At 32.7% G+C, this 72,089-nt stretch overlaps 3 protein-coding genes and 1 long non-coding RNA gene across 4 annotated transcripts; 3 read left to right on the forward strand and 1 right to left on the reverse strand.

Annotated features, from left to right (window-relative positions):
- Positions 1 to 25,686: 25,686 nt before the first annotated feature.
- LOC120148557 lies at positions 25,687 to 26,334 on the forward strand. The gene has a single exon (XM_039161644.1). The coding sequence runs from the start codon at positions 25,687 to 25,689 to the stop codon at positions 26,332 to 26,334; it is 648 nt and encodes a 215-aa protein (XP_039017575.1).
- Positions 26,335 to 30,275: 3,941 nt separating this feature from the next.
- LOC120148568 (inactive protein RESTRICTED TEV MOVEMENT 2-like) lies at positions 30,276 to 30,998 on the reverse strand. The gene is made up of 2 exons (XM_039161651.1): positions 30,914 to 30,998; positions 30,276 to 30,805 (listed from the first exon to the last, which is right to left on the reverse strand). The coding sequence occupies exons 1-2, from the start codon at positions 30,996 to 30,998 to the stop codon at positions 30,276 to 30,278; spliced, it is 615 nt and encodes a 204-aa protein (XP_039017582.1).
- Positions 30,999 to 35,865: 4,867 nt separating this feature from the next.
- On the forward strand, positions 35,866 to 44,666 carry LOC120148579 (binding partner of ACD11 1-like). The gene is made up of 6 exons (XM_039161659.1): positions 35,866 to 35,955; positions 36,067 to 36,170; positions 36,485 to 36,560; positions 37,415 to 37,486; positions 37,570 to 37,705; positions 44,620 to 44,666. Exons 1-6 carry the CDS (start codon positions 35,902 to 35,904, stop codon positions 44,664 to 44,666), a joined length of 489 nt encoding a protein of 162 aa, XP_039017590.1. The 5' UTR covers positions 35,866 to 35,901.
- Positions 44,667 to 47,483: 2,817 nt separating this feature from the next.
- Positions 47,484 to 48,069, forward strand: LOC120148718. Its single transcript, XR_005518400.1, has 3 exons — positions 47,484 to 47,648; positions 47,772 to 47,895; positions 47,982 to 48,069. It is a non-coding gene; the product is annotated as an uncharacterized LOC120148718 (long non-coding RNA).
- Positions 48,070 to 72,089: the final 24,020 nt, after the last annotated feature.

The raw sequence follows: 72,089 nt of genomic DNA on the forward strand, positions 1-72,089 counted from the left end.
CACTCGAAGCTCTTGTAGTGTCAAGGCAAAATATTAAAACAATGAACAAAAAATTTAAGGATAAACAATCTTCTTCATAATAAAAGCATAAAATAATGCTTCATCACAACCATAACCAACACCAAATGAAACAGTTCATGGTGTGGCAAATATCATCCAAGAAATTAAACTTTAAGTACAAGCCCTTTCAAGTAAATCGTAAATTAAGAACAAATGAAGAAACACTCCCAAATAGAGCTCTTCCGTGACATTCTGACCACTACTGTGCCTGCTCTAGCAGCTGGCCTCTCTCGAGGACCTATCTGTTGCTCCAATAAAGTCCGACTATGGAGGGCACCAAGGACTGTCAAGTGGGGGGACGGTGGAATGTAAGGTACTGCAACTGCTTACTCCACGCCTAAGGTAAATCCTCTCCTTGTTTCTCTTCTTGGTCGGCTATAATGGGGTATTTATAATGGGAATTCCTAGGGTTTTGTGTCCTTGGATATTCCCTAAATACCCTTTTTGACTTGACCATGCTATAAATAGAAAGAAAGTGGAGGTGGTCAATTTCTTGAAGGGCGTGATTGCACGTGAAGGTGAATCTGGGCAAATGATGTCAGCAATTGTTGAGTCAGGTCAGATCTGAAAGATAAATCTTGCGTCGGCAAGATAAATATGTTCCTCACTTTCGTCTTCTTATGTTCTCTTTCCCTGGGAAATAGTTGTTGTCTCGACAAATAATTTATTACTTCGTTATTTCTTGCATCAATACAACCAACAAAGAACCTTCCTCTCAGCAGTATCAGTTAAGCCAAATAAATTTTGACTAGGTAAAACTTATCCACCACATGCAAATATGACCTAAATTCAACTAAATGCAACTAATATGTTATGACAACGACTTTTAGAAATTAAGTAAAAAGACAGAAAACATAGTCTTTTTATGGAGTTATCAACAAGTGTAAAACCATTCGAGATTAAGATTTTGAAATGAAGAGAGTCATGAGTACCCACATTGGGACATTACCAAAACCAGATCTCACTAAGATAAGAAAATTCAAATCAAATAGACATGGTGAATGAGCATCACCACTTGGAGTACCAAGGTCAAAAGATGAAAATAAAAAGAACTTACCTCGAGAAACATGCCATTCATGCTTCAGTTGGAAAACCTGTCATGAGAAACAAATTTGATTGAGCGGTCGAGTCAGGGATAGAAATGGCGTCAAGGCCATATATCTGGTCATAGCAAGAATTTGAGAGAGAAAACATTTCTTCCAAAATGAAGACCAAAAACAAAGACCACAAGATGATCAGGATGATCCCCAAAATATTGCAAACCTGAGCTAGATAGTTGCTACATTGATATTGAGGTGGGATCTAGTCAAAGATGATCAAGTGAAGGATGACTGAGGTTTCCATTGTGAAGCAAGAAGAATAATGATCAACATTCTTGCGTACAAGAAAGTCATGCATTACATTTCGATACATTAAGGTGCATTCATATTTTCATCCATATATACATAATTCTTATAGATTTTCCAATGAAATAAGAAAAAGAAAAGAAAAATCAGAATTCAAGCCTCAAATGGAGGGAATTACATTAAGAGTGGCAGAACCTCATGAATTGATGAACCCCATACACATAACAATCATCATTTTTTAACTGGGGCATGTTACCCGACTAACGTGATTTTTTTAGAAACTAAGCATGATTTTAAGGGGTTTCTTGATATTTTCAAATAAATTTTGAAAGAAGCTAAGTCCAATTTTTAAATGAGTTTTCAAAGATGCTAAGCTGATTTTTAGGGGTTTCTTGATGTTTTGAAAAGAATTTTCAAAGAAACTAAGTCTGATTTTTAGAAGTTTCTTGATGATTTATAAATGAGTTTTCAAATAAGCTACTTGATTTTTATGGGTTTCTTAATGTTTTCAAATGAATGTTGAAAGAATATAAGTTTAATTTTCTGGGGTTTCTTGACGTCTCCAAATGAATTTTTTAAAAAAGCTAAGCCTATTTTTAGGGGTTTCTTGATGATAACCGTAAATGAATTTTTGAATAAGCCAAGTTTGATTTTCAAAGGTTTCTCGATGATAAGTCCTTCAGGTATCGTAACATACAGTTGCATTATTCTAGTAATTTGCTATGATGAATACTTTTTTTATCAGTAGTTATGATACTGAGTCAATGTTGAGTTCATAAGGGGTTTTTATAAATTCTATTTTCACCCAATTTTAAGGTTGTGTGTTGTATGCGTCCAAGTTAAAATTGGATAACCATGAAGTTATGTTTCCGCTAAATGGGCGATAGAACTTTGAAAAAATCAATACAAAACTTGGAAGGTTGAATTTGATGTTAGCAATTGAGCAAACAACTTCAATTCTGATTGTTTCTAAGGTTCCAACTACTATCCTTGGCATGGATGTATTGTAGGACTTGTCAAGGAACGCGAATGTTCTTTTAGTTTCTGGGTGGTTAGTTCTAGACAGTTGCTATTGATGTTCTACCAAAAGGTAGCAGCGAGTACATAGTCTCCAAAGATTGAAATGATAGATTCTCTTTTCAAAACTTTCTGGCAAAGATGAAAGATCTATAGAACGTCTACACAAGTTAAGGCAGGAGAAGCCAAATTTATCAAGGGATGAAATTTATTGGGGCAAGATGTGTCCATTCACAATTCAAGATTCACAAGATTGCACTCAGGTGCGACAGATAAAGAAGACAACCAAACCAGGAAAAGAATGAAGATTGTTCTAGTAATGAAGAATGCTCTTGCAATCATTCCCAATAGATCAAGAAAACATGAATTCATACTTATTACATGAATTTACATCTTTACATCATACATTCATCATTTCGTACAAACATGATAAATTTTGATTTCCCTCTTACGAGGATGCATGTAAAATATAATTTTGAGAAACTATTTTGTCATTCTTAGAATCATTTTTCTAGAAAATTTTTGAGCCCTTTTTAGGACCATTTTTCTGGGATGTTGTTTGAGTCCTTTTTTTGGATTGTCTCCCTAGAAATCTTTTCAGTTGTATCTTTATTCAACTTGAATTTTTTAGGTAAAGAATTCAACCATTTACCAGGAAGTGGCCAGATCGCTTCAATGTGAATAAACAGTGTCATTTCCAAGATGGACCCAATAAAGACAAAAACTCAGCAAAGATTCACTAGACAATAAAATTTGCAACACTAAAATGACATCATGCATGCATAATAGGCATTTGCAAGATAGGAGCATACACATTCATTTTTCATCTAGTTTTGAATATTTGACTGGAATTCAAAGAGTCAACAAAGATTTCATTTCACGACTTTAGCAAAGAATCATCCATATTTTTCGCCATTGAAAGAAATGGATCTCACTAAAAATTGAGGGCCATCGGGTCATTACCTTCGGGTACTTTAAATAAAAATCACTGACATATGATAATATTTTGTAGGTTTAAAACTTTTCAAAAAGAGGATAAACCAGTCGACATTTCCAATGAAAGAGTTGAGAAGAGCTCATCTGATGAGGAAGAAGAAGTTCATAATGAGAAGAACTTGTTCAACCTTTGCTCATCCATCGCATATGGAGTTGGATTAATATCATCACTTTGTTCGATTCAATCATAGAATGAGGTGGATCAACATTTCCAGTCGAGAGTTCATAATGAGAAGAACTCATCTGATGAGGGAGAATAAGTTCATAATGAGAAGAACTTGTTCAACCTTAGCTCTTTTCCATCACATAAAGAGCTGGAACAACACCAATACTTGGCTCATCCATCGCATACGAAGTTGGATCAGCATCATCACTTTGTTAGATTCTATCGTAGAATGAGGTGGATCAACATTTCCAATAGATATTCATAATGCGAAGAACTCATCCGATGAGGGAGAATAAGTTCATAATGAGAAGAACTTGTTCAACCTTAGCTTGTTTCCATCAGATAAGGAGTTGAAATAACACTAATACTTGGCTCATCCATCGTATATGGAGTTGGATCCGCATCATCACTTTATTTGATTCTATCACAGAAGGAGATGGATCAACATTACCAGTGGAGAGTTCATAATGACAATAACTCATCCGATGAGGGAGAAAAAGTTCATAATGAGAAGAACTTGTTCAATCTTAGCTCGTTTCCATCACATAAGGAGTTGGTTCAATACCAATACTTGGCTTATCCATCGTATATGGAGTTGGAACAACATCATCACTTTGTTTGATTCCATCACAGAATGAGGTGGATCAAAATTTCCAGTGGAGAGTTCATAATGAGAAGAACTCATTCGATGAGGGAGAAGAAGTTCATAATGAGAAGAACTTGTTCAACCTTATCTCGTTTCCATCACATAAGGAGTTGGAACATCACCAACATTGGCTCATCCATCACATAAGGAGTTGGACCAGCATCATCATTTCGCTTGTCCATCACATTAGGAGTTGGATCAGCATCACCTTGGCTCTTCCATCATATAAGAAGTTAGATCAGCATCACCTTGGGTTAACCATCGCAAAAGAGTTGGGTCAACTTTTCTGAGAGAATAAGTTCATAATGAGAAGAACTTGTTCATTCAGGTTTTACCCATCGCAAAAGGGAGTGGATTGACATCCCCAGCGAAGAGTTCATAATGATAAGAACTCGCCCGATGAGAAGACCTTGTAGCACTAGAACTACAGCATAACAAGCCGAATAAAAAATGGTGCTTTATGTCTTTGTTCCACTCCTGTTTCACAGTAATGAGCGAAGAGGGGTAGCTGTAATCACCATTTTTATATTATATATATTATTATTATTTTATATAAAATACAAAAAGTAAGGGACGAGGTATTTGGGGTATTCAATGTCCCGACTATTGCCCTTGTTGGCACCATGCCCAAGCTCACCAACCGCCAGCCAGTAGCCAAGCCCCTACCATGCGAGCAGCCCCGCCACCACCAACTAAACCAACCAAATCAGTAATGGGTATATAACCCGAAAAAATCAAATAATTGTGACCACTGCTTCAGCAATCAATCAAAAATAAAAAAAATCCAACAAAATCAAAGCTGATTCAAAAATCAAAAGAAAAGATATAATTTTTTTAAGAAGCTTTTGGTTCTTTTTTCTTTTTTTGAATGAAAAAAAACATAAAAATAAATATTAGAAAAAGGGTAGTCAAGTTTTGTTTACCTTAAGGGAAGCTTCCTCGGACAATGATGGTCATCGGTGAGTAAGTCTCGTAGGCCTTCTCAGTCATTTGAATTATGTCACCTTTAGGTTCGTTTAGGTCCCCTTACCCTATTGCATATGGGAATATGGTTTTGTTGTTGTTGTTGTTAGGTTCGTTTAGGTCTCTTTATTTTCTTTGAAAATGAGTTGTTTTGGGTTCGTTTTAAGGAGATTAGTGGTCATTTGGACCACCATAGGGGGTGGCAGATAGGAGGTCCATCGAGGAACGGTGGTTGGCATCGTGGGGGCTTGAGTTTGGCCAATGATAGCTAGGGTTGGAGAGAATAGAGAGTTAGAGTTTAGAAGAAAAGGGGAAAGGGGTTTTTGGTTTAGCACGTCTTTACTGGAAGGAATAATTTTTCATTTTAAGCTTTTGGGTAAATCATGCATTAATTCCCTCTGTTCCATTGTATTTCATGCTTTTATCACCAAAATTAAGGGTTAATTAAGCATAGGTCCCCATACTTTAGGTGCTTATTTGCATTTTAGTCACTATTATAGGGTTAAATTACTCTCAGGTCCTCAGCTATTTAGACCCTCTTAGTATTATATCCATTAAATTAGGAAAAATTATGAAATAATCCCTATAAGTGATGTGTGTTTTTACATATTACTCGTTATGTATTATTTTTTTTATTTGTTCTAACCCTCTATTTTGTTTTGTTTTATTCTAATCATTTAATTAAGCTTTTATTTATTTCGAATTAACCAATGATTTTCATTTTCTTGCACTTTAACCATTACTATATTTATTTATTTATTACTATTATTCGAATCGACCTTGTAGTGACCCGAACTGGGGTACGATCCACATTATTATGGTTTGGACTCTATCAATATCTAACCACTAATTGCTAATGTGTTACTTATTTATTTATTTATTTATTTTATGTTCGAACCATAGTACGATCTTGCGACGACCTGCCCCGGGGTACGACTCGCATTATTTACGGTCCGAGTTAAACATTGAAAATTAACTCTAACATTTTCTTTTTATTGCTCTTTTATTTTTTTCTATTTAATTTTATGCATATTTAAATTTCTGCCCTTTACTTTTTATATTCTAAATATAGGGTAATCAACTAGGTACCAATGTTTTGGCGCTGTGAGGGTGTTAATCCTTCCCCATGCGTAACTGACTCCCAAACTTATTTTCTGGTTTTTATAGACCCCAAACTTAGTATTTTTATAAAAATAAAATGTTTTATTAAGATCAATCGGTTTTTATGGTGTCCTAATCGCACCTTAAAATGATTGGTGGTGACTCCTCACATTTCAAAATCTTTTCAAAGAAAAACCCTTAAGTCGTACCAAGTTTTCCCCACTCGAGCGAAAAACGGTGTCAATAAAGGGGTGTGAGTTTCGTGAAGCTAACATGACCCCGAACTACACGATGATGCTTACTTTTGTTGTATACTTGGTGTATTCTTACAGTTCATGACTATACTTGCTAACATTCTCATCTGATGAATGCATATAATATAGTAGAGTTATTTGTGTGGCATTAAGCTTGAGAGCTTATCATTTAGAATATGTTTTTGTTCGTAGGTCTTTATATGGTAGTTCAAGGAGCTCATCACCAGATTATGGATTTCAGCTTAACTCGAGCTATTAGATTACATCTATATGTATTCATTCATACCTCTACATTACTATCATTTTAAACCATGGGCTTTAATGTTGATTATGATCGATGTTTTAAAAAAATGGATAGTGACTTTGTTGTTTCCATGTAATACTGTAATCCATCAGACTCCGGATCGAGTTAGATTATGGTGTTAGAAAATATTGTTCAATAATGTGTTAATAATTATTAAAATGCATAATATGTTGCATAATGATTAGGGGCATATGCGATAATTAGTCTCATATCTGTAATCCTTATTATGGTAAGGTAAGAATGTTTATGTTATTGTGGCATAATCCTTGTGCATAATTGTATAGTATTTATGGAATATTAAGGTTCATAGTTATGAAAGCAAAACATTACGATGTGGTGTATCATGTGTCTCATCATATTATATTATAAACTGCCCAAGTAATTTTGTAAGAGCATTAAGGTATAGTTGGCATGTTATAGATTCTAGCAACTACATTGTAATACATTCATTTACATTGTGACACTTCGATGCATTGTGTCACTTCGATGCCTTGTGTAGCATTTCGATGCCTTGTGTAGCATTTCGATGTTGGAATTTTTTTCATCTCGACTCATGTATCCTAATTTAACCCTTCTACATTACTTCAAACACTTTTGTGATAATGATTTTATATTGTGTAAGCATGATTCATATGTGATAATAAAAGAATGATTTGCTTAAGTTATGATTATTGAGGCTCCATGGTCAACTAAAATAAGCCAAGAGTAAGTGAATTTGCATGTAAAAAATGTGTGTGGAAGGAGTAAAGATAGAAAATTTACATGATGGTTTAGACTGGTTCAAGTATATCAACCAAAGTCTACATTCACTAACAAATTCACTAATTTGTTCTTCTTTACATAGACTCAAGAGTAACCTTTAAAAAGATAGTTTACAAACCACTATCTTTTTAAAGGTTAAGATAGAACTACTCCCCTTTTTACAAAAGGATAAATTTGGTAAACAATAAAACCTCATAAGGTAGGTGTTTACAAATTTGAGCTAATAAGAATTGATACTAAAGATTTGAAATTAAGCTCAAAACACTATGTACAAGAGAAAATGGAAAATAAAGAGTGAAATGGTTTTTCTCTTGATCTCTTTTTCTTGGATTCCTAGGGTGTTCTTGACTAGTTTTTATATGTTAGAATGATCTTCTAATCATTTTTAGACGTTAGGGTTAATTAGGAGATGTTGAGGAATTGATTTCTGCAAAACAAAACAACTCAACACATGGAGTATTATTACTCAGGTTTAGAGTATTGATATTTTCTTTGTTATATTTTAAAATATTATCATTAATGACTGTTGGACTTGACTGGTATCGAAAATATAGTTTTACAATATGAATACTACTGTATAAAGTAGTATTGATATTCCTAGAGTATCGGTTCTAATTTTGTATTATGGAATTTGAACAACTTAAAAAAACAAACGGTAGTATCCATACTATTATGGAAGTATCGATACTTCTATTAACTTTGACGTAAATACTCTAAGAAAAATATATATCAATATTGTTCATGTATTATTGATATTGTAAGAAAATATCGATACTACTTACCTAGAAAAATATTTTGAAAAAAAAACTCACAAGGTAGGTGTTTACAAATTTGAGCTCACAAGAATTGATATTGAAGATTTGGAATTAAGCTCAAAATACTATGTAAAAGAGAAAATGGAAAATAAAGAGTGAAATGTTTTTATCTTGATTTTTTTGGATAGGTTTTTTAACCTTCCTCAAGTATTCTTAACTTGTTTTTATATGTTAGAATGAGCTTGTGGTCATTTCTAGTCATTGAGTATTGATACTTGCTTTGTTATATTTAAAAATGTGGTTGTTAATGATTGTTGGGCTTGACCAGTATCGATATTAGGGTTTTTTTAGTATCAATAGTATTGTATAAAGTAGTATTGATGTTCCTAGAGTATCAATACTAATTTTATATTCTGAAATTTAAACAACTTGAAAAAAGGGTAGTATTGACATTATCATGGAAGTGCCAATACTTCTTTTACCTTTGGCGTCAATACTGCAAGAATAGTATTGTTACTGCTCACGTAGAATTGATATTGTTTGAATAGTATCGATACTACTTACCTAGAAAAATTATTTTTTGTTCAAATTACTATTTTATGCAATTTAAATTATTTTTAAAATATTTAAACAAATTCAATTAATTCTAAAGACATTTTCCTTTATTGGTTATATCAAAATATAGGTTCAACAATCTCCTCATATTTTATATAACTAAACTTTTTGAAAAATAGTTTTTGGCAGAACTCCCCATTAGCAAAACATTTATTAAAAAAGAAAAAATATTTTAAAAAAATATTTAAGATCCTCTTTTTTCTTTGAGAAATTGCATTTTTTAAACTTATACTTTTCTCCCTTTTTGTTATATCAAAAATAAATTTAAATTTTTTGGTTCAAAATATTGATGGAGAGTAAGTTAAAAAAAGATTTTAAGCACAAAAATTGTTTGAAAAACAAAAGCTCCCCCTTAATAAAAACATTTCATATAAACACACAAAACTTTGACACTTCAAAAAATATTAAATTTCAATAAGAAAATATAGAAAACACATTAGTAGCACATGAAATTCAATAAGTCCAAATCTATCATGCAAAAAATGGACTATCAAAGGCTCATACGCATAAAGCACTCTAAAATGTTATGCATTTAACATAGATATCAATTGTTAGAGAGATATCATTTTTAAGTGAAAGCACATGTGTAAACATTCAAATTAAGGTCAATGTATTTTATAGTAAATCATTTAAAAACATGAGAAACAGAACTTGACCAAAAACATTATGATGGACCAAAAAGGTTTATGAAAACATATAATTTTAAAAAAAATATTCATCATAACATATTTTCAATAGACATGAGATAACAAATAGCATGTAATCATTTATTCTCAAAATCTCATTCACTAGAACATAAAATAGGCAACCAACTCACAAAATCAAAAAGCTTTAATGTTAGAGGTTATCCATCCTACTTTTGTGTAATTAGACCATTTGAATTTTTTTACCTTTGTCACCATTGCTTTAACACACCTACAGGAGACATTTATTTGGATTTGGAACCCAAATTATTTTGAGGGGTTAGCACCAATGTCTCTAGTAAGTGCGTCAGAGCAATGGTGACAAAGGTTACCCATTCTTATGTGTATTTGAGTCGTAACTCTACATTTTGATAAATTAGAATATTTTGCGATGTACATTTGGGAGCTCCTCATTTTGTAAAACTTATTATCTTTTAAACTATGGGCTTTTAATGATAATTATGATCGATGTTTTCAAAAGAAAATGGTTAGTCAAGATGATTTCATGTAATACTTTAATCTGCCAGACTTCAGGTCATGTGAGATTAGGGTGTTACAAAATATGTTCTATAATGTATTAATAATTGTTAAAGTGCATTATATGTTGCATGACGATCAGAGCGATCTATGGTTATTAGTCTTATATTTGTTATCCCTATTATGGTAAGGTAAGAATGTTTATGGTACTGTGACATAATACTTGTACATAATTGTATGGTGTTTGTATAACCTTAGATTTCATAGTTGTAGAAGCACAACATTATGATGTTGTGTATCATGTGTCTCGTCATATTATATTCTAAACAGCCCAAGTAATTTTATAAGAGCATTAGGGTATAACTGGTATGTTCTAATAACTACATTGTAAGACATTTGTGTACATTGTGACACTTCGGTGCATTGTGATATTTTGATGTATTCTGTAGCACTTCGAAGATGCATTTTCATCATTCTGATTTGATCCCATAGGCGGGAAACTAATTACTAATTAGAAGTTAGAACCGGCGACAACAACTTAGAAAATTTTCCCGTAAACGTTTTAGTTTAATTTTGCATATAGTCCCTGTATTACTATCATATTTAGGATTTAATCCATATACTTAAATTATATATTTTCCATAAATTTATTATTATTATTATTTTGTGCTAGAGTATAGTTTAAATCGTTAATGATATAAAAAGTCTTGGTAAACTCAAATTAATATTTGTCCTTAATTTTTAATCATGAGTAAAATACACACACAATTTCTAGATAATATTGTTTGAATTCTTTTGATTTTGGCATGAAATTTCTACACATATTTGGTTTTGAAAAAATGCAATTCGTAATTAATGGGTTAAGGGATTTGTAATTTTTTTTGAATTTAAGTGGTGGAAAAAATAGGAAACAAAATACGTTTACAGCAAAAAAAATAGTGGAAACTTTTAGGGTTTGGGCTTCTAGTAGTAGTTTTTTTCTTCTTCTTGAATTTAGATATTCACCATTGATAGTAACGACTGACTTTGAGAATTAGTTAAATTAGATTATAAAATTGACTAAATCATAATTGAATTAAAAATGGGACGACAATCCATCAAGTAGTCTTACTGATAAAAGGGAATGTTGTTCTCCCTAAAGATTTTGGATTTGAGCAGTTACGTCTGTAGAATATGTGTGCATTGTCAACAGATTAAGAAAATTCTGAATAGATACTATCTTGTAATCATCCCACACTATTTCAAAAAAAAAATAGGACAATGTGTTGAGTTTTTTAAGTAAAGATATAGATTCGAATCTTAATATTATGAATGTAATAAACTGAGTTGAAAATATCATTTTCATAATAAACCTTTGCAATACTCATTCTAAATTAGTCAACCAACGAAACGATGATTATATAGTACTATGTATTATTATTAAACCTAATATTTACTGATTATTTCTAACGAACTTTAATTAATTCAGATGGTGTTATATCAAAATCAATATCTTTTTATTTGAAGGAATCAATATCAATGTCTTAAATCTCAATAAAGATGAATAATTATAATACTCTCAATTATTTGACAATAGGCGCTCAATCACCTTATTGCGATTGTTGGAGCTCGAACATGTGACCTCTAAGAAAAACAATAGTTGGTTCATGCTGAATACTTATAATTCTAATAACATATTGAAATCATCTCCAAACTCCATAAATAATCCAGCGAAATTTAATTCTACAAATCTGGAAATTGTCTCATACCAATCCGGCAATACGTCCTTGAATACAAGGCTTGATTTTATTTCAAAAAAATCAAGTTCCACACTCGGTTTTAACTTTTAACACTATAAATACCTAGTTCCACCTCTGGAATTTGACAATCCTTCCACACCTATAAAAACAAAAACATCAGAGCCACGAAAAGCTTAAATCAAATGGCCGTTCATCGTTCTGTCGAAACGGTCCCCGTCGGGATTTTTAGAGCTTTATCGGGAATTGGTCCGACTTAAATATTGGGGCATGTCGGGTTTTAAAATAGACACATTTGGAGTCGCCATCGACTTTTGGGTTAGATAAGTCGAATACCTAAAAATATCTTTTAAAATAATTTTAAGAAAATAATTTTAAAAGATAAAAAATTGATCTTCGATTGACCAGAGATTCACTTTGAAAAGGGTTCGGGAGTCGGTTACGTGTGGGGAAGGATTAGGACCCCCACAATGCCCAAAATTGGTACTTATGATTATACGTCATCTTAATTATTAAAATTGACAAATTCAAATAATATTTAAATTATGATAAAAATGAAAATGCACTACAACAAATTTGTCAATTTATGACAAAATTTCTATATGACGTTACGTATATCGTCACAAAACATACTATAATGTGACATTTTTTTTATTTTTGTCATATTTATTGATTAATGGTATATCTTTTATGACAATTTTAAAAATGGTCATTGATTTTTGTCAATATATGTTTGGCGCAAAAATCTTCCCACCAAAATTTTTGGTGAGAAATCTTTTAATGACATTTAGATAAATTAATGACGTTGTAAAATCGTCTCCAATAAAAAGCAAGTATTAATGACGATTTATTATAGTGACGATTCAATTTGAATTAGTGGCGTTGTACATTCGTCACTAATAAGTTTTATTCGTGACAATTTTATTTATCATATTTTATAAGACACTAAAAGTGACATTTTATTATTGTCACAAAAAATAGTTTTAGCACGATGAAATTTATACAAAAAATAAAGAGTGAATATTACAACAATTATCCCTAAATTTATAAAAAAAATTATACTACTACTCCTGATCAGATCGAATAGCACATATTTCATAATAAACTCAAACCCAACCTCACCATCTATAAAATCTGACTAACCCAACCTAATTTATTTTTTTCTAATAAAATTAACCCTATCAAAATAATTTGAGTAGAAATCTATCAAATTCGGATTAAATTATTATAACTACCATCTACATATACGTACATATGAAGCCATAAAACAGGAGTAAGCAGAATGATGGGCCTTGACCCAATATTATTTAATTGGGCCCAATTGACCTTTTCTATAAGAAAGACGATGGATTTCCTCGTCATCGTTTAATACAAAGTTTGATTATTTACGTTTCTTCGACTCCTCTCCTCAAGACCTACTGCTGAATCATCTAAATAGTCAAAAGAAACCCTAGTCCTCTGCAGGCTCGGCTCTCGTTTCCTCCAAATCCAGCACTTGCTTTCGTGAATAAAAAGTTCAAATTTTCTCCCTTTTACCTTTAACTTGGAAGCATCTCCATAATCGAAATTTCACCTATTTCCCTTATTTTTTTACGTTTCATTTCTATTTGCAATTATTTCAGATTCTCAAACAATGACTCAAGACGTGGAGATGAAAGAACAACCAGCTCCTTCCAATTCCGTTACTTCCTCTTCTCCATCCAGTTTCACCGTAAGCTCACTCAATCTTGATGTTTTTCTTTTCCTTTTCAGTTATTGATGTTTTGGCTTTGCAAAATAAGCTTCAAAATATTGCTGGGGACGATATCATGGAGAGCTTGTCACCGGTTGTCAGGAAGCATGTGGATGTTCTTAGAGAGATCTAGGCAAGTTCTTTCTTGCCAAGCTTTCTTGTGTTGTGTTGCTAAGTGTTACTATGATGTCGATTTTTTATCGTATTAATGGAATTGAGGCTTGATTTACATTTCAATGCTAAGAAACTTGGGTGTCAATGTGCTGAATTTGAACATAATATTATGCGAAGTTTGGTTGGATTTTCTTTGGTACAGAATAAAGTTCCATTTTCACGATCTGCAGCTACTTTCCATTCACATCTAGATGGATTATATTTTTGTAATATATTTTCTATTTATTTGAGTTGTGTATGGTTGGAAGTGGAGTGTCATTTTTTTTAATTTCCTTGGCCTTTTTTTTGGTTGAATTTCGGTGGCTAAGTTATTGTATTAGAAAATATATGAAATAAATCACATTTTTTGTTGAAGAACAAACCCCTAATTCATCCACCATAGTCATTTATTATCTCAGACTGTTTTGAATTCCCAGTCCTGCAATTATTTGACAGTTTGAAGGCTTTGTCCAGAGTAAGTGATTCAGATATTGGGATTCGATTTAAATCACTAAATTTATTAGATACGATCGTTATGCTTTGATTTCATCATTATCGTGTGTCAATGTTTCTTTTCGAAGCTCATCTGCATTCATGAACACACATGGAAATGAGCCTCGTTATTGTGTTTTTATAGCTACAAATAAGATTAAAAACCTTGAAAGCAACATTGGATCATTGGTTGTGAAGCTGAGACAAGATGATTTGAAGGAAATTTGTGATGGTGTGCCAGTTGAAGAAGTTGATGGCGGCAGAGAGTATGAAGTTTTTGCTGATTATTTCTATAAGTTGGAAAATCGTGTTTTTTCTTTTAAATTAGTGGGTTTCTTCGGTTCTCTTTTATGATTGGGAATATTGTTTGGGTTGATTTAGAATTTTATTATGTTTGCGAACAATTGAATTTTGGAAGTATATTTTGCAATTTCAACCTCATTTGTATTCTAACATTAGTGGGTATTTTTTTGCTGCATTATTGTATATCAAGGACCTCTCGTTTCAGATAGAGAATGAGTGATCATCTGGTTTTATGTATGGACCGACTCGCAACACCCGTAATTTCACAACTGGTGCAAGAAACCGAGGTTGCGGGATCTTCCAGTGAAGATTCTTCTATAGTTGTTAAGCCAGATGTTTGTGCTATTGATGTTGAGGATGTGGAAGAACATGGTGAGTGTGACGAAGAAGAACACTAATCTGGACGGTCGAATGCCGAATCTGCTAGGACAAGGATGACATTGAAAATTTGGAGACACCTTGTTCATGCAGTGGCAGTTTGAAGGTATTTGTTAATGTCGGGGAATTTCGTTACTTATAGGGTAACAACTTGATCATTAGATGGTTTCAGTTGCAATCTTATATATTTATAGTTTTACTGTTTTGTTTGACAATTTTTTGTTATGCAGCTTGTTCATAGGAAATGCATTCAGCGTTGGAGCAATTAGAAGGGAGATATAATTTGTTAGATATGCCATCAGGTACACCCCTGCTCCAGAAATGTTGTTTTCGTCGTCATTTCATATAGGATGATCAAATATGTTGTTTTTTTTTATAATCTTATGTTACACGTACCTATTTGCACAATTCATGAATATAAACAAGTATCAGATTTCGTATTAGTTTTGTAAATTAACAAGGGTGTAAATTTACATTTACAAACTTTTGAGTCACAGTACTCTACTGCTTGTTATCAAATGCATTTGATAATTGACAGTGCTTTTTTAGTAGCCATTACTTGGTGACTTTTGTTGTTGTGTGGTGTATCACATGGTATAACGAAATGTATTGGACTTATATGTATTTGTTGGAAGATTCATATAATATTTCTGTATTGTTAAAATTTTCTTCAGGACAACAAACACGATCATCGTTATCTCATTCATTGAAATGGTTTTGTATGAGTTGAATTACTAAGCCGCTTTAATTATTCCTAAAAAACATTTATTTTGCAGTCTTACAAACCGGGATATATTTGTGCCACCTCCTCCTCAGCCAGAGGTTACTACAATTGATATCAAGCAAGTCTCACAACCATGAACTTACCAATTGACAATTGATATCAGGCGAGTCTCACAACCATGCAAATGAATCATTCTCTCGGTGTAACCGAAATGTTGTGTTTATGAATTATGTTGTAGAATGTTCTTCTAGTGGAGAGCAGTTGTGCTATAATAATTGATGATTTTGGTTGTGGTTTAATGCACCTTTGCAGTTCCTCTAATGTCTAAGAGGAATCGATTGCAAAAGCTGGTGAAAGTATTTATAATAGTTTTTTTATATGTTTTAGGATGGCACCAGGAAAAGTATCTCGTAAAAGGATTCGAACACGAGAAAATGAAACTCAAAAAGTCTCTAGTAAACTAAATTAAACTCAAGAATCTGAACCTCAACAATTTATTGATGCCACGAACTCAACATCAACAGAATCACAACTGACTCAAGGTTTGGATTGAGATTGCTACAACGAAATATTCCACAAGTCATATTATTATCATATTATTTTTATTTTCTGTAAACATTTAAACATTTTTATATTTATAGAAATAAAATTATTATGTATTTAGTGAAATATTTGTTTAAATCTTATTATTTTGCAATAAGTGAATTATTTTATTTTTTTATTTAGGTTTGTATAAATAATTTTATTTTAATATATATCGTCATTAAAAATGTCATAGAATATAAATTATTTGTGTTTTGCTACAATATCTCTTTTGTCACATATAAGTTGATTTTAATGCATTATTTGTGACAATATAAATTATCAATAACAAAATCTTATTTAATTTAGTGATGTAACCAACCGTCATAGAATATAAATTATAAAGTGAAGTTATGCATAACGTCATTCATAATATTATTAGGTAACATTTATATTATGTCACTAAAAATTTGACAATATCTCTTTCGTCACGTATAGGTTTATTTTAATGTATTATCCATGACGGTATAAATCATCAATAATGAAATTTTACATAATTGGGTGACATAATTAGTTGTCATTGAATATAATTATATAGTGACGTTATATATAAATGTCATCCATGCTACTATTAGGTGACGATATACTACGTTACTAACAATGTGACAATTTTCTTTTCTTCACATATACAATGAAATTATTGTGTTATTGGTGACAATATGATTTATTAATGACGAAAATGTACATCATTTGGTGACAAAAGTAATTGTCACTGAATGCAAATTAAACTGTGACGTTATCCATTAGCGTCAATATATATTTAATAATACATGATGATAACACATACATCGTCACTTTTGACATTTAGTGACACACCTAGGGTGACGGTCGCCGTAACATTGACTTTTACGTCACAAAATACATCTAGTGACATAAATTGAAGTTTTAGTGACAATAACCTAGATGCCACTAATAAGAAAAATTTGTTGTAGTGATGGGATATTATTTTATACGAATAATCTTCGAAAATACATTCCTAGCAAGTTAAGGAGATATTTTTATACATTAATCGAATGAAAGAACCATGGTTTTCAAAACCGGACCGGTCAGCGAGCCGGCCGTGCTACCGGTTCAACCGGTCAGACCAGTCGGAATAACCGGACGACGTCATAATTAATTAATTATTTAAAAAATTAAATAAAAATATAAAAAAACATTTAATAAAAATAGTTTTTTATATCACAAGTCATATTCAAAGCAAGTTATAACATATATAAGTTAAAAACCATAAAATCAAGTGAAACAAAATGATTCAAATCAACTACAACATAATATTTAAGGTAAAACATATTAAATAATAAATATAATTATATAACTATAATAAAAAAATTGGGGCTAAAAAAAGCATAACAAACGATGTCGTTTGGTTTTTTTTTTATAAAAAAATCCCACATGGCTAAGAAATATAGAAGAGCATCACAAAAGTCTAATGAGTAAAAATATGAAAACAAAACAATCTCACATGGCTAAGAAACATAGAAGAGCATCCCAACTGACTTCTATAAATAATAGAGGTAATTTGGCATTCAAAATCATGGAGCCTTTTGGTGAGCACAGAGCGAACTATTCTTTAACTTCAATCGAGCTCGAATTTCAGGCTTCAATCGAGCTTCTAAATTTTTTTTGAGTTCGAGCCTTTTTGAGTTCAAGTTTCAATATTATATTTCAAGTTTGAGTTGAACTTGATAATTTTTAGCTCGTGAGTTTTTTAGTCGAGTTGAGCTTACTTTTAAAGTTTTCGAGTTCGAGTCGAGCTCAGCAATACTCGAGTTCGACTCGGCTCATTTAACAAACGACGCCGTTTAATTCAATTTAAAAAAAAATAGAACAGGTTTTCAATCGGTTCACGGTTTGAACGGTTCATAGCCGGTTCAGCAGTTCCTTCCGGTTCACTAGTAGCGGTTTAACCGGTGTAGAATGAATCGGACCAGGCAGCGGTTCCCGGTTGAACCGGCTGGTCTGGTCCGGTTTTCAAAACACTAGAAAGAACATCAAAAAACATTACAATTACAAAAATTGATAAATATATAAATAAAATATTAAAAAAGTAAACTTAGTGATTAAATTATATAAAACTACAAAAGGTCAAGGCAATAATGGTAAATACTTAATATATTAGGTACTACAATTAAAAATAAGCCTATAATATTATTTAAAATTAAAAATATTAAATTTATTAGATTAAACTATAAATTAATAAAACTTATAGCTGTAAATAGAAATATCTCTAGGTACTAGAAGAGTAATTTAGCCTTAATTATTTATTCGGGATCAAAATAAAAATTACTAAAATTATAGGGGTTAAATATGTTATTTACCCAAAATACATAATATATAGGCAGTGACTAAAATATAAATAAAATAAAATTCGAAGACCAAATTAGAATGCATAGAAACATAATCCCAGTGACTAAATTGTAAGGCTTACAAAAGTATAGTGACCACAAACAGGGTTTACTCATTACCAAAATCACGCAGAGGCCCTTCCCCAAAATGACGTCGTTTGGGGAGGGATATAAATACCTCCATAACTGGCCATTAAGGCCATTCTTCCTCGTTTTCTCAATTTTGCTTATCTCTCTAAGGGATAAAAGCTCTGACTTCTCTCTAACTCCCTCACCGGAGGGAAATCGGTCACCGACCAATCACCGTACGCCTTCGCTGACAACTGTCGTCGTTCATCATCCACGGTGGTCGAAATTCAAAATATTCCCCCAAATCGTAGATCATAACGTCCTATACCCATATCCGTATTCCTCTTGTCCTAAAAAACCATCAATCACCCTAGATCTAGGCTTTTACCTTCGTTTTTCGGTAGTTTGACGACGATTTGGAGGTCTCAACGAAGGTGTATTTCTTCTCTCTTTTGTTTCCTTTATTTCTACTGCTCCGTTGGTTACTGGTTTGTTCTTTGTATTTTGTCTCCTCGTTGTTGTCTGTTCGTTATTGTTGTTTGTGTCTTTCTCTGTTCGTATATTTTTCCTTCTCCGTCATTGCAGTCCCTTCTTCTTTTCCTTTACAGGTTCAATGGCTTTTTATAGGCCTCAGACACCTTTTGTAATGATGAACCCTTCAGTGAGTCGCCGGAGCTATGGTGGTGACTCACCCTAAGGTTGTGAGGTGTGTGGTTATTTTGCATCTTCTGGATTCGTCTGGTGAGGCGGTGGTGGCATGGCAGCCGCTGGTTGGAGCACTTGGAGGCGAATATCCCTATGGTTGTAATGAAACCCTAGGGTTTCTGCTGGACGAATCTGGTTTGTTAGATCTCTCCAGATCCAACGGTTGAGATCTATGGTTGCTGGAGCTGAGATGTGGCAAACCCTAACTAGTTTTAGGCTTCTCGGGCTTGCTGGATTGTTTGGACCTGGATCGATTATGGGCCTGACACGGGTTGGACTTGTAAAATGGGGCTTCGGGTTTGTTTATTTTGGCCTCTGGGTTCTGGGGCTCAGTTTACATTTATTTGTAATTGGGCTTGTAATATTATTATTTAATAATAATAATAATAATTAGGACAAAAATTAGTGTCTACACGTTCATTAGTTATTTTTGCGATTGTTGTTGTGATGTCTCCGGTGATCTCATTGGCTACAGAATGCATCGTCGGCCGCGATAATGGGTGGAAATTAGGAGTTAAGTACGATGATTGGGCTAAAGACAAGATGTTCTTTGTAGGAGACACTCTTGGTAAACTTTGTCATCGCTTAAAAGTTAAAACTTATTTTTCCTCATGAATTGAACATATGCATATATTTTCCGGTTAAATTATCTACAAAGTCAACCATCTATTACTTAGTTTCTATTTTATTAAATTGACTATTATTATTTTTTTTAAATCATGCTTAACGTTATGTTTTTTTTTTTTTGGTCACATGCCGTTAAGAAAATTATGGCAGTACTGATGTGTCACCATAAGATAATGTCACATCAGTATTGAAAATAATAAAAATGTCATGTCAGCATCATCGTTAATTTTTTTTAATGGCGGGTGACCAAAATAGAACGAAAACGTAATATTATGTATAATTTAAAAAAAATAGTTGAGTAAACAAAACATAAACTAAGAGGTGAGTGACCAAATAGGTAGTTTATCCTTTTTTTAACCATTGATTTTTGACCTATTAATGGACTAGTTCATATCGGGTACTGTAGAGATCTATCCTTACACAATTTTCTTAACTTAATTTATTTCATTCACAATATTGAGATTCGACCATGTAATTTATTTTATTTATTCATTTAATTTTGTTGTTGCAGTTCAAGTACAAGGGTGGTGATCACAATGTGTACAAAGTGACCGGAGATGAATTCAAAAGCTGCACTGTTCCATCAAATCACAGCTTGGGCTCTTTCACCGGAAACGACACGATTAAGTTGGCGGCCGCCGGAACCAAATGGTAGATTTGAGGCATCAGTGGCCATTGCGATGGCGGGATGAAGCTCAAGATCATGGCGCTAGATGGCGCCTCGGCTCTGGCTCCCAGCACTGCTTCAACATTATTCGCCAAGGCCACAGGTTCCCATGTCTTGTTTGTGCTGGTTTTCCCCATTGCTGGGGTGATCATGCTCTAATTGAAGCTTTTTCATTCATGGGGGAAATGATTTGAAGGCTTAGCATTTTAAAGAATAAAACAATTTGAAGGGATTGGATTGGAATTTTTATTTACTGTTAGTTTTCCATTATTTAATCTGTGTGTTAACCTTTTCTTATTGTGATGGAATTTTCAAATTATAGTTTAATGATTAAAACGAAAAGTCCAAAAATATAAGTGATTAAATGTGTAATTTATTTATTTGAGATAATAAATTTTTCAAAATGTTCTGATGTAAAGAATATTAGGATCCGTTTGGTTCTAAAAAAATACTTTCTATTTTCATTTTCTTCTTTTGTTTTTAGAAAATAGTTTTCATTTTTCAATTTTTTCATGATTGGTTAATATAAATGAAAAATTGAACACAAAACTAAAATAGTAAAATTGTATTTGATATCTAATTTTTTAAAATAGAAATAAACAAATAGTTATTAAATAATTAAATTAAACTATAATTATTAAAAAAACCATTATATAAATTTAACATGTGAGTTATGCAAATATAAAATAATAAAATTGATAAGAAATCTATAACCCAAAATTTATTTTAGTTTATAATAAGAATATAATATGAATACATATCGGAAATCGATTAAATTTTAAAAAATACACAAAAATATTGCTATAAGTAAGAGCATATAAAAAGTGTCTTTAACATAAAAATATGTTTAGTGGTAATTGAAACCCTCAAACTTTTGGGGAAAATAATTAGTGTAGTCCCTGAACGTTTACGATTCTCTCTGCGCGCACGTTAGCGGGGCTAATGGAGCCTGAGAATCTCTCTGTTGCCGGTTTCCCTGTCTTTGTTCATCGATTCGCTTCTTCAAGTTTTTCATTTATTTGTCTTCTTCTCTCTTGAAATGGATTGGAGAAAACTGTTCAGCTGTCAAGAAAATCAAAAGTTATCCTATTTTCCCCCAAAATCGACAGAAAGTACTCCGATTGTCTGCCCTCCACCTGAGGTATTTGAAGCAGGAACAGCGGTCTGGAAATCATCACTGGTGGGACAATTCCTTGGGGCTCCACCAAATTTCACAGCTTTACAGAGGATCATTGAAGCCTTATGGAACCACCTAGCGAAAGGAGCACGAGTTCAGGTCAACCATGCTGGAAATAATCTATACATTTTCTCCTTCAATACTGACTCTACTAGAGACTGGGTCCTTGAAAACGGACCTTGGCACATTTTAAACAAGCCTTTAATCTTAAGAATTTGGGAACCTAACTTGCAAAGGCTTGATTTTGATTTAGCTCGATTGCCTTTATGGATTCATCTTTACAATGTGCCACTAGAACTGTATTCTCAAGAAGGTCTTAGCTATATTGCTAGTGCTCTAGGAATTCCAATCTCTATGGACTCTATCACAACTACTAAATCTAGACTTCATTTTGCAAAAGTTTGTGTAGAGGTCGATGCTAAGCTGGAGATTCCTGAATATGTTGAAGTTATACTTGCTAATGGTCATAATACACATATTCATGTTGAAGTCCCTTGGTTCCCACCTAGATGTAAAAAATGTGTGAAGTTTGGACATTCTGATAAGAACTGCACAACTCAACATCCAACAGCTCCCACGAAAATCTGGAGAAAAAAGACTGATGCTAACAAATCTGTTGATATAAAGCCTATTGAAAACTCTGAAGATTTACAAAACTCTAAACCAGACTCTCTTTATGCTATTGTTCTCTCTGAATCTTTTGACACTCACTCTGAAACAGTTCCAGTTAGTCACACTCATCCCCATACTGAAACAACCTCCTCTGTCTTACCCCCTACTGATGGAAATACACCAGTTATTCCTCTACCTGGTGAATCTGTTATGGAGATTCTAAACCAGCCCTCATCTTCCTCAAACATAGTACAAGAGCCTTATTCAGTTCCTAAAAGAGGTAGAGGTAGACCCCTCAAAGCCAACCTAAAGTTTCCCTTAAAGGATCAGTAAACAGATTTGAAATCTTGAGCACAATTGATGAACATTCCCCTAATGCTGAGGTCCAAATCAAGAAATCAAGGCAAGCTGCTTCTGGAGTTGCTAATCTTCTTAAAGAATTAAAGTCTAAAAAGAAAGAGAAACTTGTGAATGTTAAGTCTCCTGTGGAAATAGGAGGAACTTCCTCATCCCCTTCTCAATGATAATTTGCTTTTGGAATATACGAGGATTAAATAATCCTCATAAGCAAATAAAAGTAATCCAAAGAGTCAATCTTCATAAAGTTGAAATTCTTTGCTTGATGGAAACCCGTATTAAACCTGAAAACTCTGGGAAAATTCTGCATTCTAATTTTGGAAACTGGAATGTTTCTACAAATTATGATTCTGCCATTAATGGAAGAATTTGGTTGATTTGGAAAAAAGGAATTGACATTTCTCTCATCAATTCTACTGATCAAAGTATCACTGTCAAGTGTCATTATAACAGTTTTCCTTTCTTCATCTCTGTCATTTATGGCAGCAACAATGGCACAAATAGAAGACAGCTATGGCAGCACCTTAGAAACCTTTATTCTCAAATCAATTCTAGCCCCTGGATTCTTGGAGGGGATTTCAATACCTTCCTCCATTATTCTGAAAGCTCTGATTCTGATCTTCTTGGCCCGTACCTTTCAACTGATATGAAGGATTTTCAAGAATTGACTCAGGACCTCCTCCTTCAAGATCACCCTTATTTTGGCCCTTATTTCACCTGGTGCAACAAGCAAAAAGAGGCTTTCCTTGCAAGGAAACTTGACAGAGTTCTAATTAACTCTTCCTGGGCCACTGCTTTCCAGAGATCCTTTGTTGAATTCTGTGCCCCTGGTCCTTCAAACCACTGCATGGCACTGGTCTGGTTAAACAAAGAGACACACACTAGTAGACCCAAACCGTTCAAGTTCTTCAATTTCTGGTCTCATCATCCTTCATTCCTTGAAATTGTCACTCAGTCCTGGCAGCAACCTGTTCATGGCAATCCAATGCAAGCTTTGTTCTTCAAGCTTAAACGCCTTAAGCCTAGCTTACATTCTTTAAACAAGAATTTCTTCAGTAACATTTCTGCTAGGGTCAAAATCAAGAGAGCTGAGTTGGAACAATTACAGATCCAAACTCTTAAAGGATCCAGCTCTATTGTTGAAGAACTCAATGCTCAAAATGATCTTATTAACCTTGAAGAGGCTGAAAATCATTTTCTTAAACAGAAAGCTAAAATTAGATGGCTCAAAGAGGGGGACAAATGCACCAAGTTTTTCCATTCTGTCATTGCAACCAAAAATAAAAGAGACACTATTATAGTTCTTATAAATTCTCAAGGAAAAAGGCTAGAATCTTATGATGAAATGGCTTCAGAAGTCCTTGAGTTCTTCAATCTTCAGCTAGGTACTGTTGATCCTAATGTTCAACAGACAGATGTTCATCTTTTGAATAATCTGCTTCACTATGACTTGCCTGCTGAATTTTCTAATGATCTTATCAAACCAGTCTCAAATGAGGAAATCAAAGAAGCCCTTTTTAATCAAGGAAACGACAAGGCCCCAGGCCCTGATGGTTTCACCCCCTCTTCTTCAAAAAAACTTGGCTTGTGGTAGGAGAAGATGTGATTAAAGCTATCAGATTATTCTTCCAAGAAGCCTTCATCTTGCCTGCCTTCAATGCCACCATAATTGCCTTAATTCCAAAAGTTCAGAACCCAAGCACTGTAAAGGATTACAGGCCAATTTCATGTTGCTCAGTGATATACAAAGTCATCACCAAAATCCTTGTTAAAAGGCTGACCATGCTACTGCCAGAAATTATTTCTCCAAACCAGTATGCTTTTGTTAAAGAAAGATCTATCATTGATAATACTCTTCTTGCACAAGAGTTAGTTAAAGGATATGGTAGAAAACATCTGTCCCCAAGGTGTGCCCTCAAAATAGACCTTCAGAAAGCTTTTGATTCCCTTAATTGGGAATTAATTTCTACCTTACTCAAATCTACTGGACTGCCAAGTGTTTTCATAAGGTGGATAGAAGCCTGCTTCACAGAAGCTAGATACTCTATATCTCTTAATGACAGTTTGGTTGGTTATTTCAAAGGTCAGAGGGGAATCAGACAGGGAGACCCTTTATCCCCTACTATTTTTGTGCTGGCTATGAACACCCTCTCTAAAACTCTGAATCTCGCTGCTGCCAAAGGGATTTTTGGGTACCACCCTAAATGCAAAAAGTTAGGCCTAACCCACCTATCCTTTACAGATGATCTATTAATTTTTTACAAAGGAAACCCTGATTCAATTGCTGGAATTATCTCTATCCTCAATCATTTCTATCAGATGTTTGGGCTTAAACTTAATGTAAGTAAGATAGAACTCTTTGCAGCTGGTATTTCCTCTCGGAATCTTCAAATTATCAAAAACATATCTGGCTTCAAAGAAGGTCTCCTTCCAGTTAGGTATTTGGGGGTTCCTTTAGTAACCAAAAAACTATCTGAACATGACTGCCAGCCTCTCATTGAAAGAATTAAGCTTAAACTTCACCACTGGTCGAGTAAATTCCTAAGCTACGCTGGTAGAGTTGAATTAGTTAAAACGGTCCTGTGCAGTATGGCTAACTACTGGTGCAGGCAATTCAATCTTCCCCAAATTATTTAAATCGCATTAGTCAACTCTGTTCCAGGTTTCTATGGAAAGGAACTGACCAGCCAGTTGCAGGAGCTAGAGTCAGCTGGGTTAAACTTTGCTGCCCTAAATCTGAAGGTGGCTTAGGCCTGAAAAACATCAAAGACTAGAACACAGCATGCATGGTCCAGTTAATTCGTAATATTCTCGTAGGAGACGGGTCCCTCTGGGTCGCCTGGTTACATTGCTATGTAATTAAGAATGAAGATTTCAAAGACATGGCAGGGAAAGTTTCCCATAGCTGGAGCATAAAGAGACTTCTGAAACTTAGATCCACTGCACTCCCCATTCTCAATGCAGGAACTAAAACTACTAGAGATGTTTGGCAAGCTGTTAGAGAAAAAAGAATCAAAGTTAATTGGCACAAAATCATTTGGTTCCCTTCTCACATACCAAAATTCAGTATGATCGCTTGGATGGCCATCTTGGACAGACTTCCAACTCGGGAAAGATTGTCTCGGATGGGCATTGTCAATGATTGTAGATGTGTACTATGTAATGAGACTAATGAAACTAGGGACCGTTTATTTTCTGAATGCAGCTTTGCTAAATCACTTTGGAGCTCCATTCTTAATCTTACTCAACTTCATGTTCCACACATGACATGGGAAGAAAAGATTTGCTGGACTAGTAAAGAATGGAAAGGTAAATCCCTTCTTACTACAATCTTGAAACTAGCATGGACTTCGTTCATCTACTTGATATGGGAGGAGAGAAATAGAAGAATCTACCATCGTGGCTCTAGAGAAGTCGATCAAGTTCTGTCTTCCATCAAAGAGCTGGTCCGAATACAATTTAGAGGCAAAAATATCAATAGAATTGATAATGTTAATTGTATTCTATGCTATTATTGGGGCATTGACTAACCATTTTTGTTGTTAGTATTTGGTTCTCCCTTTAGGGATGTTTGTTGTAGCAACATTGCTCTTTTGGAAATAAAAGCTTACTTATCCAAAAAAAAAGTTAGAAAAGAAATTAATCTAGTCCTTTGAATAGTAAAATCAAGCGTTGATTGTTACGACACTTGCATGCCATTTCACAAACTTACATGACAATCTACATTATTGATGTGACAACTCATGATATAATTATGGCAGTACACAATGGACGATAATGTAGTAGGTAGACTTAATTGATTATTTTAGAAAGTTTGAGGACTTATTTAATTTTTGAAAAAATAAAAAATATTTAAATAAAACTATAAAACATAAAAAGTTATTAAGATATTAAATACATTAAATATAAAAATGCTAATAAATTAAACTGTTAACCAAAATTTTATTTAAGGCCTGCATTGAGTGTAAAAAAAGGTTTAGGGACCATATTGATCTTTTTACAAAAGTTTGAGAGTTTCAAATACCATTTAAGTTAAAAAAATATTGTTAAAATAATAAGGTAAATTAAAAATCAAGATATCATGTTTCCTTATTTTTAAATTTTCAAAACAATTTTAATGAAAATTTGAAAATATCTTTTTTATGTTTTCATATTTTCACTTATTTTTGTTTTTATTTTTTAAAAATTATTTTCTAATTTTACATCCAAACACGTTTTCTTCAAAATTTTCTATTTTTTAAAAAATGATAAAAAATAAAAAATGAAAATAGCTTATATTTTATTAAACCAAACAGACTCTTATTTTCGATGTGATTTTTTTTTGAAATATTTTCGGTCTGATTCAAACTATAGTTGAATGACGATTAACTGCTTATAATGTTTTAGTAATAATATTAAGGGTAAAATGCATTAGAAGTTACTGAATTGTGCTCAAGTATCATATTGGTCACCAAACTTTCTAAAATTATAAAATAACCATTAAATTTATCAAACGGTTATAAAATGATCATTTTAACGTTTAAAATTTTGATAAAATTTAATGATAATTTTGTAATAGTCTGATAAATTTAGTAATGATTTTGATAAATTATTAAATATTAAAATAAAAATAAAATAAATATTTTTTCAAAAAATAAATAAAACAAACAAGGATAAATCGAAAACGAGTTTGTATTAACCGTTTATAAACACAAGCGAATATGTATAAAATTTGAGGTTCATATTTAAAAACCGGATTAAAAACACGAAATATATTAATCTCGTACATAAAGCTAATATAGTCTCACCCATAAAAACCACTACCTCTATCCATGATTATTTCTTTTATTATTATTATTATTATAAAACGGCCTCGTTAAAAACTCTTACTAAACCAAAAAGGGGGAAAGAGTACTCAATGCCATGATTATTTCTAGGGATAAACTGCATAAATGACCACATACCTATAGGTCAGGTCGTGAAATGACCACTATTTTTAAAGTTGTGACAAATATACTACTGAACTATTTAAATGAGTTCAAAATGGCCACACGAAGTTAACATTTAACAGATATGTTTATGTGACAGTTACAAAAATTGGTATAATTAGGTGCAGGTCCTTGTAAAGTTACATATTTGCGGCGTTGGCACCTTGCTATGTTTTCTTCCATTTTGGTCACTACTTCTATATGATTTGTTTCCTTGGATTTTCATTTAATCCAATTTGATCCTAATTTTGTTTTTAATTTATCTAATGCCTTAATTTGAGCATTAACTCTAAAATCTTTTATTCTAGTCATGTATTAAATTTGTAGATTAAATCCCCTAGATTTTAGAATTAATCAATTTGATCACCATGATTAACTTTAATTCTTAATTTTTAATTAGGTTCTAATTTCAATTTAATATAACAAAATATTATTTAATCGGGTACTCGCATACTTGGTACCCAGTTTATTATTATTATTATTATTATTATTATTATTATTATTATTATTATTATTATTATTATTATTATTATATTTTTATTTTATATTAAATTTTTATTTATAATTCTCAAATTATTTCACTCTAACATTCTAAATTCCTAATTTCGTAATTTTTCCACCATAACATTCTAAATTCTTAATTTCTTAAATTATTTCACATTAACCTTCTAAATTATTTTTTAAAATATTTATTTTAACTTCGAAACATTTGAAATTTAATTAAAATTTTTTGTTTTAATTTTTAATAATTATTTTTCAATTATGTAATTTGACTTTTTAAACTTTATGTGTGAATTATATATTATAGACCTTTAAATTTAAATCTTAAATTTTAGAATTTTATATATATTTTTTTAAAATAATATAATTATAAAAAATAAAAAAATTATAAATTGGGTATCGGTGACCCGAAAATGTAGGTATCCTAGTTTTACTGGTACCCGAATGTAATAATGGGACAAGACACGGGCCAAAATTTTGATACCCAAAAACTTTGGGTACCTGGTATTTCGGGTACCCGGTTTTGAACATCCCTAGTGGTAGGACTTTAAAGGAATAAAGAGAGTGACTAAACTGTAAAACGTACAAAAGATAAAAACCTACATGTGAAAAAATATGTCATTTGTCAAGAGAATAAAATATAAATTCAAACATACTTTCACAATCATCTTCTTCCTCTCCTGTATGTACTTTGATATACATGAGTTCACAGTTTATGCTAGGGAGTGCTCGTGGTGAAGTTAGATAATTTTTATTAATTATGAAATTATTGTGATGTCAGGGATATATAATTGACATAATATAGTTAACAAATAATATGATATAATTAATATTTCATATTATTAAGTTAATTGAGAATATGACAACACTTAAATCATTAAAATAAATCTAATAATTTATTTCTAATTGATTTAAGATTTTAATATTTTTAAACTAAATTTATTGTTTTTATATTTATTTTTTAATGATTATATATATGAAATCATTAGAAAATAATTTAATATTCAAATCTATAACGTATATTATATTATAATTAATGATAATATATATATATATATATATATTATAGTTAATATTCAAACTATAATCATAAGATTGTGACATGTGTCACAATTTGATTGTAGAAATAAATCTATTAAATTAAATTGAAATTAGGACCTAATTAAAAATTAAGAATTAAAGTTAATTTTGGTGATGAAATTTATTAATTCTAAAATCTAGGGAATTTAATCTACAAATATAATACATGACTAGAATAAAATATTTTAAAGTTAATGCTCAAATTAAGGCATTAGACAAATTAAAAAAAATCATGATCAAATTGGATTAAATGAAAATCCTAGGAAACAAATCATATACAAGTAGTGGCCAAAATGAAAGAAAACGAAGCAGGGTGCCATCGCCGCAAAAGCGTAACTTTACAAGGAACCGCGCCCTAATTATACCAATATTTTTAACTGCCACGTAAAAACCTCCTTAAATGTTAACGTCGCATGGCCATTTTGAACACATTTAAATAGTTCAGTGGTATATTTGTCACAATTTTAAAAATGGTGGTCGTTTCATGACTTGGCCTATAGTTATGTAGTCATTTATGTAGTTTACCCTTATTTTTTAATAACAATATCATATTAAATACATTCTAAGAATGTATCTTATTTTTATTTTCAGAAACTCGTATAATCCAACTTAATGAGAATCTTTTAAACGATGTTATCAATTAGACTTTTATTATTAAATTAAAAGAATAAAACGTTAAATTCTTAAAATTAAAACATTGAGAGAATAGATTTCTAACGTGCAAAGAGTAAAAAAACAAAGACCGGTAACACAATTAAATCCATAAAAAGGTGAGATTCATGGTCACAATTAATGAATTTGACTGAAGTTTCCATGTACAAATTCAATCCTACAAATAGTATACATGAGCATATTAGGATAATCCATTTTATTTAATTTCAGCGTTGCTCCGTTGAACAAATTCAATAGGATTTGAACAAATTCTAAACAGTCTTGTTCACGGGATCATAATACTTGAACGCATAATATAGCACAACAAACATCAGTCCCGCCGCCGCCATCACCAAACTTGCGCCACTCGTCACTGCTGTTTTTCCCTCCATCTTAAGCCTCCAAATAGACCATTCGGGGCGAGGCGTCGGCGATACAGCATTTTCCGCCGTAGAACAGGCTGAACACTCGTCGTCAACATCTCCGCTTCGGCCAACGCTGTTCTCTTGCTTTAGTTTTCCTTTGTCTTGAACAGGCGACGACGGGGTCCCCGTCGCCGCTTGCTGCACCGGTGTAAGTGGACCCTGTTGGGAAACATCCGAAGAAACGGCCTTCTTCGGTATTGTCACATAAAGAAAACCGGAGCTGAATCTTGCCCGGATCTCGGTTGCTTTACAGTCTTTGGGAATGGCGAATTCCTTCCGGAACCGGATCCATTTACCTCCTTCGACGGGCCGTTCACCGGAAACCAGTATGACACCGTTACTGCCGAAGTGAACTTTCAGCTGGTCTTTTTTGAAATCTGAATTGATAACAAATTTTTGAACGGATCCACGTAGCATTGCATAACAAACAAGTGCTTCATCTGCATGAAATGTTTAAATTCCCATTGAAATCACATAAATATTACCTTTGAGTTGAAATTCAATAACGTCTTGGGCTTCTCCTTCTTCGTATTGGCAATCAGGCACAATATCTTGGTAAGAACGGGCCATTTTTTTAAAAGCAGTACTGTTTATTTGTGAATAAAATGACAAGAATCAAGTGTCTTGCAATACATATATATTATTAGATTAACATGTTTATATATTACATAAGAGAGTTGCTTGGCCTGATTGAATAGGTTAATTTTCTTTCTTTTCCTATGGAAATCAAAGAGAATCATTCCATTTTCAAATTCTAAGTGTTTGGTTTTGGGATATATACGTTGTAGTTCATCCCTTTCTTGCTTTATATGACTTGACATCCTCTTCTTTCCATTGATTTTGGCATGTGTACAACCTGAATATCGTTTATTTAGAAACAGAAGTCGTTAAATATTGACTTAAATTCTGATTAGAAATTAAGATAGATTTCGTTATAGTTCTACTAGTTGAAGATTACTTGAAGATCAAGTTTACTTGATTAAAAACCCTTATGAAATAAGGATTCTTGTTCTTCAAGTATTTGCCTTTATAAACAGAGAGCGTATCTTAATCTTTACAACTTTTTTAGTTTATGTTACATGGATTAAGGTAGATTTTTTAAAATATTCCAAGTTTAGATCATTTGGAAACTTTAACCCTAATAAATAACACATTAAACTTAATTTCTTATTATACCATCATCAGTTAGAAATTAGTGATTTGGGTATCTACACGTGTGTTATCCATATCTTATTTAATTATTGAAATTAAATTAATCTTAACTGTATGAGATTATTCTAATATGGACTAACCTTTTATGATAGCAAATAACTTACAATTATTTACTTATTATATATATGTGTGTGTGACGTCCATAGAATCTATCAATCTCTCACTTGACAAGCACATATATAAATATTCTCTGTCATAATCTTATGAAATCAAAAGTTTACTATCACAATTAAAAGGTATATCAAACAATCTCATCCATTAACTATATTAACATAAAATCAATGTGATTTTTACTATATCTATCATAGCTAAACTACTTATGATCATATATACATTAACATAATCAAATGATATAGATAAAGTATGGATATATATCAAGGAATATATGCGTTAGAACGGTCCTTAAATCAGATAAATATTTCATAAAAAATCAACAAGATCATCAATAATCTTTATTTTATTAAAATATGATAGGATCCCTAAAAATATTTTTATTTTAAACTGTAATTTTTTTCAAATAAATAATACTTGTTTATTTATAAAATAAAAAAATGGACTCGAAAAACAATTACATGTGAAAAAAGATTAGTGCTTAATAATGCCTAAAATTGACATCTAGTTTACTAAATTTTTCTTTAAATTGGGGATTGTGAGTTCAAATTTAAAATTAAAATATGATCTTTTATGCATGGGAGTTCTATTTTAAATGAGTGAATCTTATTTGAAAATGAAAATTTTAATTTATTTTTTAAAATTTTTATCTGTATAATTATTTTTTCGAATTAAATTGTATAATTCGTTCAGTTTTATAAATATGATGTCATTCTACTTCAAAAAACTAGCGTAGATGATCAGCAATCAATTTAAAGTACTATCTAATTAATCTTCTAACAAAATTACTTCTATTTTTTAATAAAATTAAATATGCAATGTGAACATGGATTTAAATGATACATATGCAAAAATGGATGAAAGGTAAAAACGTTTACGGTAAACTACCTATTTGATGTCTCACATATTAGTTAAAATCTATTTGATCACTCAGTTATTATTCTTTTCAAAATCATATATAACATTACATTTTGGTCATCCAATATTAAAAAATTAACAATGATGTTGTGCGGGTACTATTTTAAAAAAATATTTTTCAATCCTGAAATGACTTTATCTTATGATGATATATTAACATCACTGTTAATTTTTTAATGCAAAGATAATCCCACCTATCAACCAGGATTTTCTAAAAAGAGAAATGAGTCGCCTCTATCCTAAAAATGAGAATGTTAAGAAGCCTCCGTTGTTGAACAAATTCGAGAGATGGTCGTTTTATTTTTCACTATAAATCTCAGATCAAGTCACTTTATTACACTCCCTTGACAAAGGGGACAATATGTTATACTTTCGGAGAAGACCTCTAGAAACTATCAAATCTCCGACAATAAAGTCTCCCAGAGGACTCCAGCCTCTGAGAAGAGCCTCTACAAGATCCCAGAGACACCGCAACATCTCTGAAACCATCCTACTACAAAATCACTTTCTACAGTCCATAATATTTAGTCTTCGACGTGACCTTTGATAACTAAATTTAATAGATGACGGCCACATATGTATCGTATTCTAGCCTACTAACAAACATAATTATCATATGCCTAACATCTTTAGTTAGGGTCACCATATATATTTCTCAGTCACAATTGTGAGATGAAGCCTCTCCACTCCTTTCTCCTTCTTATCTTCCATCTTCTCTCATATACTTCCATCTCTCTTACAAAAAAAAAATATCGATCAACGACCATTATTTTATTGGTTGTAACTCTCTGTCCAAACTAGAAGGGATAAACTACGAACTGTCAATGTAATTAACTTGGTTGTGACCATTATTTCGTTAGTTGTAATTCCATTATGCTTTAAAAAAGGATAAAGTTTATTGAGCTAAACTCTTTCCACTTATTCCCCCACCAAGAATGATACGTATTGGACGATGCCACTTAAATCCAAATGCCTGACTGTCCATAAAGTTAAAATAAAGTCTTTATCCAATAAAATAATCTGCTTCAGACATTATTTTTAAAGAGACAAGTCTAACTAAGGTCGGATTTGACCAAATTAGATAGATTTTGGCAATTATTCATGTTACCTTTCTCTCGTTTTACCCATTCTCTTTTTTCATTTTAAAAAAAATTAAGGTTGCTGCTCTCTCCCTTTCGTATTAAAAAAAAATGTATGTGTGAATATTAAATCTGGGTATTGGTGATTCATTAATACTCCTATAAATATAGTTTTTTTTATTAAAACTATATTGAAATGTAAAATAATAAAGAACAAACCAATAAGAATAACAAGAAGGAGAGACATTAGAATAAAAGGAGAGGATTGTATTATTATCTTAATTTGAGTTTTGTACAATATTTTCTCTGGCTGTTATATTTATAGTCATAAATAATAAATATAATTCACGATTCTAATACTAATGGATATTAAAAATTCATTAATAATGTATATCAAAATTCATCTTATAGATAAATTAATATTCATAACAGAGTATTATTTTTTAGTTAATTTAATTACAATCAATCTAGTTTAAATTTAATCCTATTAAACTTTAAACTTAAAAATTTTAAACGGATAATAAATAATAAAGTTACAATGAATTTACTTTTCTACATAATAAAAATCACGTACAACATCAGTGGGAGGGCCCCGTTTTTATTTTTATTTTTTATTTATATAATGAATTTTGAAAATTATAAATTAATTATAAATTATCTCATTTTTCAAATAATTATAATTTATCTCTCAAACTGATATCCTAGCTCTATCCTTACGCAAGAGCATTAAATTATTTAATTTTATGGCCAATTTTATGTTTATAAAAGGTTTAATAAAAAAAGTGTCTGAATTATACATCGAAAAACATTTAGTACATAAATATTTTTTTACTAAAAATAGGTATTTAATGATTCAAACGTCACACTTTTAAATGCCTGGACGTTAATCGCGGTTAAATATTTCTATTAAATAACAAGTATCACATTCTAGTAATTTTAAGAATTTATTTAAAAAATTCAAGAAAATCAAAATATGTTTTGGAAAAAAATCAAACCAAACAACAGCCCCCACCCTGTGCTCCTAGGCCTGTAAATGAACCGAACGCACACGAATGAATGTATGTTCATGTTCGTTCATTTAATAAATAAACGAACACGAACATAAACGAACATAAACGTTGGAAACCCTACCTAGGGGTGTAAACGAGCCGAGTCAAGCTCGAGTATTGCTGAGCTCGACTCGAACTCGAAAACTTTCAAAGTCAGCTCGACTCCAAAACTCGCGAGCTTAAAATGATCAAGTTCGACTCGAACTCGAAATATAATATTGAAACTCGACTCGAACTCGAAAAGGCTCAAACTCTTGTTGACCTTTCGTCGTAATAGGTCATCATTTATCGTGGAGAAGCGTTTAAAGGTTCATCGGATATTATCGTCGTTTTACGTCGATTATGCCCGACTCCGACGTCCACAAGTCACCCACCGCCACCATTCGAACCACCGTGAAATTTCAATCAAAACACAACCATTCGACGATGACAATGATGGATGGTGACAATTTGGGTTAGGAAATTGAAATTAGGAATTAGATATTTGGATTTTAGGATTTTAGGTTAAAGGATTTTGGGTGACGGTAAGGATAGCGATTGACCAATGGGTGGGTGGCGATGGGTGGATAACTGTTCGGCGATGACGATTGTGACCAGAGATGACAAACAACGGTTGATAATGAGGTTAAATTAAGAGATTTTAGTTTTTATGTTTTTTATAATTTCAGTAAAAATAATTTTTTATAAATAATTTTTTTAATTAAAAATAATATTTTTTTATTATTAAAAAATTAAAAAATAAACGGTAGTTACATAAAAATATAAATGAAAAAAATATTAAATACTTATTTTTAACAAAAAAAATTATTTAGGTACATTTTTTTCGAGATATAATTTCAGTTATTTTTATATTAATCTTTTATAAAATAATAATCCAAGAGACTAATCATAACATATATTTCTTCAAATAAACTCCTTCAAAGCATTTCTTTAAAGAAAAAATAACAATAACATAATGTAAAAAAAGTGATTTAATTTAATATTCATAAAATAAATGAAACCTGAAAGGTTAATAAAAGAACTCAATCATTTTATATTCTTTCTTGCTCACATATTTTTGCCCTCCTCTCTCCCCTCCAGAGTTGTCTGCTTCTGTCCCTTACCATGTTTTTCACAACTCATTTATTGCACCAGCTTTTTGCTTGCTTAACAATGCAGGTAACCTATATCTCCCACTTCTCCTTATTGGCTTGTCTGTTTAATGATTCTAGAAACTGAATCTTCTTTGTTGTTCTGAGTTAAAAATGTTGTCTTTGTTGGGTTTCTCAGACAAGAACTGTACAAGTGAAGAACCTGTCAGATCTAGCTACTGAGAGGGAGATTCATGAGTTCTTTTCATTTTCTGGTGATATTGAGCACATTGAAATTATAAGGTATGTTGTTCTTTTCTGGTGTTTCTATTAAAGGGGCTGATGAATGATGAATTTGTTTGGTAGCTGAGAAAATTTGAGAAAACGAAAATAGTTGGAATTTTGCCATTTTGGATCTTGGGTCTTCATTTTGTCGGCCAAAGCTATTTTTTTAAATTGAATTTTGACTTTTTATATAATTTATTATATGGAAACCAACCTGGAAGGTAAAGCTGCTATGGAGTTTTATATATATTTTATTATGGGAAATTTAACAGAAAAAAGTAGTGATTTTTCTGGTTAACTTGGATTGTTCTGTTGTTTTATGGATTCTGCAGTGAAACTAGCCAATTAAAGACTGCATATGTTACCTTCAAAGATCCCAAAGCGCTTGAAATCGCCTTATTGTTATCGGTTCGTGCTTAATCCGATTGCATTGTTCGTTTTTGCTTAGTAGAGTGCTATTGATGCATGGATTTACTTTTCTTCTTGGCTTGTAATCCTCTGATATCGGTTACATCGAGAAATCGGCTAACCTAGCAATGCCTTTCCTTTAACTTCGTTGCTTGAGCCGAGCCTTGCAAATTCATCTCGAAAGTCGGTTGCTTGTGCCTTCTTAAAGTGAATAGATTATTGTAACTGTTTGAATTGAAATAAGTAGCTTGTAAAGTAATTCTTTACTTGTAAGTTATACAGCAATGTCAAGCTGGAAAAGTTGCCTAATTAACTTTCAATTTATGTTATCTCCACAGGATGATCAATATTTTGAGAAATGATTTCGTATTTTCATGGTTGGATTCGAACTAAATTTCTTTTTATCAGAAATGGAGAAATGTAATTTCCTATTGGTTGCTGGAATATAGCTCACTATTAGTATCATAGCTAATTAGATCACCTTGTGGTTTCGTCGGATGCTCCTATTGTGGGATAAGTGCTCCATCGGTTCCCTCTTTTTTTTTATCGGATGCTTCAGCCGTGTATGATGGGACAAATTGAAATCCTTTCCTGCTTGTTTCCAACTTTCTGAACATACACTTTAATTCCGTCGACTATATGATTCTCGATGCTCTCTTGTTCGAATTTTCTGCACTTGTGTTTTCTGCATTAGTTAACAAAAAGTTCAATATATCTCATTGAAGTATATAATTTATGTCTTCCTTTTCTATAAAGTTTGGCATTTGTTGATTAGAAATCTCTGTTCTTTTAAAGACAACACTGAACTACATAAAGGATTGTATGAACTAACATTTCTGAATCTTGTTTTGCAGGGAGCAACACTCGTTGACAAGATTGTGAACATAATTTCTGCAGAAAATTATGTACCGAAACTCGAGATTCATGTAAGTCGACTGAGAGGTTTTGCGTTCTATGTTTTAATTGCATTTACCGAAATTCTTAATTTTTATTATATCAACCTGTGTAGGAATCAAGAGCAGCAGACGGCATTATGTCCGTTTCTCCTGCTGGGCATAGTGCATCAAATGATGAGGTGCCGGTTTTAAATTTATTCCGTATAAAAATGTTTCCAAACTTAAGCGGGTCACATATCCCATTCAGAGGTTTTTTTTTAATCACTTATAGAACGTTAAATATAATATATAACATAATATTAATAATACAGATATGTCCAAAACGATAATAAAATACATATCATCAAACATAACCCGAAAAACATATAGAAATATATGTTCGTACAAAATAAAGTAGTTGATTTCTCCTGATGCCAAATCTGCTAGCTTATGGTCTGCTGTTATCTGAAAAATGGTAAAAACTACAGAATGAGCTAAAAAGCTCAGTGTGTTCCATACAGTGTATATAAAAACATACTGATAAAAATATTCCAGTAAAGTCGGTTTATGCAATCATATCGTTAAAAAAATATGAACACTACCCCCAGCCCATCACAACAGAATGTGTAGGTTCCCCAGAACCATACACCAGCCCACACAACAAATAAGGCCCTGAGCACAAAGCTGAGGAACCTGCGGATATACTTCCTTCAACAACACCTCCAATGATGGAGATGTTCATGAATGTATTTGAATGAAAACAATGATTAAATCTTTAAAACATAAAAGTGTTCATGCTTAACAATAATATACAGAAATACGGAAATCAGAAGACAAGTCAGTAGTATACAGAATTTCAGATATCGAATATTCAATATTCAGAAAATCGATATAAAATACCGTAACCAGAAATCATATCAGAAATATGTGGCAAATCAGATGTCATATACATAATGTTCAGATGTATATTTTAAAACAGAAATAATTAACACTGTCGGGAAACACACCTGTAACAGTCTGAGAAATCAGATAGGGAAGCCTATTACTGGGTCTGTCGATCACGTTCTGCTGCAGCGCTAGATCCTACGAATTGGAAAAATCCATATTGGAATCCTAATATAAATAATCTAAATATTATTTAAATAATATACGGAAACCTACTGGTAATTCTCGTAGTACGCGGTTCAGGCTGATCTAACGAACGGATAATACCGGACCTAATTGATCATTGCTCAGGTGAAACACGAGTACCTTCATAAAATATTTTATTGAATAAATCCTTGACCAAATCTCATTTAAATAATTAAAATATTAAAATATTAAGTCTTTTGGGTTTACAAGCTCGATTCAAGAATTTCGGGTCAGAATTTAGCAAAACGGACTTCGGAATCAAATTCAGGACGTCGAAAAATATAAAATATGACCTTCCGAAATTTTGAATTCTTGGTCAAAATTAAAGTCAACGGGGTTGACTGATGATTTGGAGACTTTCGGGTTTGAATTTAGCAAAACAGACATCAAAAACGGATTCGGGACGTCAAAAACTATCAGGATAGGTATTCTTGGTCGAAAACAAAGGTCGTTTAATAGCTGGTCAAAGTCAGTCAAAGTTCTGGTCAAAGGAGGTCAACAAACTGTTAAACATTTTACACAAATAGCACATTTTTTTTAAATAATTACCAAAATAGCACCCTTTTCGAATTAATTCCCAAAATAGCACCAATTTCGAATTAATTCCTAAAATATCACTTTTTTCAAAAAATTACCAAAATAGCACATATTTCAAATTAATTCCCCGAATAGCACTAAACCGGATTAATTCTCAAAATAAAACCGGTCAACGGGTCGGGTCAACGGGTCGGGTCGGGTCAACGGTCGGGTAAACGGGTCGTGACCGGTCAAACCGGTCAAAATCGGTTCAAAACCGGGTTAAACCGGTCAAAATCAGTTTCCAGCGTTCACTCGACTGCGGCGGCGCGTGTGGCGCGTGCGACGTCCTCCGGGGTTCTAAAAATCACGGAAAAATTTCTAAAAATTATTTTGAGCGATTTCGAGATACTCACAAAGATCGGTTCAAATTTTTAAACTGCGGAGAGCTCGATTTCGACTTGGCCGAATCTTTGACTGATCCACCTCCCCACGCGCCGCCGTCAACGGAGATCGAGGATGACACCGGCGGACTCGGAACGGCACAAGGAACACGATGGTGCGGGAGGTGTCGTAAACGGAGCAACGATCGGCGATGAATTTAGGATTTTCTAAGCGATTGAGCTTTAAAAAAATCGATGCTTTGACTTAAAATTCACGACGTTTGGCAGCATTTCGCTTCAATTAAATTGAAGGATTTGTTCCTCGCTCGATGATGAACACGATGGTGGTTTTAAAATGACGATCGGAATTCAGACGGCGTCGGGATCGTCGTCGGAAGTTGAGGTTGGGAGAGAGAATTTGGGAGGAATTGGTTTCTGATTTTCAGAAACCAATTCACGTATATAACAACCTATACCTAACATTTTAGGGTAAATTCAAGGTTTGGTCCCTGAATTTTCTTTAACTCTAAAACAAGCTTCAAGTTTTAAAAACTTCCAATTTAGTCCCCAAAAATCCACCAATTTTCACAATTAAAACCTCAATTCCTAATTAAATATTATTTTAAAATTTTTGGGTTGTTACAATTCTCCCCCCTCTACAAGAAATTTCGTCCTCGAAATTTACCTTATGAAAACAGATGAGGAAATTGAACCTCCATTGACTCCAATGTCTCCCAAGTAGCTTCTGAGGGGCTACGATTACTCCACTGAACTTTGACCATTGGAATACGCCTATTCCGAAGAACTCGCTCATCCCTCTCTAAAACCTGAACATGCTCCTCCTCATATGACAAATCAGGTCTCAGCTCTACCTCATCAACCTGAATGATGTGATCTGGATCTGGACGGTATCGCCTCAACATAGAAACATGAAAAACATCATGAATACGACTGAGCTGGGAAGGCAACTCAAGCTGATAAGCAACAGGTCCAACTTTCTTCAGAATACGATACGGCCCAATAAATCGCGGACTCAGTTTACCTTTACGTCCAAATCTCAATACCTTCTTCCATGGAGATACCTTGAGAAAAACTTGATCTCCAACCTCAAACTCGATATCCTTACGTCGCTTATCTGCGTATGACTTCTGCCTATCAAATGCTTCTCTTAAGCGATCACGGATCAGTCTGACAGTATCTTCAGTCTCTCGAATCAAGTCTGGACCCAAAGTTTTTCTATCATGCAACTCTGTCCAACATATAGGAGTACGACATCTGCGTCCATACAGAGCCTCGTACGGTGCCATGCGAATACTCGCCTGATAACTATTATTGTAAGCAAACTCAGCTAACGGCAAGAAATCTTCCCAACTACCATGAAAATCAATCACACAACCCCGTAATATATCCTCCAACACCTGAATCACTCGCTCAGACTGTCCATCAGTTTGAGGATGAAAAGCTGTACTGAAATTCAAACGAGTATCCAAAGCCTCGTGTAAAGCTTTCCAGAACCTGGAGGTGAATCTCGGATCTCGATCAGATATGATAGACAACGGAACACCATGAAGTCTAACGATCTCAGAAATGTACAACTTAGCCAGTTTGCCCAGAGAATAATTAACCCGAATAGGAATAAAGTGCGCTGACTTGGTGAGTCGATCAACAATCACCCAGATAGAATCCTTTTTGGAAGGAGTTAGAGGAAGACCAGTAACGAACTCCATCGTAATTCGCTCCCATTTCCACTCAGTAATCTTAATTGACTGTAACAATCCAGACGGATACTGGTGCTCTGCCTTAACCTGCTGACAAGTCAAACACCTTGCCATAAAATCTAAAAATAGTTTTCTTCATACCAGTCCAAAAGTAGCGCTCTTTGAGATTATTGTACATTTTGTCCCCACCAGGATGCATATCATAAGGACTACTATGAGCCTCCTGAAGAATAACCCGTTTCAACTCATCATCTTTAGGGACGCAGTAATGACCGTGAAAACACAAAATACCATCCTGGTCCACAGTATACTCCGAACTAGATCCTTGCTTAACTTGTTCAATAATGGGAAGCAACGAGTTATCAAGGAGTTGTTTAGCCTTAATCTCCTCGGCCAAAGTAGGTTTAACCTGTAACTCTGCTAACAAACTATTATCATCAAATAAGCTCAAGTTGGCAAATAAGGCTCTGAGATCTGATATCGCCTTACGGCTCAAGGCGTCTGCCACTACATTAGCCTTCCCTGGATGATATTCTATCTCAAAATCATAGTCCTTTAAAAGCTCCAAGCAGCGACGCTGTCTCAAATTTAATTCTTTCTGAGTAAGCAGATACTTCAGACTCTTATGATCAGTATAGATATAACACTTTTCTCCGTAGAGGTAGTGTCTCCAGATCTTTAAAGCAAAAACCACAGCAGCTAATTCCAGATCGTGAGTAGGATAGTTACGCTCATGCGGCCTTAACTAACGTGACGCATAAGCGACAACCTTTCTATCTTGCATCAAAACACATCCTAATCCAGAATGAGAAGCATCATTGTAGACAGAAAAATCCTTCCCAGATTCAGGCTGAATCAACACTGGAGCTTGAGTTAGAACAATCTTCAATTTTTCAAAGCTAGCTTGTTGGTCCTCAGACCAGACAAATGGAACATCTTTCCTCAATAGTTTCGTCAGAGGAGCTGCAATAAGGGAGAACCCCTCAACGAAACGACGATAGTAACCAGTTAAGCCCAAGAAACTACGGATCTCAGAGACGTTTCTGGGTTGCTTCCAGTTCAGAATAGCCTCCACTTTGCTTGGATCCACCTGAATGCCATCAGCAGAGATGATATGTCCAAGAAAAGTCACTTCGCTGAGCCAGAACTCACACTTGCTCAACTTAGCGTATAGCTTATTCTCCCTTAGAGTCTGAAGAACAATCCTTAAATGCTCCTCATGTTCTGCTTCACTTCTAGAATATACCAGTATATCATCAATGAATACAACTACAAACTGGTCCAAATAAGGTCGAAACACCCTATGCATCAGATCCATAAAAGCAGCAGGGGCATTAGTTAACCCGAATGACATCACTAAAAACTCATAATGCCCATATCGAGTACGGAAAGCAGTCTTCGGAATATCCGAATCTTTCACTTTAAGTTGATAATAACCATATCATAAGTCTATCTTTGAAAAGATAGAAGCCCCTCGAAATTGGTCAAATAGATCGTCGATTATGGGCAGAGGATATTTGTTTTTCACCGTGAGCTTGTTCAGTTTCCTATAATCGATACAGAGTCTCAACGTCCCATCTTTCTTCTTGACAAAGAGAACTGGGGCTCCTACGGTGATACACTGGGTCGGATAAATCCCCTATCCAACAACTCCTGGAGTTGGATTTTCAGTTCTTTAAGCTCCTTTGGGGCCATACGATAAGGAGCCATTGAAACCGGGGTGGAACCAGAATAGACTTCAATCACAAACTCGACTTCTCTATCTGGAGGTAATCCTGGCAACTCCTCGGGAAAAACATCGGGAAATTCTTTGACAATTCGGATGCCTTCAATATCGGATTGCGATCTCCTAGTGTCCAAAATATAAGCAAGAAACGCCTCGGAACCCTTCCTGATCATCTTCTCCGCTACCAAAGCAGACACAACATTCGTCAGAAATCCACGTCGTTCCCCGATCATTATAATCTTTCGATTATCTGAGGTTTTCAGAACAGCTCTCTTAGTCTCAAAATCAATATTTACTCGATGTTTGTCCAACCAATCTACGCCAAGAATCAAATCGAACTCTTCAAAGGGTAACTCCATCAGGTCAGCCAGAAAAATCTCCTCATTGATCTCTATAGGACACTCTCTAAAAATACGATCCAACACGATGGACTGACCTAAGGGACTATGAATTATCACTGAACGCTCAGTATTCTCAACAGGAATATTTAGACCCTCAGAAACGGAATGTGATACATAGGAATTTGTAGAGCCACTATCAAACAATGCAAAGTATGGAACTGAATGAATAGTAACAGTACCTGCAATCACATTAGGCCCATCTCGATCTTGTCGAAGTCTAGCAGTGTAAACCAATGCAGGTTGTCTGGCCTCAGATCTGATTGGACCCCTACTCTGAGATGCTCAGCCTCTATTAGCCGATCCAGGTGTTCTCTCCTGAGTACGACCACCTACAGGAGTCTGAACAATACTCTGAGTACGAGCGGGAGTACGAGCTGGCGTCTGAACTGTAGTAACTGATAATGGACAATCCCTTATAAAATGGTCACCAGAACCACATTTAAAAAAGGTACCAAATTTTCTCCTGCATTCCCCAGGATGAGGTTTTCCACAATAATTACATGGCTGCGAACCAGAATCAACAAGTCTAGAAGACTGAACAGCTGGAGAACCGGATGCTACAGGCCTGGCACTTGCACCACCTCTCTGAAAAGATTCACCCCTGCCCCTCTTACTAGGATGTGCAGAAGAATTAACAGAACCAGAAGGCCTCCTAAATCGGGTTTGAGCTCGATCACTATCTCTCCGGTGCTCCATACCCAGTCGCTCTATTTCCTCAGCAGTCTTGGCTATCTCAACTAAAGCATCAAAATATTCCTCTCTCGGTGAGTAGCGACTCGACTCCTGATTTCATACCTGAGTCCATTCTCAAACCTCAAGCATCGATCTATCTCAGTATCCACAAGTCCAGGAGCATATCGGCTCAATCGGATGAACTCCACCTCGTAATCCATAACAGACATATTACCTTGCTCCAGGTTCTGAAACTCCTGGCGTCGCTCCTGCAGATATCTCTCTCCGATGTAGCGACTCCGGAAGCGCGTCTTGAAAAGATCCCATGTTAATTGGTTCCTCGAAATACTACCAGAAATGGATTGCCACCATCTGAAGCTTTCTTTCTTCAACATAGTTAGGGCCCCCTTTAACTTTTGCTCAAGTCTGAGGTCCATCTCATCCATAATCCTCTATGTGTCCTCCAGCCAATACTCAGCGTCTGTCGGAGGTCCACCAGTAATACCCTCAAATGGTACTACACCAGCAGCAACCAGAGAATTTGAAATCTCCACTGCAGTCATGTTACTAGGGGCTCTAGCAGCTCTCTGAAACATGCGTAAGATAGCTCTATTAATGGCGTCTTTATTCATCTCAGTATCCTCATCTTCAATGACGAGAGGGTCTCTCATAGGAGTAAACTGATCCTCATGAGAAAGAGTCGGATCTACTTGCGGAACAGGAGGATCACGTGCTGACATCGGATTGTCTATCCTAACAGAAGGTCAAGTGATTCGCCCTCTACCACGTCCACGTCCTGTCCTACGACTTCTAGCAGCATTCATCGTTGAATCTATAAGGCTATACAGAAGAATTTGAAACATATGTCAGATTAGCATCAGGGATCTCGAGAAAACTTTAAATCATAACATAAGGTGACATTTTTTTTATTTCTTAAAAATTCAAAGTTTAGGACCCATATACAGTCCGAGTGTTTAAAACTGAAAGCTCAGATACCACCAAATGTAACCCCCTCAGACCCGGTCTGTAAGATAGACCCAAACCTAAGCGGGTCACATATCCCATTCAGAGGTTTTTTTTTATCACTTATAGAACGTTAAATATAATATAGACATATATTAATACAGATATGTCCAAAACGATAATAAAATACATATCACCAAACATAACCGAAAAACATATAGAAATATATGTTCGTATAAAATAAAGTAGTTGATTTCTCCTGATGCCAAATCTGCTAGCTTATGGTCTGCTGTTATCTGAAAAAGGGTAAAAACTACAGAATGAGCTAAAAAGCCCGGTGTGTTCCATACAGTGTATATAAAAACATACTGATAAAAATATTCCAGTAAAGTCGGTTTATGCAATCATGTCGTTAAAAAAATATGAACACTACCCCCAGCCCATCACAACAGAATGTGTAGGTTCCCTAGAACCATACACCCAGCCCACACAACAAATAAGGCCCTGAGCACAAAGCCGAGGAACCTGCGGATATACTTCCTTCAACAATACCCCCCAATGATGGAGATGTTCATGAATGTATTTGAATGAAAACAATGATTAAATCTTTAAAACATAAAAGTGTTCATGCTTAACAATAATATACAGAAATACGGAAATTAGAAGACAAGTCAGTAGTATACAGAATTTTAGATATCGAATCTTCAATATTCAGAAAATCGGTATAAAATACCGTAACCAGAAATCATATTAGAAATATTGGCAAATCAGATGTCATATACATAATGTTCAGATGTATATTTTAAAACAGAAATAATTAACACTGTCGGGAAACACACCTGTAACAGTCTGAGAAATCAGATAGGGAAGCCTATTACTGGGTCTGTCGATCACGTTCTGCTGCAGCGCTAGATCCTACGAATTGAAAAAATCCATATTGGAATCCTAATATAAATAATCTAAATATTATTTAAATAATATACGGAAACCTACTGGTAATTCTCGTAGTACGCAGTTTAGGCTGATCTAACGAACGGATAATACCGGACCTAATTGATCCTTGCTCAGGTGAAACACGAGTACCTTCATAAAATATTTTATTGAATAAATCATTGACCAAATCTCATTTAAATAATCAAAATATTAAAATATTAAGCCTTTTGGGTTTACAAGCTCGATTCGGGAATTTTGGGTCAGAATTTGGCAAAACGGACTTCAGAATCAAATTCAGGACGTCGGAAAATATAAAGTATGACCTTTCGAAATTTCGAATTCTTGGTCAAAATTAAATTCAACGGAGTTGACTGACGATTTGGAGACTTTCGGGTTTGAGTTTAGCAAAACGGACCCCAAAAACGGATTCGAGACGTCGAAAACTATCAGGATAAGTATTCTTGGTCGAAAACAAAGGTCGTTTAATAGATGGTCAAAGTCGGTCAAAGTTCTGGTCAAAGGAGGTCAACAAACTGTCAAACATTTTACACAAATAGCACTTTTTTTTAAATAATTCCCAAAATAGCACCCTTTTCGAATTAATTCCCAAAATAGCACCAATTTTGAATTAATTCCCATAATATCACCTTTTCTAAAAAAATTACCAAAATAGCAAACATTTCAAATTAATTCTCTGAATAGCACTAAACCGAATTAATTCCCAAAATAACACCGGTCAACGGTCAACGGGTCGGGTCAACGAGTCAGGTCGGGTCAACGGTCAGGTCAACGGTCGGGTAAACGGGTAAACGGGTCGTGACCGGTCAAACCGGTCAAAACTGGTTCAAAACCGGTTAAACCGGTCAAAACCGGTTTCCAGCGTTCACTCGCCTACGGCGGCGCGTGTGGCGCGTGCGACGTCCTCCGGGGCTCTAAAAATCACGGAAAAATTTTTAAAAATTATTTTGAGCGATTTCGAGATACTTACAAAGATCGGTTCAAATTTTTGAACGGCGTAGAGCTCGATTTCGACTTGGCCGAATCTTTGACTGATCCACCTCCCCACGCGCCACTGTCAACGGAGATCGAGGATGACACCGACGGACTCGGAACGGCACAAGGAACACGATGGTGCGGGAGGTGTCGTAAACGGAGCAACGATCGGCGATGAATTTAGGATTTTCTAAGCGATTGAGCTTTAAAAAAATCGATGCTTTGACTTGAAATTCACGATGTTTGGCAGCGTTTCGCTTCAATTAAATTGAAGGGTTTGTTCCTCGCTCGATGATGAACACGATGGTGGTTTTAAAATGACGATCGGAATTCGGACGGCGTCGGGATCGTCGTCGGAAGTTGAGGTTGGGAGAGGGAATTTAGGAGGAATTGGTTTCTGATTTTCAGAAACCAATTCACGTATATAACAACCCATACCTAACATTTTAGGGTAAATTCAGGGCTTGGTTCTTGAATTTTCTTTAACTCTAAAACAAGCTTCAAGTTTTAAAAACTTCCAATTTAGTCCTTAAAAATTCACCAATTTTCACAATTAAAACCTCAATTCCCAATTAAATATTATTTTAAAATTTTCGGGTTGTTACAGTTTGACAGGAGAGTCGGGCTGACCGAGAAACTGACTGTGGGAATCTCAGCCGTTAATGAGAAAGTAAAATCTGTGGACCAAAGGTTGCAGGTGTCGGATAAAACAATGGCTGCAATATTTGCAGCAGAGAGGAAAATAAACAACACGGGATCAGCCGTCAAATCTAGCAGGTAAGATTTCTCCTTTCAGCACGGGTGCAAGTCCACCCACACTGCTTCAAAGACAATAACGAGACGTAAAAAAGGGTCACCATCCTTCTAATCGTCTTTGTCCTCGTGTTTTATTCTGGACAGGTACGTAACTGCTGGGACAGCTTGGCTAAACGGTGCTTTCAGCAAAGTTGCAAAGGCCGGGCAGGTTGCCGGTACAAAAACCAAAGAAAAGTTGAACCTAGCAATGTCAAACTTGACTGCCAAGGTATGTCATTCCACTAGCACTTGGAACCTAAGAAACATCTGTCGATCTTCCATGCTAATCGCACCATTAATTTTGTTCCAGTGTAGGATGCAATTGCAGTGTAAGTTGGAGAATTTCTCATCTTAAGGTCACTTTACAAATTGTTATCGACATACGCATCGGATGATCTTGTTACAGCGATTTATCGAGAGGATCGAGATGCTTGTGTTAGAGTGCACAAAGTTGTGTTCAGTTTTGGGTTTTTTGTTGTGTGAACTTATGCAAATGCAATGTGCTGCGTATTCCATTTGATCCCTGTTTATTTTTGCAATATATTCTTTGATTACTAGGGAGTATTGTTGTAATTTTCAAGCTTTTTACATTTCTTTTTCACTTATGAAGAAAAACAGAAGCCATGTTATCATTGTGCAACTTGACTCTTATGTTTTTCAAATTTTCTTCCTTTTTTGACTAAATTTGAGATTGCACTCAATCATCAATAAAAATTGTCTCAAAAAGTTATAACACATTAAAACACGGATTGATTTTGAATTTGAATATGGTTAGGGATCAACATCATAATTTGATCACTGATTAGTCTTTTTTTTTGGTAAAAGGTGATATATATGTAGTTATGTTATATTTGTTTTCTTATCATATTTATATTTTGTTATTTTCATGTCAAGTACTATAAATTTATATATAATTCATACACATTAATTGTTCATTATATTTTTTTTAGGTAAACTATACCTGATGTTATTCTTTTGTTTTTGGCCTTAATTAGTTAATCACATAAGGATTTACTTAATTATAGTCTATAGGGGTTGCAACGGGTCGGGCAGACCCTAACACTTGCTAGTACGATTTTAGAGAGTCCCCATTATATGTTTCGGGGGACTTTTTTGTCCCTATATCCATCCCTTACGGATCCCTACGGGTTTCGGTCAATCTCCATCCCCAAAAATAAATAAACATTTTTGAAATCAATACAACACCTAAAACTTGTAAGATATATCAAATTATCTCAAATTGGTCTCTATTTATAATATAAAAGTTTTAAATGTCAATATTCATCTAACATTCAATGTATATGTACAATCCTAACCATTTTTATTCTCAACAAATCAATATATATTAAATGAGAAAAGATCTAAACTTCAATTTTAGTTCATTTGAGATGTAACAGTGGCAACATGTAATCTCACAATCTTATCATATATATTTTTTATTATATATATATATATATATATATATATATATATATATAGGGTATATAGGTAAATAATTATAAATATATTTTAAAATTTTGTAAAATATCAGGGATCCCTACAAATATTTTTCGGGATTCCCCACAGTTATTCACACGAGTACAGTTTGATTATCCCCGAGGTTCAGATATAGTAATCTCCGTCCCCATCCCCAATTTGAGCTTCGTGGATAAAACTTCCCCCATCCCCATTCCCGTGAGTGAAGAGTTTGGTTATTCCCCATCTCGTAAGTTCGGATCTCCACGCTTTTCGGTTTTCGGTTTTTCTCCACCCGATTACCACCCCTAATCAACTAATTTATGAAGGATCAAATTATCATATAAGCCTTTAACTATAAAGAAGTGTTGTGAAAAAAAAATGTGATATCTAAATTTAAAATGTTTGACATTGTTGTAAAAAAGTATATCTAAAGTTAAAATGTTGATTTTAGAAATTAAAAATAAATTAACCTAAATGATAATTTGATATTAAAAAATGAGAGTTAATTTTTTGAATTGTCTAAAAGTTATTTTTTTATATAATTTTTTAGTAGTTATCATAAAAATTATTTCATTAAAAAAATATTAATTTACAAATAGATAATAAAAAGGATGATAAATTGCTAATCTATTAATTTTTAATAAACAAAAAACATTAAATTATTAATTAATATTTTATTACACCCAAAAATCAAACCTTATTTATTATTTTAATATATTTATGGATTGTTACTTTGGAGTTTAGACTTTAAAATTAATTCATTCACTTTTTTGATAATTTTTAGGTTAAATTTATTAATTTATGTTTATATTAAACTCTATATAGTATTAGTAGATTTTACCTATGATTAAGAAAATAAGGTAAAAATTTCGGTGAGCTTAATGAGCAACAAAGCAAGCCACGAGCAACGGGGTTTTTTAACGAGTATGAGTCGAGCAAAATTTTATCAAACTTAACAAATAACGAGTCGAGTCGAACAACAAAAAATTTTACCTACCACAAGTAGAATACTGCCCAACTCGCGATTTACGTTGTTGCATAAATTGTGCAACTTTGGAAATGTAATCATCCTTGGTAAGTAGAGGTGGATTGAATTGGTTATTAGATGTTGTAGCGAGAGATTTATTAATTGAGTTATTCTTTGGACAACGTCCCATAAAATAGATGTTACCAATATGTATAAACAATCTTGGAGTCTCCCATTTATGAAAGGAGATGTCGTTCCCTTAATCACTTGACTTTAGTTCAATAGTATAATGGAATCAAGGTTGATTAATTTATTTAACTTCAACTAAGTCATATATTCTAAGCAAGAAATAAAACAAACATCAATAAAAAGACAGATTGGAATAAAATCATATATAACATCTTTTAGAGTACAAGTCACATTTATATAACCATTGCTTATGATATGTTGATGAGACGTACATCATGATTAGTTAGTGAGACTGAGTACCACCTCTTTTATTGATATTCGATTGCTTGATGATGTCGAATACCATTGTTATTCATTACCTGAATGCTTATCGATACCATGTGTTGTTACTATTAATTATATTTGCTTTATGAATTATACGATCGATGTTAGGCGATACTAGTTATCGTTGTTAATTGCCATATAACTTATTGACATTAGTATGGATGTGAGAATAAGTCTTAGTGGCAAGAAGTAGAATGTGAATGATGATACTAATGTCTATATCATGAATGAATGTTGATAAGTATGATATTCTTATTGATGATGGAACATGTCTAAACTTATCCATATATATTTATATTGTTTAACATACTTATGTTAATGAATTGCAAAAAGTATAGTAGGATATAGGGGGTTACATTGGTAATTTTGGTTCAAAAGGTGTATTTCATACTATTATATTTTAACTTTTGTTATAAAGAAAAAGTTTTAAAATGCATAACATTATTATAGGTAATTAAATATTTTTTAAATAATTTCATAGGATTATAAGGTAATATAAGTTCATAATCTTACTTAATCTTTGATAATACACATCTTGCAGATACATCTATTTGAGCCCAAAATCTTAAAAGATAACAACATTCCCTCAAACTACTAAGACTAATCAATGAATAATTATTAAAACGTATATATAATTGAATATCGAGCGTTTAAAGATAGTCATAATTTTCCTCGAAAAATTTAATCATATATTATTAGTAACTCTGAATTTAATTATCACTTATTTAATTGCATTCATTTTGAATAATCCAATCCCCTAAATTAGTATTGATATTCAATTATACTTTTTAAATACATAATTTCATATAATTTTTGTTTTTAAAATTATTTTTTATTGAAAGATAATAAATTAAACCACTTGATTTAAAAATTAATCTAACTAAGGTTTATGTTATTAAAAGTCAATCCATGGATTTGATTTATTTCAACGAAGATGGTCTAATTATTATTAACGAAGAAAAAAAGAAATCATAATTTCAATAATGTTTTTCAATTGATTTTTATATTATATCTTAACTTATATTGTTTCTCATAAATTAAAATTATTATTCATGTAAATATAAAGAATATAATTATAAATGCAATTAATTAGTCCATTGTGAATCTATTGAGCATTTAAGTAGTTTAAGGGTGTTTTACCATCTAATATTATATTCAATATTTTTAATAAGGGAAATAGCTCTCTTAGGGTCCGAGGGTCTCTGACCCCTGTTAAAATTTATATATTCGATATAATTTTGGTTTAATAATATTTTAGTTCATGTAAAATAAATATTTAAATTTAAAAAATATAAAATTTATTAAATATTTAATCAAGTAGGGACTGAATGAAAAATGATAAGTTTGTGTTCTCAAATTTGTGGTCTAATTACAATTTAAGTGATTGTAAGTTTAAATATTAGACAAATTAGAAGTTATCTTTTGTGTTTTGCGTTATGAGTTTTTTTTTTCTAATTTAGGGTGAATACAAGGTAATATATGTACAAAAACTTTCAACTATTTGACAATGAACGCTCATACCCCTACATACGCGCTTGAACTCGGGACCTCAAGGATAACAACAATCCCTTAATCACTAAGGTAGCTTAGTTCATGCTGAATTTAAGTATCCCAATGAATATATTGATAATATATTTTTTTGCATTTCACAAGTAAAAATAAAATATATGCTTATTGTTAAAATTTTGCTAGAATGAATAATTCCTCATATATTATTTCGAATGGAATCTATACAAATATATACAATTTTTAATCTAACTAACTCACTTCAATTAGTTACAATTAAAACAGAAATAACAGACTTTGACTTATAACACTCCCCCTCAAGTTGGTGGGTAGAAGACATCCTTTACCCCCAACTTGGATACAAGATACTCATGTTGTTGTACTCCTAGAGAATTAGTAAACATGTCTGTTAACTGCTCTGAAGAAGGCACAAATTCTGTCTTGATAAGTCCTTCTTATATTTTCTCCTTTAAAAAATGACAGTCAACTTCTATATGCTTTGTGCGCTCATGATATACTGGATTTGCTGCAATCTAAAGAGCAGCCTTGTTATCACAATACAACTTGATTGGATACTTCTTTTCTAACCCAAGCTCATTAGCTAAACTATTCAACCAAGTCAATTCTGTTGATGTAACAGGCATGCTTCTGTATTCTGCTTCAGCAGATGATCTGGCCACAATATTCTGTTTCTTGGACTTCCCTGAAATCAATGAATTTCCAAACTTAATGCAGAAACCAGAAACAAATTTTCTTGAAATAAGACATGCAACCCAGTCTCAGTCACAAAATGCTTTAAGTTCACAACTGCAGTTCGAATCCATCAAGATCCCTTGACCATGATTCCTTTTTTATATACCTCAATATCCTTAATGTTGATTGCAAATGAGATTCTTTAGGTTGTTGCATAAACTGACTCAAGTGATGCACAACAAAGGATATTTCTGGTCTAGCATGTGTGAGGTAAATAAGTCTTCCAATGAGCCTTTGATAAAAAAACTCTTGTCTGCTAACAACTCATCAACTTCATTACTCCCTTTTGTGTACAACTCATCATAATCTGTTATAGTAAGCCTAGCATTTTGTTCAAGGGGAGTCTTTGCTGGTTTTGAACCACTTACTCCCGTTTCCTCAATCAATTCAAGGGCATATTTGTGCTGATTGATTAAAATCCCTTCTTTTGATCTCATGATCTCAAGACCCAAAAATACTTCAACTCACCAAGATCTTTCATCCTAAACTTCTTGTTCAAAACCTTTTAAATCATCAGTCAAACAATTATCATTTCCAGTGATTAGCAAGTCATCAACATAAATCAACAAAACTACAATCTTCTTATATTTTTTCATTGTGAACAAAGAGTAATCAAATTTGCTTTGTTCATAACCAGCCCCTAAAAGAGCCTCAGTTAACTTCAAATTCCACTACCTGGATGCTTGTTTCAAGCCATAAAGTGTAACACCTCCAACCCGACCCGAATACAAGTCCGAGGTGTCACATTGACTTTTCAAAACATTTACTTGTACAAAATAGTGAATAATTTTAAAACTTTCACTAAATCAACTGAATAATTTTACATAAATACAATTAAGATTTTACAAAACTTATTAGCGCATAGCGGATTCAAATCTTTATTTACATGCCAACTACAATCAATATTACAAAATACTTATTATTCAATTCTTTTCCGATCTGATATTTGGAAAGGAGAAACTGACTGTCTTGCTTAACTTTTATCATTCTACTTCTTCTCGGAACTACGTGTGAAACAAACAAACGATAAGTCGTTGACTTAGTGAGGCATATAAAGCATATAATAGAAACCATATAACATTTCAATTCCAAAACAACATTTTTCAGCATAGTACTTCAACTATTAAACAATTATACAACCATTCCCAACTTTTTCCAAAATTTTGAATTGGTCCCTCAACTTTTCAAAAATTACAAAATGGTCCCTAAATTTTTCCAAAGCCTGTAAAATACTTTCTACATTATTTCCAGACTTTATACAATTTTTCCATACTTTTTCTCATCCTTTAAGACCAAAGCCTAATGGTTTAAAGTTCCAAAAACTAGGCTTTTCATGATTTTACTTGATTTTGATTCGATTCAAGCATGAAATTAACTTTCAATCAACCTATAACATATTTACAATCATGTTCCTAATCAACTCTCATCAGAACACAAAGTTCTCCAACTTATAATTGACCGAATTTTACATAATAATTTCTAGAAAGATCGAACATGTTTTAACCATAAATCAAGCTTGGAAATGAATCTATAACCTCTGATTCATCAAGATTTATCATCAATTTCATGAATCCTATCATGAAAATAAACCCTTAGATTTGGGATCTTTGAAATTCAGCAAGATTAGAAAGAAATATTGGTACCAAATGATAGCGTTTTTCGCATAGATCGCTTTCCTAGTTCACGACATAACTTAAATTCCAAAGAAATTGGCTCAAAATGGAAAAGAAATATTTTCTTACCTTGGAAAAGAACTCACATGAAGATGCTGGAGAAGATGATGAAGCTTTACTAATTCATCATCTTTTTTTTAATATTTAATGAATTAAAAATTCATTAAATACTAAATTACTAATTTACCCTTGAAATTAAAATATTCATACTAATTTACCCTTAATGAACTTGATATTTACATTAATACCAAGCTAAAGTAACCTTATCATCTTCCAATAGTCAAATATGGACAAAATAATTTCCCACTTTACCATTTTTCCCTTGTAATTTCCAAAAATTACAATTCAGTCACCTTAGTCCAAAGGTTCAAATTAAACATGAAATTAAACCATTAAATATTATTTTCCAACATTTTAAAAATGTGAAAATAATTTTTTTATTTTCTTATTTTCGTGACCCATTTGTAACTTTTAAAAATTACATTTTGGTCCCTAAACTTTTCAAATTTTATACTTTGGTCACCAAACTTTACCAAATTTATAATTTGGTCACTAAATAAATCTATTTATGGAATAATATTCTTTTTGGGAAAAATACCATTTACGTCTTTAAACTTTTCCCAATTTTCTACTTTGATCATCAAACTTTCAAAATTTACATTTTGGTCACTAGCCCACTTTTTGGGATGTTACAAATCTCTCCCCCTTAAAAAAATTTATCCTCGAATTTTCACTGCACAAAGTGATGAGAAATTGTCTACTCATATCTTATTTGCATTTCCTTGTTATATTACAGATCCACATCTTTTAAAGATTTCATAAGGTACAATGAATGTAAATCTTAGTTTCCCTTTTTGCCCAAAACGAAAAATCTTTTTCCAAGGCGAAACTTTCAGGAACACTTTATCTTCGACTTGAAATTTAATTTCTTTTCTTTTAAGATCAACATACGACTTCTGTCTATCGTATGCCACTTTCAGTTTATGTTGAATCTCCCAAACTTTCTCTTATACATCTTGAATCAAATCCGGACCAACAATACTCCAATCTTTGAGTTCATACCAGTTCAACATACTTTTCGTTAGAAAAATCAGCTGGAACAGGAATGAAATGTGTTGACTTGGTCAATCGATCAATTATCACTCAAATCGAATCTCTTTTATTCAGAGTTTGAGGTAACCCCGTCACAAAGTCCATCGTCACATTCTCCCTTTTCCACTGGAGAATAGAGATCGGTTGGAACAATCCTAAATGAACTTGATGTTTAGCTTTAACTTGCTGACACGTCAAACATCTAACAACAAACTCAATAATATTTATTTTCATAACTAACCACCAAAATGACTCTTTACATCCTGATACATTTTTTTCCACCTGGATGTATAGTCAGTGGACTATAATGTGGCTCATAAAGAATATCTTTCTTCAACTCATCATTATGAGGAATACAAATTCTTCCTTCATAAATTAGACACCCATCAGATTTGACTTCAAAGTCTTTATTCTCATTTTTTTTCTTTTCATAAGTGAAATATTTTTTTAGGCATCTATCATATTTTTTTTTCATTTTTTTCTGTTTTTCTTTTTCTTTTTCTTCTTCTTCTTCTTTTTAGTTTTTTAGCTCTTATGCCTTCGGCAGAGACAACATGACCAAGAAAAACAACTTCTGACAACCAAACTCACACTTTGACAGTTTGGCATATAACTTTTTACCCTTAAGTATCTCTAGCACAGTACAAAGATAAACATCATGCTCTATCTTTGTCTTCGAGTATACCTGAATGTCATCAATACAAACCACTTCAATTTAATCCAAGTAAAATTGAAATGCTCGGTCTAATGAATCCTCGATCTATCAATTCTTGCAATGGGTTACTTATTCTCTCAAGTCAATCACAACCATTCGATACGAACCCATAGATACAAGATCAATACCTTGATAATTATAAATATTGAATTTTCACCTCTCAATATGGAGATAACCCAAATAATAATCTAAAAATCCATATGGAAATTCCCAAGTTATAGAAATATCATATGATCTTATTTCAGATACTTAAGTATCTATCACCTTAGCTAGAAAAGTTATGCATTCTTTTTACATCATCTTAATCATGACCATTGCTGATATCACGTTAGTGATAATTTCACTTTTCATCAATCATAAAAAATTTAATTTCTCCGCATCTTTCTAAATTAATCGCTTCTTGCGACCATTAACCCAACCTTAATGCAGAGACAACCAACTTATGATCAAAATGATCTATAACTCGTTAATGTAATCCCATAAGATTTATTGGTAACATAAGCTCCTGAATCTTTATCAGACATTTACTATTTGTCTGACTAACTCTTGTATCATGTCCGTGACCCATGGGTCTTCCACAATAATAACACTTTCTATCAAGTTTAATTGAATATCTCTACTTTAGAATTCCTTATTTCTTCCTATGGTAATATGTATAACTTTTCCAGATCCATAGAAATTATTCTCGAACAGTTGAAAATTTTTCCATTTTAAATGAAACTCCAAATATCCTCATTGTTCAATAAAAAGAATTGACAATTTGTAGCAATAACTTTATAGCAGTTAATGCTAAAATCACACTAGTAAACAAATTTACACTTTTTCTTATCATTACGAACTTGACACTTTTCAAGTTCTTAAGATTCCATCTCAATCTAAATAAAAATTCATTATAGCATGGAATGGTATACAATCCATGTTCGTAAATTTACCTTAAAAGGTAACTCTATCAAGTTTTATGACTTGATATCTTTTCTCAGTCAAACTCATAATCACTTGATTCATTAATAACTCAACCACAAATATGCTTAACTTATTAAGCTTACATTCATACCCATACAAGGTATAATTCCCTTGCTTCAAACTATTATATTCTAGCTTCATTTGTCTTATAAACTGATCATCGATGTACTTATTCTTGAACTCTTATACAAATAATAACCACGCCATTGAATCGTTTAACAATCTCATGGTGACGTTTGTCCACCATACTCTAGCTTGTCCACGTACTAACGAAACTACTCAATCTAACTTCTCCATTTTAGAGAAATAAAAACCTTCTAACATTATCTTCATATCATTTAACCAAAGGTATGTAACAATAGAACCTTCCTCAAATTCACCCTTGAACTCATGTTAAGAGCACACTTTTAACTATTTCGATACATTCATACTATGAGTTAAAGAAGCATAAAATTGAAAAACACATCAGAATGTCATTCAACATCAAGAAAAATATTCTCTATTAACAAGACAACACACTCCTTACACTATTAGATCAGATTTTTTTTTCAATTTGTGTTGGCATGTATACTTTTTAAAACATTTCTAACTTCAGTTTATGCATAGAATTGACTAAACCTTAGCTCTGATACCTTTAAATGTAACACCCCCAATCCGTACCCGACTCGGATACAAGTTTGAGGTGTCACATTGACTTTTCAAAACATTGACTTATACAAAATAGTGAATAATTTTAAAACTTTCACTAAATCAACTGAATAATTTTACATAAATACAATCATAAGATTTTACAAAACTTATTAGCGCATAGCAGATTCAAATCTTTATTTACATGCAACTACAATCAGTATTACAAAATACTTACTATTCAATTCTTTTATGATATAATATTTGGAAATGAGAAACTGACCTGTCTTGCTTAACTTTTATCATTCAATTTTTCTCGGAACCTACGTGTGAAACAATCACACGCTAACTCGTTGACTTAATGAGGCATATAAAGCATATAATATAAACCATAAAACATTTTAATTCCAAAACAACATTTTCCAGCAAAGTACTTCAACTATTAAACAATTATACAACAATTCCCAACTTTTTCCAAAATTTTGAATTGGTCCCTCAACTTTTTGAAAATTAAAAAATGGTCCCTGAGTTTTTTCAAAGCTTTTAAAATACTTTCTACATCATTTCCAGACTTTATATAATTTTTCCATAATTTTTCTCATCCTTTAAGACCAAAGCCTAATGGTTTAAAGTTCCAAAACTAGGTTTTTCATGATTTTACTCGATTTTGATTCGATTCAAGCATGAAATCAACTTTCAATCAACCTTATAACATATTTACAATCAGATTCCTAATCAACTCTCATAAGAACACAAAGTTCTCCAACTTATAATTTGACCGAATTTTACATAATAATTTCTAGAAAGATCGAACATGTTTTAACCATAAATCATGCTTGGAAATGAATCTATAACCTTTGATTAATCAAGATTTATCATCAATTTCATGAATCCCAACTTATAATTTGACAGAATTTTACATAATAATTTCTAGAAAGATCGATCATGTTTTAACCATAAATCATGCTTGGAAATGAATCTATAACCTCTGATTAATCAAGATTTATCATCAATTTCATGAATCTCATCATGAACATAAACCCTTAGATTTGGGATCTTTGAAATTCAACAAGATTAGAAAGAAATATTGGTACCAAATGATAGCGTTTTTTGCGTAGATCACTTTCCTAGTTCACGACATAACTCAAATTCCAAAGAAATTGGCTCAAAAATGGAAAAGAAATATTTTCTTACCTTGGAAGAGAACTCACGTGAAGATGTTGGAGAAGATGAAGCTTTGATAATTCATCATCTTTTTTTAATATTTAATGAATTAAAAATTCATTAAATACTAAATTACTAATTTACCATTGAAATTAAAATATCAATACTAATTTACCCTTAATAAACTTGATATTTACATTAATACCAAGCTACATTAACCTTATCTTCTTCCAATAGTCAAAGATGAAAAAATATTTTCCCAATTTACCATTTTACCCTTGCAATTTCCAAAAACTACAATTCAGTCACCTTAATCCAAAGGTTCAAATTAAACATGAAATTAAACCATTAAATATTATTTTCCAACATTTTAAAAATATGAAAATAATATTTTTATTTTCTTATTTTCGTGACCCATTTGTAACTTTTAAAAAATTAGATTTTGGTCCCTAAACTTTTCAAAGTTTATACTTCGATCACCAAACTTTACCAAATTTATAATTTGGTCACTAAATAAATCCATTTATGGTATAATATTCTTTTTGGGAAAAATACCATTTATGTCTTTAAACTTTTCCCAATTTTCTACCTTGATCATCAAACTTTCAAATTACATAAAGAGATTTTTGCAGTCTACACACTTTATTCTCCCCCTGACTGCAAAAACCAGGATGAAGTTCCATATATACCTCCTCAGACAAGTCACCTTGTTTGAAGGCATTATACACATCAAGCTGAAACAGAGGTCAATAAAAACAGAAGCTATGACAAGAAGAAAACGAACAATAACCAATTTGACCACTGGTGAGAAGGTATCCACATAATCTACACCCTCTCTTTGACCATAAGCCTTGGCCACCAATCGATCTTTAAATCTTTCTATAGTACCAGCATCATTGTATTTAACTCTATAAACTCATATGCAACCAATAGGAATGTTTCCCGTGGGTAAAGAGACATCTGACCAAGTTTTATTTGTTTCAAGGGCAAGAATTTCATCCTTTATAGCTTGTACCCATTCTGGATATTGAATGGCCTCATGATAGGATTTATGTTCAACAGGATGAAAAATAGAGGAAATAAAGGATTGTGTAACAAGAGGAAGATGAGTATAGGAAATAGAATCTGAAATTGGATAAGTAGAAGTGGAAACATAATTGCAAATAAAGTCATTTAACCATTGGGGTTGTTTAGGAACTCTAATAGACTTCTTAACCAAGACTGGAGCTATTGGACCTATATGACGTTCTGACTGTTGTGATGATTGCCCAGGTTCAAATGTACAAGTAGAATCGGGTGAGACAGTATGATCAGTTTGTTGACCAAAAGAAAGAACTAAAAACTCAGAATCAGGAATAGAAGGAGTGAAAGGAAAAAATGCTCTCTGAACAGGAAAATGAAAGGGAAACATTTGTTCATGAAAAATAACATCCCTATTGACAAAGAACTTCTTAGAAGTGAGATCAAACAAGAGATAATCTTTTTGAGTATTAGAATATCCCATGAGAACAGAAGGCAGGGCTCTAGGTGCAAATTTATCAGTTGGCTTAGGATTAGTGGCATAACACAAACAACCAAAAATTCTAAGGAGAGACAAGTCAAGGGGTTTGTGATAAAGCATTTCATAAGGAGTTCTCCATTGCAAAACAGAATAAGGAAGTCTGATTATAATGAAACAGGTTGTTAACACACATTCACCCCCAAAATTTAATAGGCACTTTTGACTGAAAACGTAAAGCCCTAGCTACTTCTAAAAGATGCCTATGCTTTCTTTTTGTAATTCCATTTTGCTGTGGAGTCTGAACACAAGAGCACTGGTGCAAAACACCAAGAGAAGAGAAAAAAGGGGTACAATGAGAATTGAAAAATTATGTACCATTGTCACTTCTAACAATCTTAGTGACAGAAGAAAACTGAGTGGAAGTGAACGAAATAAACTGTTTGAAGAATAAAACAACATCATTTTTAACTCTCAAGAGATAAACCCAAGTCATACGTGTGCAATCATCAACGACAGTAAAAAAATATATCTATGGCCACTATGAGTGGAAATCTTATAGGGACCCCATAAATCTATATGAATTAGTTCAAAAGGTTTTGAGGATCTAGTAATACTAAGAGGAAATGACAGTCTGGTTTGTTTTGCTAAAGGACAAATATTACAAGTATGAACAACATTTAAATCAAGCTTATCAGAAACATAAGTAGATAATTTGCTCATAGCAGAAGCAAAAGCATGCCCAAATCTAGCATGCCAAAGATCAGTTTTATTAGAAATAGAAACAATAGGTACAGAACAAGCAGAAGAAACATGCCCATGACTAACCACATAATTAGAAAACAAACCAGTAGCTCCTTTAGTAGACTAAAAAATATAAAGTCCATTAAACCTTCTACCAATCCCCTTGATCATGCCATTGTAAAGATCCTGCAAGATACAAATGTCAGGATAAAAAGAAATGATACAAGCATGATCTTTGACAAGCTGAGAGACATAAATCAAATTATGAGAGAAAATATGAACAAATAAGACACTAGAGAGAACTAGATCAGAAGTTAACCTATGAGAACCTATATGGGATACTAGTTCAGTTTGACCATTAGGCAAATGAACATAACGAGGGGAGGAACATGAAACAAGAAATTACAAGCCCTTAAAAACAGATAAAATGAGATCAGTTGCACCAATATCAATAATCCAACGAATGCACAAGTCATTGGAAGTAGGTAAACTACAAGCAACAATACCTGCAAGATTCACAATGGAATCTAAGTTTGAGCTCTTGTTCAACAAGTTTAGGATCTGATTGTATTTCTTAGAAGTAAAGGCAGGCACAATCGAGATAGGAGAGGAAACCACCGATCCAGTCTCAGTCTCTCCATCAGCAGTGTGCACAGAATTAACTGCCATGGCAGCTTGAGGAGCCTTCTTTCTATTGAACTTGAAATCTGGTGGAAAGCCGATAAACCGATAATAATGATCGCAACTGTGGCCTTTGACCTTGCAATACTCACAGGTTCCAGTGAATCTCCTTCTATCACTCCCTTTAGAAGTAGTCGAGAACATTGCAGAAGCTTCAATAGGTACATCAGACAGCTGAACTCGATGAGATTCCTCCTAAATAATCATTGAGTACGCCTGATTAACAGTAGAAAGAGGCTTCATAATGAGAATCTGGCTTCGAATCGCAGAGTAGGTTTCATTGAGGCCCATCAGAATTTGGAAGAGGCGTTGTTGAGCCACATGAATTGAATTCTGTTGTGCAGCCTCACAATCACATGAAGAAAAAGGGACAATAGGAGCGTACTCATCCCATAAGAGTTTGAGGTGAGTAAAGTTGATTGAAATAGAGAAATCGCTTTGAACAAGAGTAGCAATCGATCGATGCAAGAAAAAAACCCTAAAGCCATCAATTTTATCAAATCTTTTCTTGAGGTATTTCCAAACATCTTCTACGTTCGAAGCAAATACAATACCAGCAGAGAGATCCTGACTTACAGAATTCAGAATCCACGAAAGCACCAGCGCATTGCATCGCTCCCACTGAGGTTGTAACAGTTCTTCATAATCTTCTCGTCGACAACTTTCATCCATAAAGCCATGCTTATTCTTGGCCAGGAGCACAATACGCATGGATCTGCTCCACACACTATAATTTTCGAAGCCAGTGAGTCGATGCGATACCAATTGAACGCCAGGAGTATCCGAAGGATGAAGAAAAAGGGGGTGATTTGAATCGATCGTGTGAGCCATGGACCCTAGGGAAATCAATTTGGGAAAAAAGAAAGGAGAATGAAATTACTGCAGAAAGACACCGGGCCACAACGCTTAGTGAGAAATGGGCCAAGCGGAAAACCCAAGTAACAATGGCCTGTAAACTGATACCATGTTAAAATTTTGCTAGAATGAATAATTCCTCATATATTATTTTGAATGGAATCTATACAAATATATATACAATTTTTAATCTAACTAACTTTCAATTAATTACAATTAAAACAGAAATAACAGACTTTGACTTCTAACACTTATCTATTTTATTTTTCAGATATAATATACAAATATATATTTTTTAATATTATTTATGAAAACCGAAAATTTTTAATAGATCGATTGAATCTTATATTAATTTTATATTTAAGGGTAAACTACATATTTAGTCGCCATGTATTTCTAGGCTTCCATTTTGGTCACCCACCTATTTTTTTTGTTAACCTAGGATAAGTTTAAGACAACATACGTTAAAAAGGTACCTCTTAACTATTTGACATTGAATGTTCATACCCTTTAAATTTTTTGTGCTTGAACCCGAGACCTCAAAGAATAACAACAATTCTCTTATTATCAAGATCGTTTGATTCGTGCAATACTCCCTAAATTTAAATATGGATAAGTGTGCATCATGGATATATATATCCAAAAAGATAATCACGAAAAAAATCACATCAAGGTGCTTTTAAAACTATTAATATTGTAAAATATGGGATAAAATTCAATGTTCGTTATATTAATTGTTTGCATTTAAATCACGTGTGTGATTTGAAGGGCATTTTTGGGTTAAAAAAATGAGAAGGTGGTAGTGGTTACACACTCTCAATGACTTTCGGCCACGCGTTTGGCATTTAAATAAAGAAACTGGCAATATGGGGCAGGGATCCCCCAATATCCAATTACGTGATGGCAACACATCAAATATTCAGACGTGTTCAAATTTGATTGGCGGAATCTGCTGTCTTTGGGCGTTGGGGATAATTTCTAATTTTAAGTGTTTCAAATTTTATGTAGTTCCGGTTACGCTCCTTTTATTCGCAACTATAATATCTAAATGTGTTAAGTCGATTTTTGCAATTTATTATTATATCCGTTAATTTTTATAATTGATTATAAGCTATTAGACTTTATTACCCAATTGAATGACTTAATATTTATTTTAATTATTTTAAATGCATATAAAATCTTAAATAAATACGTAATATATATGTGTATTGAATATTTTTATTTAAAAACAAGTCAATTAATTAATTTAATCGATCAGATGGATTGACATTAAATTGATTATGACCATATAAATCTTTTGGTTATATTATTATATGAAATGATCGAGTAAATTTAAAAATTAAATAGCTTGATCGTCCATTCATTCTTAAAAAGCATGATAAAAATAATCTTTTAAATAATACTTTGAAAAATTAAAAATAAATAATTATTTTAGAATAATATTTTCACTAAATTTAAAACATAAATTCAAAATTTTCACATATTTAAAAATCCCTAGGTAACACGTTTTCTTCAAATATATCAAGTTTTTTAGAAAAAAAATATGCTTGAGATTAATATTTATTTTATAATATTTTTATTTTCTAAAAATAATTTTTTTAAATAAAATAAAATTGAAATTTATCAAAAATGATTATATTGTAAAAATAATTAAAGTTTACATAATTTAAAGAATTAATAATTTTTTATAATAATTACGTGTTCAAACAAATAAAATTCAGTTACTATTATAATATTATAAATATATACCTTTTAGTTTATACTTTGCTTTAAGTTTACTTTTTGAACTTACATGATATTACTGGATTGACGGAAAGTCTAACGTGCAACAGTCTTAGTATACTGTTAAGAAAAATTGTTATTGATTTTGTTATTATTTTTCTAACAAAATCGGTAAAACAATTACTGGAAACATTATTATATCTATTGGTTTTGTTATTATACGTTTTATCGGTTTTGTTAACATATCTGGTAAAGTGTTATCTAAAACATTATTTTTTTTACCGGTTTTATTATTATTAGGCACTTTACTCGAAATGTTAAAAACATTAATGTTTTAGGTAGAAATAATAATGTTTTAGGTAATTTTTACCGGTTTTGTTAAAAAAATAATAACAAAATCAGTAACACCTTTATTTAACCGTATATTAAGACTACCGCACGGTATAACTTCCTCTAAATTGAGTGACAAATAAAATTGAGTCAATTTCTTCCTCCTCCTCTCTCTTCCTCTTTTTTCTTATTTAAAATTAGTATTAATTTTATTGATCAATCTAACTTTTTTTTAGTTTTGTTTAACAGGAGGTGACACCAGTTTTGATGCTGGCTACCGCATGCCGGTTGTCTTTTTTCTTTGTTTTTTTAGTTTTTAATAAGAATAATTATGTCTTTGTAGCATGTTATTTACCTTTATGACAAGTTTATCTATACCTTTGTGGCATGTTCTCTGCCTTTATGACACATTTATCTATACCTTTGTGGCACGTTTTTCTCTGCCTTTTGGTAGTTTACTAATTTTTACCATTTTTCGTTTATATTTTTTCTCAGGGTTCGATTTGACATCGTCATTGCTGATCAAGATGGCGTTTATTTGTTATCATTATGATCTTCCTTATTTTGGATCCTCGAATTGATTTGGATACACGTTTTGCATTTGTGGATAGTTTTCTCACACGTTTGACTCTTATTTGCGATTTGTCGGTGACTTTCAGTAACTTCATCCCCTTTTGTGGTTCATTTGCCAATGTAATCAGATTTGTTCGTATATTTATTTTGTTTGAGCATTGGTTAAATTTTTTAATATTTTCTCTTTTTTGGTCATTGTGTGATCTAGATGGCTAGTTTTTTGTGTCAATGGTTATATGATAATTTCATAATTATAATTTAGTTTACGTTTACGGTTATTCTTGTAAATCTTCATTGTAATTTTGGCTATTATTTATTTTATAAAATACCGGCTTTCTATAAAAAAATAATAGTATAAATATATTTAAAAAGAAAAATATTTTATATAAATTTATTTATGAAAACTAAATTATTAAATTATTATTAGTAAAGTGATAAAAACTTATGTTTAAAAGCTTTTAGTCATATTTTTTAATATTAAATATTAAAATTTAATAATTTCTTTAAAATTTATAAAAGTATGAAAAGATAAAAAAACCTAATATACTTTAAAATAAGATTAAATTCATAATTACTATCTATATTTATTGTAACACCCTAAACTCGATTGCAGATAAAGTGATATATTGGAATGTCGAGGCAGCTATTCCATTTTATAGAACTACTATTTTGATATAACAAATAAGGGCAAAATGTTTTTAAACTAAATTGAATTTATTCAAAGTTTTTATAAAAAATAATTCAAAGTCCAATCAAAACCTTAAAATGAGTATTTTGACCAGAAGTTTCGAAACTTCTACAAGATTTTCGAAACTTCCAAGATAGTTTCCAAAAAAGTTTCGACACTTTTCAATAGTTTCAAAACTATCTCTAGAGTTTTGAAACTTTACCTAAAGTTTCGATACATTGTGTCCAACGATCAAATTTTTCCAACGGCTCTTTCGAAGTGTTTCAAAACTTTCTCCATAGTTTGAAACTATGTGTGCAAAAGTCTTCCAACGGCTCCAAACCTTCCCAAACGGCTAGAAACGGCTATTAACTCATTCCAACATATAAACACAAGTTAATGACACTTGAAGAAGGTTATATAACATATATACAAGCAATCAAACACAAGAGAAAAACTTTTCATTCTTTATTTTCTTTCTCTTGTAAATAGTTGTGTTTTTGCGAGCTTTAATTTGTAACACATTCCTTTTTAGAGTTTTTCTTGTTTACAATTATTCACCTTTGTAAAGGGGTTTTGGTTCTAATATAGCCAAGTGAAAAACTAGGGAGTTGTAAAGGTTATCTCTTTGTTCTTGAAAAAGAAAGAACAAATTAGTTGATTTGTTAGAAAAACCTAAGTGAGGAGCTTATGTACTTGATGTAGACTTTGGTTTAGAAAGTCGAACCACTTTAAATCATTGTGCCAAATTATTTTATCTTTGTACTCCTTACTCCCTAAACTCAAAAAGCCAATTCACCCCCTCTTGGCTCTTTTTCGGTTTATCAATCGAGCTTGATCGAGCCCAACAATTGATATCAGAGCTTGACTCATTAAAAGGTATAACAACCTTGAGACGATCCTTGAAGAAGCTCTATCAATTTTTGAAGCAACTGAGAAGATGACTTCTACCTTCGACTCGTTCTACATGGAAGACTCCCAACTGATCTACAAGCCTCCATACTTCAATGAAGCCATCTACCGTCATTGGAAGAAATTAATGAAACTATTCATCAAATCCAATGATCTTGATGCGTGAGAGATTATCGAGAACGGCTACTCTTCTTCAAAGAAGAAGACGAATGAGTGGAGTGCCCAAGAACGGAAGAAAACTCAACAAAATGCTAAGGCCATACACATGTTGTTTTGTGCTTTTGGTCCCTATATCTATGGAGGAGTTTCTTCTTGTTGAAATGCCAACGAGCTTTGGAATAAGCTCGAAGAGATCCATGAAAACAAGAAAGAAGAACCAACAAAGGTGGTGTGCTTAATGGCTCTTGAAGAGCCAAGGTATCTTCTAACTTTAATGAATTCGTTTCATATTCTTTTGATGAATTACAAGATGCATATGATGAATTATGTTTGGAGTTTAAGACCATGAACTCCAAATACAAGAAAATGATTTCAAACTTTAAAGTTGAAAACGATTTTCTTTTGAAAGAAAAAATGGACTTTGAAAATCAAAATGAAATTTTGAAAAAGGATTTAGAGCATTCAAAAATGAAAATTGAAAAATTTGAAAAAGAAAGTTTTGATTTAAAAGTTAAGCTTGAATGCTTAACACAAGAAAAAGAAATCATTTTAAATAATTCATCTAGTTTCATAATGGCAAAATGCTCACATTGCTATTATCATGGTCATATGGAACATGATTGTCCTTTAAAGAAAGGAAAACGTTTTAAAATTAGAGAAGTATGGGTTCCTAAGGGAACAAGGGGCATTAAAACTAAAGTTCAAGGATTCAAAGCAATTTGGATACCAAAATCCACATAAATGTCTCTTGTAGGTGTGTGGGAGCAATGGTGATGAAAGTGAAGATATTCAAATGCTCTAGCCACACTTGTAAATGAATAGGTAACCTCTAAGCTTAATATTTTTTTTTCATTAATTGATTTCCTATTTGTTGTATGCATGCATGAGTTTTGAACTTAAATGATTTTGTGTTTATTTTCTATCTCATGTATGTTAAAAAGTGTTGTGATGAACATTTTCTAAAGTTTTAATATTTTTTCATAAATGCTTGTTCATCATAATGAATTTTGGTCAAAATTGGTCTTAATGCTTTGTTTTACAAATTTTAATTTTTTTCCTTTAATTTAAATGTTTATGCATGTGATTTATTGCAAATGATATCTCTCTAACAATTGATATCAATTTTTCAAATGCATAACATTTTTAGATAGCTTTATGCACATGCACTTAAATACAACAATTGGTATTGCATAAAGTATATTAGACTTGTATATATTGAAATTCAATGTATTTTAAGTGTCAAACTTTTAAAGTCAAATTTTTGTTTGAAATGCATTTGTTGAGGGGAGCATTTGAATTTTCAAATGATTTTAATGCTAAGATTCTCTACTTACTCTTCACTGTTATTTTTGAACCTAAAGTTTGAATTATTTTTGATATAACAAAAAGGGGGAGAAATATAGGTTTGAAAATTTTAATTTCAAGAATGAAAAAGGTGGAACTTTAATATTTTCTAAAACATTTCTCTTTTTTATTAAATGTTTTGATAAGGGGGAGCTATTGCCAAAAACTATTTTTCAAAGGTTTTGTTATATCAAAAAGGGGAAGATTGTAGAACTAATATTTTGATATAACAAATAAGGGCAAAATGTTTTTGGACTAAATTGAATTTATTCAAAGTTTTCATCAAAATAATTCAAAGTCCAATCAAACCCTTAAAATGATTATTTTAACCAGAAGTTTCGAAACTTCTTGTAGAAGTTTCGAAACTTTCCAAGACATTTTCCCAAAATGTTTCGATACTTTACAAGAGTTTCGAAACTTTACCTAAAGTTTCGATACTTTGTGTCCAACGATCAACTTTTTCCAACGGCTCTTTCGAAGAGTTTAGAAACTTTCCGCAGAGTTTCAAAATTTTTGTGCATAAAGTCTTCCAATGGCTCCAAACCTTCCCAAAAGGCTAGAAACGGCTAGTAACTAATTCCAACATATAAACACAAGTTGAGGACACTTGAAGAAGGTTACTTAACACCTATCCAAGCAATCAAACACAAGAAAAAAACTTTTCATTCTTTATTTTCTTTCTCTTGTAAATAGTTGTGTTTTTGTGAGCTTTAATTTGTAAACACCTTCCTTTTTAGAGTTTTTCTTGTTTACAATTATTCACCTTTGTAAAGGGGTTTTGGTTCTAGTTTAGCTAAGTGAAAAACTAGGGAGTTGTAAAGGTTATCTCTTTGTCCTTGAAAAAGAAAGAATAAATTAGTGGATTTGTTAGAAAATCCTAAGTGAAAAGCTTAGGTAGTGGATGTAGAATTTGATTTAGAAAGTCGAACCGCTATAAGTCATTGTGTCAAATTGTTTTATCTTTATACTCCTTACTCCCTAAACTCAAAAAGTCAATTCACCCCTCTTAGCTCTTTTTCGATTGATCAATTGAGTTTCATCAAGCCCAACAAATTTTAAAAACCATTTTCGTTTCCATTTAAAACACAATACATTTATCAAAAATAGACATTCATAAAAGTTATAAATGTTCTTATGAACTATAGTCCCGTGACACAGTTTAAATAAAATAATACAATCCCAAAATTTACAAATCCATATACCATATTAAGGGTCCTATGAATACACATACCCACTAAAATTAACAATATAATACTCTATAAGAAATACTGGAAATCCTACAATGATGTTACTCATCGAATGGCTCAAGCAACTTGTAACACCCAAAATCTCAAATTAGTAGTTTCATACTAAACCGAGAAGGTTTTGAATAAACCCATTAACCTCGTGAATTCACACGAATGATAAACGAAGAGAGAGTAATGAGGGTAGAGTTTTGGTTGGGATAAAACGCTAAGGTGAGCTATGTCTTCAGTGGTGAGACAAAACGTGTAACAAAGACAACTGAAGCTTTGATAGAAAAAAGATGTAGTAGAAAAAAAATAATGTTATTAGTCACACGAGAGAAAAAAATGAAAAAGAATCTTCTATGATTTATAACAAGATATTTATGCCTTGATTAATAGGTCATAAAAGAAAAGACACAAAAGAGGCATAAAATCTATTCATAACATAAAATGTGCTCGACACAATTTGTAAGACGTGGGCATAAAAGTAAGAGTGTATAATGTGAACGTCGAGTAAAGGCTAGGTCAAGGTCGAGTGGAGGGGTGTGCACACTGATTTGAAGACAAACGAACAATGTGCGATCGTGGTCGATCCAGTTGGGATGTGCGACAAATAGATCAAGGTTAAGGGATCAATGACAAACTCAAGCTAGAGTGTCGATAGATGGTCCAAGGTTCTCAGAGGGGCAATAGAGGTGATTAAATAAGGGAAAAGAGAAATTTACGACGACACACGACACAAATAATCATGAGAGGTGGGTGCAAGAACATTACCTGAAGTTGAGCTTAGGTGATGGTGTTGCATCTAAATTATTGTTAGATGATTCATTTGGATGGGGTATTACAAATATTTAATAGTACAAGAAACAATCCTCTCAACTCACATTATTTTCATCCATATTTTTTTATTATATCTAAAATTTAATCTCACTATATTAACAATCCTAATTATAATATTTATTTTTCTACCTTTGAATATTATTTTTACATGAACAATATCTCAATTTATTATTTTAATGTGATAAGGAAAATAGATAAATATAAAATGAAAAATGTAGCTTACACGATATTTTTTTTTCTTTTTTATATAATCAGTCTTAGGATATTAAGTGTTTATTTTTTGGTAAAATAAAGAAAAGCAAAACTACTAACTACTAACAATCAAGAGTTCATATGTGCCCTATCTTCCTGGAAGGTTGTGTGGAGAGTCAGTGAGGATTTTGGTACTTGCAGCCTGCGAGCTGCCCTTTTTCGAATAATCTTTGCTAAGCTATCGGCTAGCTGGTTTGCTTCTCGCCTAATCTATTGAATATCAACTGACCATTGCCTATCCTGTAACTCACGGATGTACAGTAGAATGGACGACGTATTCATCATCTGTAAATTCTGGTTTAGTATTCTATAGACATCGATATTGTCAGGTTCCATGATGACTTGTCGTTCTCCTATTCTCCATCATGTGATAATCCCTCAAACGCGCCCCAAAGTTCCACCTCGACTACAGAGTAGATCTCCATCGATTTGGATAAACCAAGAATCCAACTTCTATTGTTATCCCGGATCACTACCCCGCATAAGGCATAACCATCCTTGATGTCCCTTGCTCCACCTACGTTAACCTTCACCCATATAGCTGGTGGAGTTTTCTAGTGGCTGGTTCATTGTCACGTCAAGGTTTCCGGTTGCTGTGTGGTTACTGCCAAATCTCTAGCTCGAATACTCTCTTGTTGGAGTCTTCTGCCTTCTTATAATATTGACATATATCCCAGCTTTTCTAGTTCAAATATGTATATGTTCCAGTGTTTTCATAGTGCCCATATTATGGAGTCAGACAAGTCCCAATTCACCGCTTCCCTTGCGAAATGTTCCGACTTTGCTAGGTTTAGGAGGAATCAGTCTTTTGTATTAATGGTCATGAGTTCAGGAAGCTTATCAAGTTTGACTGTATCTTTATATATATCGAAGGCTATTGGGTACGCACGAAGTAGATGATACTCTGTTTCCTCAACTAAACCACATAATACGCATGGAGCCTGAGAACTCGTGTATGAACTCGTTCACTGTTTGTGAGTAATCGTTCATATGCTACGGGCCATATAAATATTTTCACTCGTTATAATCCCTGGAACTTGGCAATCATTTCCAGATTTTATCAGTTAAAGTTGTAGTTGATTCCGTTCTAACATTATACGATGATCGAATCGTTAAGGCTCAGGGACATAGTTGCTGCTATTTGGTGCAATATCGTTCGGGGTAACATTGTTTCCATCTCTGACCATTT

Source organism: Hibiscus syriacus, unplaced genomic scaffold (assembly GCF_006381635.1).
Source record: "Hibiscus syriacus cultivar Baekdansim isolate YM2019G1 unplaced genomic scaffold, ASM638163v2 tig00002684_pilon, whole genome shotgun sequence".
NCBI lineage: Eukaryota > Viridiplantae > Streptophyta > Magnoliopsida > Malvales > Malvaceae > Hibiscus > Hibiscus syriacus.

What these genes read in the sequence shown, in the direction of transcription:
- LOC120148579 (XM_039161659.1), top strand. Translation starts at nt 35,902, where the DNA reads ATGTTTTTCACAACTCATTTATTGCACCAGCTTTTTGCTTGCTTAACA. An exon ending in TACCGAAACTCGAGATTCAT is followed by an intron (nt 37,487 to 37,569) that starts GTAAGTCGACTG and finishes CAACCTGTGTAG; the next exon opens with GAATCAAGAGCAGCAGACGG. An exon ending in GTCACATATCCCATTCAGAG is followed by an intron (nt 37,706 to 44,619) that starts GTTTTTTTTTAA and finishes TATTCATCTCAG; the next exon opens with TATCCTCATCTTCAATGACG.
- LOC120148568 (XM_039161651.1), bottom strand. Translation starts at nt 30,998, where the DNA reads ATGGCCCGTTCTTACCAAGATATTGTGCCTGATTGCCAATACGAAGAA. An exon ending in TATTGAATTTCAACTCAAAG is followed by an intron (nt 30,806 to 30,913) that starts GTAATATTTATG and finishes TTATCAATTCAG; the next exon opens with ATTTCAAAAAAGACCAGCTG.
- LOC120148557 (XM_039161644.1), top strand. Translation starts at nt 25,687, where the DNA reads ATGGCAGGGAAAGTTTCCCATAGCTGGAGCATAAAGAGACTTCTGAAA.